Below are 72,089 nucleotides of genomic sequence, written 5' to 3'. Positions count from 1 at the left end.
ATTGTCGCCAAAACAGTCAAAAATAGAACGTAAAAGGAAACGTGACCGTAGATTACAGAAAACAAGAGTTAATGTCGGGGAAGCTTTTTCTAGGTGGAAAGAGCTAATGCTTGATAAAGATTTCAAAAGAGACGCTGAAGTGGCCAGTTTTCTTCTCGACAGGTAAGTCAGTGTTACAGTCTATATTATAGTATTTTTTTATATCTAACAATGCATATAATTCAGAAAATATAACGAATAAATTAGACATAACTACTAATTACAATATTTCATGTTTTCCACAGTCAGTAATTCATACTGTAACATTCGTTTGTTAGTTGTCATGTTGCAGTTTGTTTGAAATAACACACCTGTTCACCTGAAGGAAAACTCGACGAAATGCTATTAGAATACATCCTGTCAAAGCTTTTTGGTACATATCACCTACCGTAGATGCAACGCGCATTTGAAAAAGCGAGGCGCTGGAGAGCAAAATTAGTTTGAATGCAAAATACAATTTCACCACTAGATGGGAGTAATTCCTACTCAGTGTCCCTTTAATCAACGTTTTGATTATCATTCTTAATCCAATTTAAGGTTTTTTTTTTCAGCTTTTTGTTCAAAAGTTATTTCTTTATTTTTTTATGAAACTTACTCACATTAAAGTGTCTAAAAAAGATTGCATGAAGCTAGAATAAAATGTTTTTATTTACAAGCAGATACCCTGTACTTTCTTTGGATGTTTTGTATGTTCACATATTCATATAACAAAATATATACAGATTCAAACCTAAATAGGGACATAGTAGTATACTTAAAGTGATGTAAAGTTATCTTAAAGAAAACTTATGAGTTTACTTGCAGTATAAATTTACTAAACTAGTAGTTTACTGAGACTATACTTCAAAGTGTACAAAGTATTTAATTAGTGAACTATCAGTATAAGTTCACTTGAAGTGTAATTACAGTACAAACTACAAACATAGAGGTTAACTAGTTGTATACTCAAAGTTTGCGACTGTTATACTTAAAATATTCTTAAAAGTATATTTTATATACTAGAAAGTGGTCCACTGTGGGCAGCTGTGGCCTAATGGTTAGACAGCCAGGCTAATTACCAGAAGGTTGCTGGTTTGAGTCTCATGCGGGTTGGAGGGAGTAAATGAACAGTGCTCTCTTCCATCCTCAATACTCATGGCTGAAGTGCCCTTGAGCAAGGCACTGAACCCCCAGTTGCTCCCCGGGCACTGGATATATAGCTGCCCACTGCTCTGGGTGTGTGTTCACTTCTCTCTGCTGTGTGTGTGCACTTGGATGGGTTAGATGCAGAGCACCAATTCAGAGTATGGATAACCATACTAAGGAAATGTCACGACTTTCACTTTCAGAACATTGATATTTGTATACTTGCTACATAAAGTATACTTAAACATATAATTGAGCTTTACTTATGTATACTTAATAAAATAAACTTGAAGTATACTACTTTTTGGTAAGGGAAGTAGCTAGATATGTTTCAGGGATTACCTCACTTTCACGCTTGTTATTTTTTTATTCATGACTGCAAATACATTTTCTAGAATTCTGATCCTATAGACGGGGCGCTCCCGATTCTATAAAGCATTTGGTTGGACAGAAAGTTTGATGAGAAGCTGAAATATCGTTGATCCATATTGAGGAAAGTTAGAGACTGAAAGTTTTCAATGACTATATATCCTAAATGCAATTTTTTTTTATTGTTTTGGAGCACACTATAGCTTATATATAACATCTTATATATAACAGCTTATATTAGTCATACTAAAAAACAAACAAAAAAAATATTTCATGGGGACTTTAAGAGTAAGATTTATTTGGTAGATTTTTGTTTGAAGAAAAAAAGTGACACATTTAAATACATGTGAATAGAGTTTTTATTATTGCACAATGTGTGAAGATGAGTTTAAACGTGTGTAGTGGTTTGAAGTTTTCTTCTCTTACCCTCTGCCTTTAAATACGAAAATGTAGTTTGGCTCTCCATTCCAGGGTTTAAAGTCAATACAGGTCTTGAGTCTGTATTGCTCAAGTGCTCTCAGTATCACACCTTTAGCATTGATTTCTATATATATATATATATATATATATATATATATATATATATATATATATATATATATATATATATATATATATATATATATATATATATATATCAGAAAGTCAGAAAATAAAACGAAGAAGGTATAGTTAGTGATTAATTTGGAGCAAATATTAAGTTACATAGAATTATATTATCCTATACAGGTCAAAGCATAAATTCAACAGAACTGAATCAGTTATTATTATATTCACAGACCGAGGCTGCTGTCTAGGACATATGGCACAGTGGTCGGCCAGCGATACTTTTCACCCAGAATAGTGTTTCTGTCTTCTCCCTGTTAAATATAAACCAAAAAAGGATTTTATTAATAGGATAGTATTTTGATGTTTGTGATGTTTAGTGTATCTTACTGTATCTGAAGTTTAAGAGTGTCTTTAAAAAAATATTTGGTAACACTTTCTATTTAGCCCATTTTTATAATACATTATAAGGGTATTCTTAAGGCATTATAATGAATGCATAATGCATTATAAAAAAAAAGCTTATAATATGTTATATCAACTTATGAATAATCATAACAACAATTATAATACATCATAATATTTACGTATTTGTGGTTATAAGTTTAAGAGTATAATTATTTGTGACACACAATGAACACCATATTAAATCTATTTCATTACAGTATAATGGACTGTATCATATCTTGACATTGTTTATTTAATATCTGCACAGTATCTTACTACAGCTTGTGAGTGGTTAGATGCTGAGTGTTACTTGAGTGTTTCTGTGGAGCTAATGTTAATTAATTGATGTGAACTTAATATCCCGACTGAAAAAAAATTCTGTGTTTTATATGGTCAGATTTTATTTTGATGGTGCCCTTAATCAATTTACTATAAGCAGCTTTGCAACTACATGCCAACTTACTCTGATTAGCGTATAAGTATGCTCAAGGATGATAGAATCTAGATTGGTAGAATAAGCTGACGTACTTGCAAAGACATTTATAGTCAGTGTATCTGTTGGTTGACCATCAAAATAAAGTGTTAGCATATATTTATAGTAGCAGATTTATACTCTAATGTCTGCTAGCTGATATGTAGTTGCATATCAACTACATATCAATAAGTTAATTATCAACAACTGTCTAAAGGGTACCATCAGTTTTTATTTTATTTTATTTTTTTATTTATTTATTACAATTACAATAGTTCAAAGCAAATGTGTCATATTACACATTCATCTGATCTGATATCTGATCTTATGGTCATTTGATGTTGTATATCAATAATAATAATATTGTATTATTATTATTATTACTACTTATAAGTGGTCTTTAACTGTTTTGAGTAAAGTAGCATCAGAAAAATGGCAAGATATGAGACTTATAATACATTATAACTATGAGAAATATAATCCATTGTGAAAGTGGAAATATAAATAATTTTACTCTTAAAAGATATAACCACAAATAAGTAAATATTATAATATATTAAAACTGTTCTTATGTATATTCATGATATGATACAACATATTATAATATTTTTTATAATGCATTATGCATTCATTATAATGCTTTAAGAATACCTTTATAATGTATTATAAATATAGAAAGACTTACCAAATATTGTATAATTTTTTTTTAGGCCCAGAGATTAAGGCCCTAATTTGTATCCTGTTTGTGGAAAGTGACTTGAGAATTTGTTCAAAGAAAACACTGACCTCCTTTATCAGAATGTCTCCTTCCACCAGGTCAAGTCCTGCCGCTGTTGAATGAGACAGCAGTTAATGCAAAACTGTTATAGAAATATGCTACAGATTTAAGATGTGATAATGTTTCCACAAACCTTCATTTATTTCAAATATATCCAGGTCTTTTCCATTATCCACATCAATCACTGTATTGCCTACAAAAAAGTCTTAACATTTTATAAAATATAAAAAAAAAACTATTTAAAAATGTAAAACAATATTTAATATATTGTTGTATAGATTGTTATGACTCACCTGTGAGTGAAGATGTTGGCTTTTAAAGAAAACATTTGAGAGATAATTGTCAGAGGTGCACATTTACAACAAGAAGTTATTACAGTGTAAGTTTTAATATTGTATGAAATAACTACAAACTATCATAAAACTCATTCAGTCTTGAAAAAGTTCATTGTATTTTAATATAACAAAACCTGTGTAAGTTTTGCTTTAACACAATATTAATTAACACATGATCGCAAAATTGTTTCTCTGACATCTGAATTCTGTACTCACCAAACACAGGGCTGTGGCACATCCACACAGAATCAGTAATGTATGGAGAGACGCCATGAGAACTTCACTCTGAGACGCTCTCTTCAGAACATAAGTGCATTGTGTATTAACCAGTTTATAGAACAAAAGAGCCTAGTCTGCAGTGATACAAGCTTTTATCCAATAGTTTATGATTTATTACACTAAAGGTTAACTTGATATTATTAGACATGGTAAAAGTAATTCTTGATAATGATTTGGCTAAGCGTTAAATTAAATTTAATGAAAGTTCACCAAAAAAGAAAATTTGCTGAAGATTAACTCACCTTTGTTATGGAAAAATGTTTCCAACTCTTATTGTGAGACAATACCTCAGAGAGTATTGTAGAACAAGAAAAAATTGAGTTGTTCTTGCAAGAAAGTCAGACAGATATACAGAGCATCTGCAAAGTGTGTGACAAAGAGGAACACTTGGACTCAGTATTTATAGTCCAATCAAACCAGGATGTTTCTATCTCATCCAATCATAATGCATACTCAACATACATCTCCTTTTAGGGTATCTATTACAGCAAATTTGATTGTGTTAAAATAACACTCAGAGTGAGAAAGTTAACACCTTTTCTGGGTTATTTTTAACTGGTCCACCCAGAGTTTAACTAACAATTTAAATTGTGTAAATTTTATTTATTTATTTATTTTTACACTTGCACAGAGTAAAAACGCCCTTACCAAAAAGCTTCAAGTATACGTCAGGTTTATTTTAAGTATACTTAAGGAAAGTTTATGTTTTAAGGATACTTTATGTAGCAAGTATACAAATATCAGTGTTCTAGTAGTATACTTGTAAGTGTTCTGTTTCAATACTCCTTAGAACTAAATTGGCCCACTTTCTATTATATACAAGTATACTTTTAAGTATACTTTTAGTATAACAGTAGCAAACTTTTAGTACAAAACCATGGTTAATTTACGGTTACCATGGCTGCAAGAACCATGATTTTTGGTTTTATTCCTGTTAAAACCAGTTAATGTTCATAATGGAACATGGAAACTCAGAGAGAATATTAGATTTGTTGCTGGTGGTGAAATCATTAACAACATTTTAAAAAAGCCCCAAAACTTCACAGGATTATGAATTGTTTGTTATTCATGCCACAATGCATATTACTTTAATAGTTTTTATTAATAACCATTGCTATATCTGATAACTTTGTCTAGTGCTCTTATGAATGTTTATATGAACTACTATACTGAATGAAATGGTATGGTATTAATATTGTATTTAATTCTGTGACCTACTGTACTTGTTCTACAAGTCTTTGCACTAGTGTTAAAGAGAGGGCCACAAAGTAACACTTTTTGAATTTCTCAGTTTGTGTACATCCACATGTGGTTCAAAAATTGGAAGTGAAATGTGGGGTACATTGTAACATCTGAAGAGCACATTGACCATATGACAGGTTAAAATGTTATCTGATCAAATAAAACAAAATTTATATACATGATAAACTAAAAAATATTTAGTATATAAAATATAAAATATATATATATATACTGCAACCATGCTTGGGATGACCCACATAAATGAGCAAAAATGCTTTACATGTCTTTAAATAATCATTTCAGAACATTAAACTGACTAAACATTGATTGCCAGTCTTTATTCACCTGTTTTTCATTGTTTCTCATTGTTTTCCATACTGTTTTTGAGAGCGTTAATGATGTTTCTGACAGATAATATCAAGGTTCATTCATATGAGGAGTTTAACAGCAAGTCAGTCATTCCCTCCCTCCCACTGAGATGGCCTTCAAAACTGTAACAAATTAAATAATTTACATTGCACAGTTACAACAGCAATAAATGGTGTTATGAGATAACGACTTTAAATACAATTTTGAATATACAAATAAGAAAAAAAATAATAATAATTTTGGGGGGATACATACTTTAAAGCGCACCTAGGTAGCAAAACAGGGTGTCTTCCATCCAATTTTTTTTTTAATTTAATATTGATGTCTGACAAAAAAACAAAAACATTTTTAATTTGTTCTGTTTTTTACGTAAGGATAGAAAATGAATAAGGAACTTGAATATTCAATCTCTACATGTGGGCAGGAATGAAACGCCACTCTCCGCTGATTGGTCAACCAAACATTACAAAATAATAATTTTTCTTAAAAAACATAATAAGAGTCATCTGCCGCTATGGATTCTTAAAGTATTTCTACTAAGTTTTATCTCTTTCTCTTGATCAAACTGCCAAATTAATGAATGGCTTGAGAAGAGGAGGACTATTATTATGTTGTAATGTTTGGTTGACCAAACAGCGGAGAGGGGCCCACATGTAGAGATCGAATATTCAAGTTGTTTATGTTTTGTTTTTCATTTTTTCAGATAAAAAAAAAAAGAGTCAACCACACCCCACCCCACAAAACGGCTCATTCTAACATGTGCCTACATGTCTACATCACCATGTTGGAAGATTTTATTAACACCGGCCAGAGTGTCAACGGTGACTTGACCTGACTCTGGAGTTTTCAACGGTGACTTGACTCGACTCTGGAGGGTCAATGGGAACCTGACTCGACTCAGGAGGTTAATCGGGAACCTGACTCGACTCAGGAGGGTCATCGGGAACCTGACTCGACTCTGGAGGGTCAACGGGAACCTGACTCAGCTCAGGAGGGTCATCGGGAACCTGACTCGACTCTGGAGGGTCAACGGGAACCTGACACAACTCAGGAGGGTCATCGGGAACCTGACTCGACTCAGGAGGGTCAACGGGAACCTAACTCGACTCTGGAGGGTCAACGGGAACCTGACTCGACTCTGGAGGGTCAACGGGAACCTGACTCGACTCTGGAGGGTCAACGGGAACCTGACTCGACTCTGGAGGGTCAACGGGAGCCTGACTCGACTCTGGAGGGTCAACGGGAACCTGACTCGACTCTGGAGGGTCAACGGGAGCCTGACTCGACGCATCATTGTACCCCATCACCACTGCCATTGTCCAGAACCATGGGCGTAGGTTTAGGGGGGACGCTAGGTACTAGTCCCTATCAATATTTTGAGATGACAAATTTGTCCCCACCACTATTTAACAAATCTCATTTGAACTGCTATTTGGATCTTTGCACTGCTATTTGGATCGATTCTAACGGCCAGGATGACGACAGTACAAGAAACGCTGTAATTTGACGGCGGGGTATCTGACAGACTACACGCGTGGACCGGGACTACTTTTGTGCTTGCACTAGCAGCGAGCGGGTAATGCGCACGCTGTGTGTGTGTGCGCGCGCGCGCATGTTGACGACGCCGACAGTAAGTTACCAGGGCTGTCTCTCTGCCACATACAAAGGCCAGAGTAAAAACATTTTAATATTCCGTTTTTTTTTTTTGCCCCTTTTTTTACTTTGTAGATTCCTTATGCAAAAGGGACATAAGAAGCTTTTTCATAAAGCAGAGTCAGAGTAGTGTAAGTAAGCAAAATATCTAGCTAGCCACACAAATAAACTAGCAGTAGTGACTGACCAGGCTTTCAAATGCATATTCTACTGTGGAAAATAGTATTAACTGGTGATAGTATTACCCAGGATGATAGAATACTACGTTAGCAAGTAACTGAATGTCAATTAGCCTTTACCTTAACTTAGAATCTTGCAGTCAACATAAACGTGAGTCTATGGGTAAATAGTGTTTATAATAGAAAAAGGTTATTATATTTATTTATTTAGTTTTGTTAGATTTGTATTTTTGTTAGTGTAAATAGTAATGTACATAATAAATTATGTTAATAAACGTTTGGTTGTTCAGCATTACACAGTCTCAGGTGTTTATTTATTTTTTTTGAGAGTGCATTTATGAGATTATACAGTTATACTAGCTCTTTAGGGACAGTATACAGGGGGGGGGGGTATGGGGGTGTCCCCACCAAAGCTGAGACCAAACCTACGCCCATGGTCCAGAACATTTGCGCCAAGCACCCCACCTCACTCCCCTTTTGACGGAGAGTGGTTAGGTTTGAAAGTCCCCCCATCCGCTCCTCAGTGGTGGCTGGGGAACGCATACGAGTGCCGTAGTGCCTACGATGAGGTGCCTATGGGGATGTGAGACCACTAGTGGACACAAAAAGATATGGAGACTGATTTGACCTGCATGACCCTTTTGACTTGACCTGGTTAGATCTTCAATGCAGCTCTACTGAAGTCCTTTAAAGTGACCCGATCTCAGTCAGTGGCGTGCTGATCTTCTAACTCACATAAACAAAGACCAGGATGAAGAGTTTGAGCAGAACAGTATTAACCTTCTGCTGGAGCACATGCATGATATCAACCAGGTCATGGTCTCAGAGAATGTGATGTTTCTCATATAGTGCAGTGCCAATGGACAGCTGCATCTCTTGAAAATTCAGGAATGTAAATTACATTACAATTATTTATAATAAAGCACTTTGATACAGACTACAACATACAACTAATAAACTGTGGGAGTATTAATGGTTGACTACTTCTTTTAATGCTTTTACATGTATTTATTTTGCAGGCAGTTTTTTTCCAAAGCAACTTACAAATGAGGAAAATAAGAAGAAAATAATCTTAAGGAGACATTTTTTTTAATGCAAGGTTTGATACGGTAGCTCCAGCTCATTCATGAAGACACAATCTGGCGAATTCTGGAAAGATTCTCTCTCTCTCTCTCTCTCTCTTTCTCTCTCTCTCCATTTAGGCTTCTTGATGTATGCAGCATCTCATGGGGATCTTTTAGTCCATGGTCCCAGGACTCTGGGGTTCTGCAAAAGAAAATGCTGTTTATTGGGAGCAGTGCTGAGAAGGTTAATTTGGAAATTTAATAGTTTACAGATTACAAGTTACCCTACTTAAAATGTAATAAATAAAACGTAACAAGTAGTGTACTTCAATTGCCTTATTAATTACTGATTACATTAGATTTTTAAAATTACTTTTCTAAATTTCTAATCATTTTCAAACATTTAAAGCAGGCAGGGTTAATCTTTAAGTAGTACTCAACACTGATTACTGTCAGACTTTCAAAATCTTTCTTCACTTGAATTAAGATACTAATTAATTCATTTTAAAGCACAGCCACCACAAAATCAGACTTTAGCACCTCCATTTACTTTGAGATCATTTTGAGGTTAAATATTGTTTTAAAATTATAATAAGAAACCATTAAATAGCTATGATAATGTTTTTGAAATCAAATCTTTGCATATCTGTGGCAGGAAACACTGACATCTAATGATTCCTGAATAATTCATTTGTCCTAGTCTGTGTCCTAAACTCCTAAAACACTGGTGTCTCATATTTTAAAGAAGTCAATCATGTGTATATGTGTGAAATATTCAGATAACTCCTTTGTAATTGTTAACATTTTCATAGGTAACTTATTTAATTACACATTTTGATTACAGTTACATTTATTTTGTAAATAAATTATCATCATGTAATTAGTTACTCCCCAGCACTTAATAGAAGTTATCCATTTAAATTTAATAATGAATAATGGTAGCCCTACAATTATCAATGGGAGGAGAACACTGGTATTTGGATACATACCATCTGTCTCTTTGGATCCTCCTCTGCCTCACGGTCATCAATCTCTAATTGCAGGTCTTTGATTTTTGGTCTCTTGGTCTTCAAAAGTCCAGTCACATCTATTGATAAAGTTGAAATTTAAAGCTCTTTTCATATTTCATAAGAATTACAATGGTATTGAATAAGAACTGCACACCTTCAAGGGAGAGGAGGAAGATGGCATCATCTCCTTTAATGAAGCTTCGACTCTTCAGATGATCATGTGTGATGTAGTTGCTGATTTTGTAACCTGGCCCCCGGTAGAATTTTTTACCATTTTGGCCAGTGACTAGACTGCCTACTTTTAGTGGGTTGTCCCAGAAATACTTACCTTTACCCATGTCTGTACAAAAAGAGAAGAGACTATTTATAAAAAAAACATTTGTAAACTGTGCTGGCTAGATCAGTCACAATGAGCAAAGCAGTTTATTGAAAGATCCAAGGCAAAATCACCTAGCAACATTGAATCTTTTCATCCAATTCTTTCCTTCATAATAATTACTATATTAATATAGCTATTTTTTTTATGCAAAAAAATAATACAATAAATATAAGAAAGAAACCAATAATGCATTAGGCAACCTTATGCATTTTACATCTAAACAAGAGCATTCAAATAAGAAAAGCTAATAATAAAATGTAAAAATTCCCTTAGTGTGTTCATTACAAATAAATTGTTTAGGCCTATAAAAACTACAAAAGCAGTTCAGTCAAGAGCAGCAAGTGATTTCCTCTTTTCTTTCATTGTTAGACTAACAGTTATAAGGAAGACGGCCTATATTTAGACCTACTGTAACGCACAGATCTAATTTAATTTTACACATCAGATGTTTTTCCCAAGCAGTTCCAGTTCAGTTATGTTACAAATGTTACATGCTAAATTACTATTTGGAGCATCGGGATTGCTAGACAAGGGCGTAATTAACTAATTTTTGTGAAATCCCCAAATCTGACTAATATCCATTTTTCCCCCTTAGCTCAAAATGAGCCTGTGCAATGTCTGATTCATCTTGCCAGTACAGGTCACATTTTGTTTACTTTTATCTTTAAATAATCTGTAACCAAGTAACTTTATGCATATCAGCATTAATGGCACATCAAAATGACTAATATCTATAGCTTTGTATCTTACAATCAGTTAAGGTCTTGTTTGGATCTGTAGTTATCATCATAATGTTGTTCATGCGATGTTGGATGTCTGGATTCTGGTCCATCAGCTCAATAGATGCCTGACGCCACGGACATGGCCATTGAAGTTTGTCATCATAGAGTCCAGAGGTCAAGTGGAAGTAGATTGCTGTTTTATTTGGACTATCCTTCAAGCCATTAATGTACAAACCAATCTGAAATGAGTAACCATCTGGGGATATAAAGCGGGGGCTGTAGGTTTCGGAACCAGCAGGGGTTTTAGAAAGAAGCCTTTTAAAATCACGAATGCGCCAAATGAATTGAGGACACTTGGTCTCTGAGAGGTTGATGTCATCCAGAGACAGACCACCCTTTGATGTGTCTTTTCCTTTCACTCCTTCAAACACTACTCTGAATTTATCAGAGACATTTAGCGTAACATGATATAGTTCCCAGGAGCCTCCACGTTCACCTAGGTTGTACAAGTATAAATTACCCATAGGTTAACATTTTTTATCCATTGGTGTTTTAAACATGAAGAATTATTACCTCTGATCTTCTGAATGAGTCTCAGGGCTCCTTTGGGGTTTTTAACTGTGTATTCACGCACCCAGATATTTAGCTGGTCATCAACGCTTCCGCTGTTGTAGTGATAGAACTGCAGGCATTGGGAACGTCTTTTGGGGTGAAAGAGACGACTTTCCAGGAAAGCATTTTTACCCTTGGTTCCTGTGGCTGTACTGAAATGCATGAAGAACCCAACCCCTGTGGAAGTATAAACTTTATTAGATAATAGATCATTAAACCAGTATTCTCACTTTCTCTTTGGACCTTATAATGGAGTTAAAAAATAATTTTGTCATATTGGAATCCTTGACAAGAAATGTCTTGAGAAGGTCAAAAGGTATTTCCTCAGGGTATCAGTAAAATGTGTTTATCATAACCAAAGCACCACCATTAAAAAAGAGGTATTAGTGCAGGTTTATGGACTATGAATTATTCAATTTTACATAGTATGTTGATATAACAAAAATTAAACAAAATGAAAAAAAAAAAATTGTCTCCCGTGTGACACCATCCCATTTAAGACAGTTTTTGGTATAATAAGGTATTTTTGATAAGACCTGAAATAATCATATAAAAATGTATGTTTTAAACAGTTTTTTGTTAAATTACCTTGGCAAACAAATACAAATAGTGGTCTAAAAATTCTGTGATTTTCAAAGAAGTTTCTTATACCTGCTGAGAGAGTGACTGTAAGTTTGACATTTCTCTTTGTACAGTAGTTCTCTCTGTACATGTTGATTCCTTTTGTTAAGTCATGTAAATGCAATGGCAGATTTTTTTTTTCTTTTTTCTATCATAGTTGGCGTAAATAATAGTTGCCGTGTGGAAAAAGGTCAAATTTCCACACAAAACTCCTGCTTGATTTGACTCACAGTGACAAGAGTCTGTATTTTTGATGCATCACAACCAAAGATATTTGTGTTTATATAGAGTTTAGACAAATTAGGTTTCACAATGGGTGGGGCTACTGAGCATGATGGTGCATAAATGGAAAAAAAAAATATTGTAAAATTTTCTTAACTCACTTGCATGAAGTTTTCATTGTAAATTTTCATTGTAATTTTTAATTGTAAATTAATGCAAAACTCAGTTTGGTTGAATCCTACCTTTGTGGTTAGGGGTGTACATACCTTTACATTGACCGAGGTTGGTGTAGTCCGTCTGTGGACTGCCCTCTACCATTTGTACACGAGCCCACTTGGCATTTCCACCATCACCCTGGATCATACCACAGATATTCGGCTCCTCAAAATTGCAAGAGTCCAGAAAAGTTGAGGCTGTAGCTGGAAGAATTATGAAAAATGTTTTGGTGAGTTAGAGAAGCAAAGTATAAGTTGAGCAAGTAGTCTTTATCGTCAGACTAATGTCAATATATTTATTAAAAAAATAACAATCAAAGAATATTCCCCAGAAAGTGCTTAGTCATAAACTTACTACAGTTGTATAGCCGGTTCAGCTTGATCAGGTCACTGTCACTAAACTCCATGCGTTGACCAATCACATCCAAGAATTCTGGTATTTTGGTAACAATGGTCGGTTCACTGCCTTTGCTGAATGATTTCTTACTGTAGTGCATGACTGAACTATAATCATAGGGCACACCGAGAGAACTTGACTCTGTTTCATTATGTAAATTAAAGTTGTGTTTATGACCTGAGTAAGAAACAAACCATTAAAACAGTTAATTAACAAATTAGTTTCTATTTAGTATATGTATAGAGGAGTTTGACATGAGAGAATGATTTTATTATTGATGCGTGTATTTAAGATTTCAATAGTTACCCTCTTCAATCTGGTCCCACATGATGGTGACATAGTCGTCTCTGTCAGATCTGGATTGTTCATGCCAGAAACCCAGCGCATGCAGAAACTCATGTTCCACTGTTCCTAAACTGTCACAGCCTGCACCAATTGACAACTCTTGTTTCCCCATCCGTCGATTCCCCACATTTGAGTAACATCTGATTGAACATAAAAACATCACCTTTTCATCACCCTGAATTTAATTTTTTTTTTTTTTTTTTTTTTGCCAATATATACACCACTCAAATACAGCCAGTGGAATAAAAATCCAAATCGTCCCCTTGGAATTATAAGGTTCTATCTGCGTTCTGAGTAGTTTTGAGATATTGAGCTTTAAAGTTTTTGTGTTCCATAGATTTCTGTAGATAGAACCTTTTTGTTTTTTCAATAAAAAATCCCAAAATGTACACAACTTAAAATCAAACATCACATAATGTAAATAAATTGTCACAGAATAAGAATAAGTGAATAACTCAACTTTGATAAAAATGTCAGATAGAACCTTATTAATTCCAAGGGGACGAAATGTTTTCAAATGCCTGAAATGGTCTAACATGCTTATTTGCCTAAAATATTATTTAATACATTTAAGTGATTAAAGATCCCCTGAAGTGTATTGAAGTGTCACAATTTTATAATTATACATCCTCAGCATATATAGTCACTGCTTTGCTTTAGTTAAAGTTTCAAATTAAAACTAAACGGGAAATCTTTTATATTTAGACTGTGGCTGTCATAAGCGGTCAAATGTGTCTTTACTGAGATCAACAGCTCTGACTCAAGCTGTGATATGAACAAAATACTGCTGGCTATTCAAAAAGAGGCTCAACTCATATAATAATATGTCAACTCATAGAATAATATGTACACTGTTTTAATTGTTACCTATACCCTATATAGTGCACTACATGCCATCAACCATACAGAAACTACTATGTGAACAGGGCGGTGTGAAGATGATGGGTTAAACAGCTGCATTTTTTTTTTTACTTATGAAAGTTGTTTTGAAAACTTAGCTTGAAGTGAGTAATTCCTTCTGTTTTAAATAAAGATGTCTTCACAAAAACTGATTAATCCTGCCAGACTAAGACTAGACTCCAAAGGCAAAGATTCCTCACCTAATGTTGAAAAGAAAGAAGAAGAAAAAATAATGGAGCAAAATTAAAGAGAATGCGGAGATGGCTAATGAAACCATTTTGGAGATGATATTAAATCTGGAAGGGAGGGTGTATGAGAAGCTGGTGGATTTATGTGAAAAATACAAACAGAGCAGCACCATGATTGCAATTGAGTGCAACAACAACACACACAAAAAAAGATTTAAGGACTTGGAGATACAAAATGATCAACTTCCCAAGAATCGTGATCTTAAGGAGAGGGTAAGAGAACAAGAAGATATAGAATGAGCTGGTGCCTCTGTATCAAAGGCATAGAAGAGATAAAAGATGAAGATATTAGATCACTTGTCAATCCATAATAATGTTAGATTAGATGATGGATTCCTTGATTGATTGATTGATTGATTGATGATTCCTTGATTGATTTCTATAAAGCATCCATTTTATTCTGAAGCATTTTGGTTTTGGAGTAATATTACAAAAAAAGAAGAAAAAAAAAGAAAGAAAATCATTTAAATGTTTTATAATGGTATCAATCAGCTCTATAATCTCAAAATATTCCCCAACTAAAAGAGGATTTCAAGAAAGTTGTGGTGAATATCTTGAAAAAAAAAATGATTTGGTAGGTTTTTGGTTGGAAAAAAAGTGACAAATTTATATAAATCTGTGAAGATAGGTTTAAATGTGTGTAGTGTTCAGAATTTTTCTTACCCTTTGCCTTTAAATACGAAAATGTAGTTTGGCTCTCCATTCCAGGGTTTAAAGTCAATACAGGTCTTGAGTCTGTATTGCTCAAATGCTCTCAGTATCACACCTTTAGCATTGATTTCTATTAAAAAATAAAATCAATTAAAAAAAGACAGAAGATGGAGGACAGTGAGTGAGTAATTTGGAGCACATATTCAGTTAGAATTATAATATCATATACAGGTCAAAGCATAAATTCAACAGAACTGAATCAGTTATTATTATATTCACAGACCGAGGCTGCTGTCTAGGACATATGGCACAGTTTTTGGCCAGCGATACTTTTCATCCAGAACAGTGTTTCTGTCTTCTCCCTGTTAAATATAAACCAAAAAAATGTTTCACTTTAATTAAATAAAAATGTAGCATCTATAATGTGTGTATATATATATATATATATATATATATATATATATATATATATATATATATATATATATATATATATATATATATATATATATATATATATATATGTGTGTGTATATAATTGTATTTACACATTAGTTTGACCTCCTGAGGTTAATTTTGATATTTTCTGAAGGTTAAGAATGTCCTTAAAAATGTTTTATTATTTTTCAGGCCCAGAGATTTAAGGCCCTAATTTGTATCCTGTTTGTGGAAAGTGACATGAGAATTTGTTCAAAGAAAACACTGACCTCCTTTATCAGAATGTCTCCTTCCACCAGGTCAAGTCCTGCAGCTGTTGAATGAGACAGCAGTTAATGCAAAACTGTTATAGAAATTATGCTACAGATTTAAGATGTGATATTAATGTTTCCACAAACCTTCATTTATTTCAAATATATCTTTTCCATTATCCACATTAAACACTGCATTACCTACAAAAAAAAAAAAAAAAAAAAAAAAAAAAAAAAATCAGAAAAAAAAAACATTTTATATAAATGTTCAAAATTATTGAATATATTGTTGTATATACTGCTATGACTCGCCTGTGAGTGAAGATGTTGGCTTTTAAAGAAAACATTATAGAGATAAGTGTCAGAGGTGCCCATTTACAACAACAAGTTATTACAGTGTTAGTTTTGATATTGCAAGAAATAATCACAAACTATCATAAAACTCATTTGAGTCTTGAACAAGGTCATTGTACTGTAATATAACAATAGCTGTGTAAGTTTTGCTTTAACACAATATTCATTAACACAAAATAGTTTCTCTGACATCTGAATTCTGTACTCACCAAACACAGGGCTGTGGCACATACACACAGAATCAGTAATGTATGGAGAGACGCCATGAGAACTTCACTCTGAGACGCTCTCTTCAGAACATCAGTGCATTGTGTATTAACCAATTTATAGAACAAAAGAGCCTAGTCTGCAATGATATGAGCTTGTATCCGATAGTTTATGATTTATTACACTAATGGTTAACTTGATATTATTAGACATTGTAAAATAAATTATTGATAATGATTTGGATAAGAGTTAGAAGGAGTTTAATGCAACAGTTCACCTAAAATGAAAATTTGCTGAAGATTTACTCACCTTTGTTATGGAAAATTTTTTCCAACTCTTGATGTGAGACAACACACAGAGTATTGTAGAATAAGAAAAAGCAGGGTTTATTCTTGCAAGAAAGTCAGAAAATCATACAGAGCATCTGCACAGTGTGTGACAAAGAGGAACACTTCGACTTATAACCCAATCAAACCAGGATGTTTATATTTCATCCAATCATAATGCATAGTCATATGTCTCCTTTTAGGGTATATACTGTATTTTTCCCTCAGACTAGGGTTGATTAATTATTTGATGTAAAGTAAAAGAAAAAATGCATTTTTTCGTTGTGCACTTGTCTCGCACCATTTCACATGTAATGAACATGAGCATCAAAAAATGTGATCCTGCACCACAAAACCAGTCATGAGGGTCAAATTTTAATTATTATTATTATTATTATTTATTTATTTATTTATTTATTTAGATTTATACATCATAAGCTTTATATTCATGTATGGTTTGTTAGGGAAGCACAATACTTGGCCGATATACTGAAAATCTGGCATCTGAGGGTGCAAAAAAATCAAGTATTGAGAAAATCACCTTTAAAGTTGTCCAAATTAAGTCCTTAGTTATGCATATTACCAAACAAAATTATGTTTTTATATATTTACAGTAAGACATTTTCAACTTACTGTATCTTCATGGAACATGGTCTTTACTTAATATCCTAATGATTTTTGGCTTAATAAAACAAAATACTGTATGTATGTAAGTATGTAAGTTTGCTAACATACTTACATACTTACATACAGTATGACTGTTTTTGTGGTCCAGGGTCACAAATGAGTATCAGGATGCTTTTAGCTCAAGCATTATAATCTTTACCTTATATGATCAAATATACAGTTAATGCTTCAAGATTAGAACTAAAGAGCAAATAAAAGAAACATACACAATCTAAAATTTACATACAGCCACTTTTGAATTATTGTTATTATTATTATTATTATTTAATCATTCAGTATATGCAACCATTAGGACATCTAGTTAATATACCAGGATTAAAACATACCATCATTAACTACTAACTTTCTTTGTCATTATCTAATGAACTTGAACTAGTACTAAATCTTGGGGGTTTAGTCACCCATGGTGGAATAGATTAAATCTGGGAAATAATCATCATCATTTTTGGGCACCTGTGTTTTTATATCATCATTTGGTGATGTATAGACATTATTTTTCTCTATTTTTGCAAAGGTCTACACGTCTGAAATATAATTAGAAAGTTAAATCATTAGGCAGTAATCTGCAAGCCTGTTAATGACACTAGTTTAGCTGCTTGGGCTGAATAGATTTCAATAACACAGACAAAATCACATGTTCTATAGTTACAGTATAAGCCAACCTTGTTTTGCCTGTCTCGGGGTCTCTAGAGGCTGACCCCTAAACAAAAAAAAAGCATCATGTCAGCATTGCCAAAGTGGGTCTCTCTGAGGTCTGGCCATGGCTTCCAAACAGCTTCAAACACAGTTACACAAGTGAAGTTCTACCTTCTTCCTCTCTGTTGTTAACATAGTGGTAATATTTAACATAGACATAGAGCAGTGTTTCACTGTCACATTTGTTTTATTAAGAAATACAGTGTGGTATCTTAGCCAGCGATCAGTGGACAGATGTGAAGTTTCCTGTTTCAGCAGAATTATTGACACTGCGTGTGTAACCAGCAGTGTTGCATCAGTGTAACCAATGATTTCTTGGGAAGGCATTATGGCTTTTTCTGCAGTTGCTACTGCCTGTGAGCAACCTGGCAGCCAAAGGAGTTTTTGCTTAATTTGGGATGAATGTGCAACAATATGAACACTTTCCCAAGAATGACAATAGTTGTTTCTTTGTAGCTGGTTTTGGAATTTTTTGAATGGCCTCAACCTGTTTTGCAGACAGTGGCTCTCCTATAATGACATTCGCCAAAAACATTTAACTTGCTTTTGTGCAAACTGTAACTTTTGACTTGCTTGCTTTATGCAGTGTCTTTTTCACTCTCCTCCTTGTTGGTCTGCATACTATCAAGTGGTGCAAGGTGTCAAGAGTAATGATGCCTCTGCAATGCGGGAGAGAGGACTCAGAGGCGAAAGTGTGGATTACAGTTTTTATTTGAGACAGAGTCTGAACACAGGCAATCCAACTTAAATGAGAGAATAATGAACTGAAGAAACCCGTAGGCTGGGAAAAAAACCTTGAACACAAAAACTCTGTGGCAGGGAAGACCAGAGCACTGGCGAGGAACACAAACTCACAAAGAGGCTTACGAAGGGAGAGCTCCAAACAGGTAAGCCGAAGTAGCTCTTGGCAGGTAGGGTTCTGTGGATGTATGATGAGCACAGAGTAATTCCAGCAGTAGTAGCAAAGTAGTGACACACCCTGAAAGGACAGGACAGGACAGGACAAGACGAGGGAGATGCGCTGACCAAAATACACTTGTGACATCGAACAATCTGACAACAGGACATGAGGAGAGGAGGTTAGAAAAAGCCAAGATAATGAGATGGGATGAGGAACAGGTAGGGAAGAATGAGCCTAATGGAAAGTGAGAATGCAAACCAGAATTGACTGGTGTACTGGCATACTGATCTGTCATTTGCCAGATCGGCCATAGAAAACAATTTGGCATCTGATGGCACTTTTATATAGATATTTTTTTAGCTATTTTTAGCACATTTGGTGCATGCACCTAAATTGCAGTGCAGCTGGCTTGTCTTGCACAAAACTCCACTGAGTTGGCTGACATTTGTCTCTTATTTTTTTGACAGGAAACAATAGGGTTTATACTGAGTCATCGCATTACACAACAATGTATATGGTTCTACAAAACGTAAATTTTCTTTTGTTTCACAGGCACTAAAACCTACAATACTGATGTATTTTAAGAATGTTAACGTATAATACTGATGTACTGATGAAACATAAAACGTAAATGATTGTATGTATGAACAACTTTACAGACTTACTAATGAATTCTTATTAATACTGAAATTGCAACATTATTATATTCATGTTTTCAATTGCATTATTAAATGAAGCATACTCAATTACTTAATATGAAATGATAACATTTAATTCTGTGTGATTTCTGCAGCCAACTCGTTTAGAAAGATGTAAGATGTCGTTTAGAGATTTAAAACAAGACTTTAAACCCTTACAATGAATAACATTTCTGCAAAAAGTGGTCAGCTGTGGCCTAATGGTTAGAGAGCCTAGTTACCAGAAGGTTGCTGGTTAGAGTCTTGGTGGGAGGGAGTGAATGAACAGTGCACCAATTCAAAGTATGGGTTACCATACATGGTAAATGTCATGACTTAAATAAAATAAACTAAAAAGGTGAAGAAAATTTCTGTGGACAGCTTCCTCATATCACATTTTAAGACATTTCTATTGCATTTGAAGAAAATCCTTTATTTTTACCTTCTTTGCTTAATTTCTGATTTCTCTTTTCTCTTTTTTTTTCCAGACTAAATGTCCCTTTTTCTAGAAACCCATGGTATCCATCCTACAGAGAACTACTGTCAGCAATTACTGCTTCATTCAACCTGAGTCTCTATTTCCCTGCAGCTGCAATTTACCCTTGTGATTGTCACCATGAGGGGCAAGTTGTTTCCAATCAGGCTCTTACTGGATTCTTGTGGTGAAGATCCAGGCCCACTGACGTCTGTACCTCTCTTCCCTGCATGATGCAGGGTAAAGGAGTCTACTTCAGACTTTAAGAGCAGGATGTCCAGTTGATCGTCATCACTGGGTCCAGACGAAACAATCACAGTATCTCACCATTGACAGAGATGTTGTGGAACAATGTTTCGTACTCTGAATCTGCAGCAATAACCCAGAGATATTGTAGATTAAGAAAATAGAAGGTTTATTCTTGCAAGAAAGTCAGACCATCATACAGAGCATCTGTGGAGGAACACTTTGAACAAGTGATGTAATGCTAAATGTCTCCAGATCTGTTCAGATGTAAAAAAAAAAAAAAAAAAAAAAAACTGTACCTTGGATGGCCTGAGGGCGAGTCAATTTTCAGTGAATTTTCATTGTTGGGTGAAACTATTTCTTTAAATGCAAACATTTTCTGCATTTGTTATGAAAAAAAAAATATTTTCACAGTAGATTATTGTATTAAAACTATATACAGTATATATATATATGTGTATGTAGAGTACAGACCAAAAGTTTGGAAACATTACTATTTTTAATGTTTTTGAAAGAAGTTTCTTCTGCTCATCAAGTCTGCATTTATTTGATCAGAAATACAGAAAAAAAAATCGAATATTGTGATATATTACAATTTAAAATAATTTTTAAATTGATTATACTTTAAATTAGCATTTATTTCTGTGATGCAAAGCTGAATTTTTCTAATCATTCTAATATGATGATTCATTATCGAAGTTGGAAACAGTTCTGCTGCTTAATATTTTTTCAGAACATGTGATACTTTTTAGGATACTTTGAATAAAAAGTAAAAAAAAAAAAAAGCAGCTATGTTTTTAAAATATACATATTTTGTAATAACAATTTACACTACTGGTCAGTAATTTGGGGTCAGTTATTATTATTTTTATAAAATCAATACTTTTATTCAACAAGGACGTGTTAAGTTGATAAAAAGTGATAGTAAAGAAAATATATTATTAGAATATATATTTTATAATTTTTTAATTTATTATTTTGAATAAATGGAGTTCTTTTTAACCTTTTATTCATCAAATATATTAGACAGCAGAACGGTTTCCAACACTCATAATAAATCAGAATATTAGAATGATCATGTGATAGACTGGATGTTACATGTGACTGTTACGACCCTTCTTTAGCTCTTAACAATCTAGAGATTGAGAAGGGGAACAAATAAACCAGTTCGGGCACCTGTCAACCATATCACTGAATGAAATGAGAAAACAGAGAGACACGAGAAATCACAAAGTTAATTTTAATAATTGTAAAATAATAATAACCATTTTACATCAAGAAAACCAATATTTAAACAAAGATAATTTTTAGAAACTGAGGAGGACAAAGGGGAAACCTGGATTGTGCCAAATAAAACAACAATCAAAAAGGAAACTAACTAAACCATTTTGATCTACTCCTAAACTAAAAACAAAAGATCAAAGAAAAAGTCTTCAACGTCCGTGACGTCGTAACTAAACTACTCTAACTAATCAAACCAAAAATACAGTGGGTGGCACAAATCCCTAAACTTGTGTGCATAGACAAAATTAAATCTAAATGTGTGCAAATGTATGTCATGTGACATGCTTACCTAAACCCCTTTTCTCCTTCCAACTTAACCCAGCTTTGAAGAGTTATTTAAAACTTCCAAAGCTCACACATAAGGAGTTAAATCACAACAGGTAATATTCACATGACAAACTCACTTAACAAAAGGCACAGCACAAACAAAATCAAAGCAAAAAGTCTCTATCTTGCACTGGCAGTAGCATCTCCCTTAAATAGCTCTTCTCCAGGTGTCAAACATTGGCATGATTAGGATAACGCCCTCACAGGGCACACCCAATCAACTCGTCACAGATGATTGACAGGCCAAACAGCAAATCAGCAACGGCCTGTTAGTGACAGTGAAAGAGAGGCAAAAAGACACAGAAAAAAGAAACAAAACACACAGAAATGCTAACCATCCCTAAGGACGTAACAGTGACACTGAAGGCTGGAGTAATGATGCTGAAAATTCAGCTTTGCATCACAGGAATAATTTTTTTTAAAAGTATATTCAAATAGAAAACTATTATTTTAAGTTGTAATAATATTTCACAATATTACAGTTTTTTCTGTATTTTTGATCAAATAAATGCAGAAGAAACTTCTTTCAAAAACATTAAAGGGGGGGGGGGGGTGAAATGCTCGTTTTCACTCAATATCCTGTTAATCTTGAGTACCTATAGAGTAGTACTGCATCCTTCATAACTCCAAAAAGTCTTTAGTTTTATTATATTCATAAGAGAAAGATAGTCTGTACCGATTTTTCCTGGAAAAACACGAGTGGCTGGAGGCGTGACGTGTGGGCGGAGCTAAAGAATCACGAGCGCCAGTAGGCTTTTGAGTTGAGCGCGTCTGGAAGCTGTGACACCGTGAGGACAAAACCAACCAAAACAAACCATGGCGAAGTCAGATTCAGCGTATATTTATGATCCAGAATCAGATCCAGAGGCGGTTTTGGAAAATGACTAAGTTCCACTTTGTCGTCTTTTTTTTTTTTTTTTTAAGCTGTACATGTGGAAAGTGCAGTTTGATGACAACATCGCATGTTGTTTACTTGATGAGCTTACACGCCTATAGCTAAGTTAATAACACAGAGATATTTGAAGCAGTTTTACTCACCGCATGCGGTTCCAACACACGATCGTGACCCTTTTTCGTTGGGACTGCATTATCCTTAAGAAATAAACGATATGCAAATCCGTCGTCAAACTGGACCTTGTTTGTAAAACAAGCATCTTTGAAATGCAGGGAACAAACACAAACACTTGCACAACTCCGTTGATGCTCTGTAAAAATAAACTCCATCCACTGGTCCCTTAATGCTGTTTCTCTTTTGGTAATCTGTGCAGGGTTGTCTTGCCCTGGCAACCAAAAACACACTCCTTTTGTGACATTTCGCGACGCTCTCGCTCTGATCAGTGAAGTCTGTTGTGCTCTCAGTGCTCTGCTATACGGGAGCGCGCGCTCTTCCGGCAGAAGTGCCTTAGGACCCATATAAGGAAATTCCGCTCCATCTAACGTCACACAGAGCCATACTCGAAAAAAACTTTCCGAAACTTGTGACAAACCGGAAGTAGTACTTTTGGAACAGAAATACTCCTTCAAACGTACAACTTAATTTTTGAAACTTTGTCCATGTTTAGCATGGGAATCCAACTCTTTAACAGTGTAAAAAACTCAGTATGAATGAAATAGCATTTCACCCCCCCTTTAAAAATAGTAATGTTCCCAAACTTTTGGTCGGTATTTATGCAACATAAATAGACATATGGAGCCTAATGCAACTTGACCCATTCATTTAAACATTTTCCACAAAGTAAATCCCACAAACAATATCACAAAAATAAGTGTACTGTCACATTTATGAACTTTCTGTTTCCTTTTTTGGTCACCTTCCTCCTAGTTTTGGTTAATTGATTCCTCCTACCTGTTTCCAGTTCCCTCATCACCTCCTGATTGTTTAGATACCCGTTCTGTTGAGTTCTCCCTCATCCGTGATTGTTGATGTGTTTGTATGTTGTATGAATGTAATCTAGTCTTTTGTCTTTATCCTCCTTCGTTGTCAGTAAACTCCTCATTTATTCCAGATCCTCATCTCGCACTTTGTTTTACGTTTAGCACTACCTTAGTTTGTAACATGTACAGTACATAAGTCTTTTATCTGAAAAGAAAGTACAAGAAGAGATAAATTGCACAAAACGTTTTTGGCAGATACTCCATTACTAGTAATTTTAAAGGCATGATTAAAAGGCCTACCTGAGATGCAGAAGATAGGAAAATGCATTGCTCTTATAATGTTTCATAATTAGATAATCAAGCATTTTCTATTGCCTTAAAAGCATGTCAACATATCCAGAAATTACATTTTACATAACATTGGTAAACTACTTTAATATAACATCCTTGATATACCATTCCTTTGACTGATATCTCATTCACTAGTTCACGCTTACATATAATTAGCTGAGGTATGGTATGCGTATTTGGCGTGCTGTCCGGGGAAGGTCTCCAAGCTCGGGAAGGGCTCCGAGCTCGGGAATGGCCCGAACCTAGAGTACCCCCCCTTCCCCGTATATTATAAAGTGAACTTGATGTGAGGAGATGGGGTGGAGGAGGGATGCTGATAAAACCGTCAATGGATAGAGGTAAGTCAGCGATATTTGTACTATGGGATTGATTACTTGATTGTGGTCCACCTGTGATGATTAGGCTAAGTATCTGACGCGCTCCTCCCGAATCTTTATTGATAATTACATTTATTTACATCCTTGTGGTTCAGAATCTTCTTCTCAAGCATTTTTTAAGATGTTTTCCAGAGGAAAAAAATAAATAAATAGAGAACTGTGTAGTCTTCTTTCTGAAAATGAGGTCTAAAATTGTCTCTTTATGATGCTAGAATTGCACACTTGAATGTTCATCTCATCAGTCTGGTTGAGATTCTGTGGTCCATAAAAATAAAGGATTGCAGTTAAACGCGCAGTATGGAATTTTTGGCCACCAGGGGTCACTCAATCAAAATAATAACATAAGACGTACTTTGATGACGTCGGGAAAGAGCGTAAGGCTCATGGGAGTTGTTGTTCATTGGAACATGCGCTCTGTCGCTCCCTATCATTCCTCACTCATTCTAACTTAGTATTTTGACAATCACGTCTTTTCGAAAGGAGAGACGGTTTCAACGGCAACAACATAAACAAACTGCGCATGAGCGCTTTTGTGGACCTAACTTCTGGTAGACTTCCAAATAGAATCAATAACAACAGCCAAGTGCCTCTAGAGTAGATATTTTTTGATAACAAACAAAATGTTTGCTGCGTGGATCAGGCGGACTTAATGAAAATGCAAATTCATTATTTGCCAACAGGAGATGTTTTAAAGCATAATACATAAAGCGCGAGAAATAGAGGTTTCCCCAGTAACAGCTGTAAACGAAGCAGAGCTGGTATGCTCATACGCTGCTATCAGGCATGTAACATGCAAGTCTTCCTTCAGAAATACAGCGATATAAAAACACCTGTGCCTCATTTTGATATTTAAACATATAAATGTAAGGAATTATTATTATTAAACGTGCAGTAAGTAACGTTACTCATGTTTATTCAATGAAGCCTTTTTGAAAAAAAGATCAGTTTTAAAATTGTGGCAAGTCTCCAAAAATAAATAAATGTATGGGAAACACACCCCGCAGCACAACCACCTGAGCCCAACTTCAGTCTACTCATCACCTTGGCTTTAACTGTGTTTGTAGAAGGCACCGCAGCCATACCGATATACACGACCGTGCGCCCGATGAAACCGTCTATATGAATTATGAGACCCCTATCAAATCAATATTCCATCTAGCTAGTAGTAATATATGTTAAAAAACACGGTCGCCTTTAGTTAATAATTATAATTACGTTATACTATGATATCGAACAAGTTAGAGAACTGCATTTGAAGCTACTTTATTCAGCTAGATATAGAACAAATGTAGATTTACATGAGAGCTAGTCCGTCTGTGTTTTACACAAGACATCATATCGTTTCACAAAATATACGGCTAGATACAGTTAGCTGAATGGATGCATACCTGTTTACCAGAATGCAAGCAAGTTCTGCATCTCTCTGTAGTTTCAGCTTGTCACGAAGCTCTCTCTATCTTGGAAATGCAACTCCAATATTTACCCGTGTCTTGTAGCTTCTCTTGTCCCAAAACCATCTCAGGTCATTTATTTCACCCGTGCATTTGCGCTTCACAGAACGTGCAGGCAAAGCATAATCATGATCCATAACTAAGTTATTGATTGAGGTTTAAATATGAATATAAACAATATAAATCTAAAATATAATAGTGTCAATCAAGGCTACTACTTTTTCTTCTTCGTCTCATCTTTGTTTCTGTTCAGCTTTGTATTTGGCGGTTCCGCAGGAAGTTAGATAAACTAGAGGGGTCAAAGTTTATATGACGCCATAGATGGGCGACAAAACGGAAATAAAGAAACGTGCCGTGTCTTCTAATTAAACTATAATTTTCTCCGGATTTGAAAGTTCGTGGAAACTGTCGGGATGATGTAAGTACACAACTAAAAAATATATATAACATAGATATAGTGATTTCTGCTATTTTTAAAGCAGAAAAATTACATATTGTGCCTTTAAACATTGACTTGTGTGAATACATTTATTGGGGGAAAGTTCTTTGATTTGTATACGTGTAAATGACTTACAGTTATATCGTCCAGGTAGTAGCAGTGGCGCAGGTTGAGGTGGCCAATGAAGTTGGGGCTGTAGTACTGTGGATCACCATGGGGTGTCTGCACACACCTAGAGGGCGCCAGAGAGCACACAAAAAATCTTGACGTTTTTTTTTTTTCTGTTTCTTATACTAGACAGCAGTAAGTAATCATTTGAAGCTGAAGTGTGTAATTTGGGGATGTTAAACACCCCCCCATGAAAGGTGAATCACTGTGACTTTTACAGCTATAAACATTGTGAATATATGAACATCACAACCAGCCCAGAACATTGGTTCTATCTTTAGTGGGAATTTTCAGTGGGATTTTTTTTTTTTTTTTTTTAATGGATCAAATAATGGATAGATAGAGTGTTTTGTAATCAAGTTTCTAAATGGTCAAAACAGTTTGAAATTAAGTTTGGTGACGCCAAGATTAAGAATTTCACACTTCAGGTTTAAATATGAACCTGAAGCTGAAACTGAAAGGAACTACTTAATGTTTCAAACGATTGTGCTGTAAGTTTAATTCATCACATGATTAATTATTAGAATAGCTCCACATGATGTACAGTATAGGCTACACATCAATGGTGACTGACCACATGTTTGCTGTCACTGGCATGATGTTCATTGAAAAAATGAAAATAATAATTTTCAGAATCATTTTGGGTTCCCCAAATATTCTGAAGAACCCCTTTTTTAACTATAAAGTACCTTTTGTGCAATGAAATTTTAAAGGTTCTGCGTGAAGCATAGATGCCAATAAAGTACTTTTATTTTTAATAGTGATCTTATTAATTATCTTTTTTAAAAGATATGCCAAAACAAATAAATACTATTTAGAAATATTTTTGGATATATGTTTTGGATTGTGAAAATGGTGCATTATATATTGGGAATGTGCACTATATTTTGGACAAAAGCTTGTGGACAAGAAAAATCACATGTAAGAATTGTAAGCACCGTTTTAGCAAGATATGTAGCAAAATAATGTAATTTTCATTTTCACTTTGTGCACAGTAAGGGTTTTTTCAAGCTGTTGTCCAGGTACAGTCTTCTAGAACAGGGGTTTTCAGGGGAATGCAATAGGGGTAATAAGGGATCTGTATACATTTTAGAGAAAAACAAATAAATAAATAATTCAAAAAAGATAAATATTAATAAAATATATTCTTAAATAAATAAATAATATTAGAAGATTAAAATAAATTAATTAATAAATACAAATATATTAAAATAAATTATAAAACATTTGAATAATAAAAATAAAGTAAACAACTATGAAAGTACTTGGATTGGATATATTATATATAATTGCTATATACATATGAACATATATAGCTGATATTTTAGCTGCCTTTTAAATTTAAGGATGGGAGTCATAAGAATGATCCTATATGGGGCTCTGTGGCATCTAAAATATTGAAAACCCTAGTCACTGTGATAAGGATTTGTTGAATTGTGTATAACCAGATGTCCTCACCCCTGAGGTTGTGGGCTCATCTCCATTAGGGTGATCTCCGTTTGCCATGGCCTGTGAGTGAAACAAAATATGAGTCATCTGAATCATAATGTCAATTAAATAATTATCCTCTTGATGAGACTTACCATTCATCCATTGCAGTCTGCACATTATCCTGGGACAGGGCAGGGTTTAGCGGCAGTGCTGTGGCAGGTGGCGGGAGGACTTGGATTAGACCACTCGAGGCAGGAGTAATGGGTGCAGGTTGTGGGGCAGCAATTAAATTTGCAAGTGGAGCTCTGATCCGAGGCATGGGAACGGGCCAAACAGAGGAAATGAAAGGTGAAGGGGCTTGATTCTGTGGGGTGAGTAGCACTGCTGCCCAATTAGGTGCACTAGCTTGAGCAGTAGTGTCTGCCTGTTGTCCCAGTGAATCTCGAAGTTGGTCGAGGAGACTGTTGGTTTAAAATAAATTATGAATTCTTTAGAAGTTGACAGAAAATACACTAAGAAATGATACTGGCCTGGGACTTACTTCTGTATGTTTGCACCAACAGCACTCCTTGAATTAAATGTTTGAAAATCAGGAATGGGCAGGATTGGGTACAAGTGGCTCCTCTTATCAGGAAGCTGAAACAAAAAATATTCATAAGCATCCAATCCTTGATGACCTCCACTCACAGAAACTGATATTTATTACTCACTTAAGCAGGGTTTTACTTTAGAAGGAATGCACTCTAAGAAATAAATCTGTAAAATAACAGAAAAAGTACTGGCAGCTCATTACCCGGACTTTGTCCTGTAATTAAAAAATGGACATTTTCTCTTAATTCACAGTGTGCCCACAGTATTTTTATTTTTTTTTTATTATTTTTTTTTTATTTAAAGAAACAGGGACAGCGTACAATAAACATTAACCTCAAAGGGAGAGATGCATAGTACCAGGTTTTAGCTCAAGAGCTAATTTTCACCCGTAGTCCCTGGGCAGGCTGTTGTTAAGCTACAATATATAAACATACATGAGTAATAAGATTTACACTTGCCAAAAAGATAAATAAAATAAAAATTGTAAAAAAGTTCATGTTCACACCTTTCATATACTTAGACCTTAGAACACACACTTACACACATACACATATCTGGTCACATGTGGGGACAAATTTGATTTGATAAAAGCCATTTCTTTGCTTGGCGTGTGAAGGTGTAAAAATCTGTGCTTTTTTTTTTAGCTCTGTAGGCAACATATTCCACTGACGAGCGGCAACACAAGAAAAAGCAGAGTTTCCCAATACTGTCCTGCGTTTCGGGATCTTGCATTCACCTCGCACTGTAGGTCTTGTGGCTCGAGCTGTAATTTCAGAGCCCAAAGATATGAATTCTTTTAGTGGAGGAGCAGCGTTGTCATGAAGTATCTTATACATCAAACACAGATTGGTGTGAATTATCAGATTTTCAAAGCTGAGAAACTGGTATTTTACAAGAATATGACAGTGATGGAATCGTCTGCTTTTCTTATCGTGAATCTTTAGAGCACTTTTATATAATGACTCAAGTGGCTTGAGGGCAGATTTAGTAGCCTGTGACCAACTTGTCATACAATATCGAAAATGAGGAACAATCATGGCATTTAGATAGGCCCCTGAGGCCTCGATTGTAAAGGAATTTCGAATGTATCTGAACTGTGCCATATTAAATTTTATTGTATTGTTAACTTTTTTATATGCTTTTTAAAGCCTAAATTTGGTTCCAATATGACACCTAAATATTTTACCTGTTCTTGATTTAAAATGATTTGTCCATCAATTAAAATATTAGGGTAAATTTGTATTTTAAAACGATTTGTGAAAAACATAGAAACAGTCTTATCTAAATAAACAGTAAATAAACAGAAATCTTCTGTTATTTAATGGTGTTACTATAGTAAAATCATTTAATGGTGCATCGGTAGCACTTTATTTTACAGTCCTGTTCCTCATGTACATACTATGTACTTATTATAGTGATTACAATAACTATGTAATAACTAGGTACTAACCCTGAACCTACCCCTAAACCTAACCCCACCCCATGTAGTTACCTTGTATTACCAGAACTTTCTTAGATAAATACACTGTAAGTACACTATAAGTAAATGTTTGTACACGTACTGTAAAAAAAAGTGCAACCGGTGTATCTATAGTAAAAGTCAGGGCACTTTCGGTTATTTAATGGTGTATCTATAGTAAAAATAAATAAATAAATAAAATAAAATAAAAAAATAAAACATAAAAGTATTCTGTACTTTTCAGTAAAAAAATAAATAAAATAAAATAAAAAAAATAAAGATTTTATGTATTATACCTACAGCAAAAATAAATTTTACTTTTCTGTTAGTTAACAGTGTACCTATAATGATAATTACTCTTGGCTGAAAACATTCCAAACAGAATTATAGACCCATTTCCCTGGAGGTGAGGGGTTGGCCTTCTAAAGCTCTTGGTGTCATCTTGGAGATATAATGCAATACGGAGGGCTTGTTCAGACAGTTTGGTCATAGACACAGTGATATTTTGTTTTCCAAGCTGAAATAAATGCTCTTACATAAAATGGTAAATAATAATTAATTTTTCATTATTTATTAATATCCAATATTTTGTCAAACCACTGTTGTATTAAACAGAAATGTATAGTGTAAATAAAACAACAATATTGGGATCTCTCTCTCTCAAAAAAAAAAAAAAAAAAATGAAAAGATTTTTTTTTTATACATAAAGTAAACATATAACACAACAACAGAACACAAAAACAAAAACAAAAAACAGCAACGACAAATGATAATAGTAATATTTAGAAGTATTAAATAGTATTTAAATAGTGATAGCATGTATGATAACAATGATAATTATATTTAGTGGTGAGGGTGATGTTGATATTGATAAAATTATATATATTATATATATATATATATATAATAATAGTAATGCTAAGGATGGCGATTATGATAACACTTTTATCATATGGCGACAGTGATATCAATAATAATTATTGTGGTAATAATGATAATAATAGTGATAATAATAATAATAATAATAATAATAATAATAACAACAATTACAATACACACACGTGCGACATGCACCCACCACATACCACACCTCTCCTATTTTTTATTTTTTTTTGTGTGTGTGTCAGTGTGCTTTTTTTTTTTTTTTCTCTTTCTTTTACAGTTACTATTTGTATGTATGCCTAAACTAAGGTGGTGCATTAAAAAGAAGGTGAAGTGCATTAAAATCAGCATTTGGTGCATTAAAATAATGTGTGGTATGTGTTAGATGTTGACTTGATTTGGTTATATTTTTATATTTTATATATCAATATCATTATTATCATCATCATTTCCTTTATCCATTTATGTATTCATTTATTTATTTTAATCATTTAATATATACGTTATACCATTACCACCCTTATATCAAGCAAATTATCATCACATTGCCATCATTCCATCACTGTTAAATGTTTCTATGATATTTAAAATATTAATAACCATAATGTCAATAATAACTATAATAATGAAAATACTCACAATATTACTAAAACCTTGTATAAATGTATAATAATAAATAAATACATAATTAATCGGGATGAGTCAGATTTGTAATAGTTGGATGAGGTCTGATCTGGAGTGTTGAGGTTCCAATACACAGTTGTAATGAGGTGTAAAATATTCTAGGGAGATGTAGTCTATGAGCAAATTTTTCCAGTGTGTTATGTGAATAGTGCTTTGGGATTTCCAGTTCAAGTAGATAGTTTTCTTGGCGATGGCTAAGGCTACAAGGAGCATCCTTGTGTTTGTTATTTCCTGATTGAGAGTTGATAGATCACCTAATAAACAGAGTAAGGGGGATAATGGGATGCGGCAGCCCAGGAGGCGGGACAGGGATTCAGTGACGTCTTTCCAAAAGTGTTTAATGGGTGGACAGTGCCATGTTGCATGGATATATGTATCCGGACAGCTTTGTGAGCAGTGTGAGCAAATTCCTGATGTGAATCCCATTTTAGCCAGCCTTTCCCCAGTGTAGTGTGTTCTATGAAGAGTCTTATACTGTATGAGCTGAAGGTTGGCGTTTTTAGTCATGGATTAAATTTTTATACAAATTTGAGTCCAGAAGCAATCAGGAGCAATCAAAAGGTCTTCTTTCCATTTGATTGTTGGTAAAGTTATAGATTTATTTGAATTAGCCATAATTTTGTATATTTTGGAAAGTATTTTTTTCGGGGAGGATATATTAATTAAATCTGCTAATGTGGTAGGAAGATGAGTGTTGATAGTTCTGTTGTTGATTTTGGATAATACAGCTGATTTGAGTTGCAGATAATTCAAGAATTGATTACTCCCGATACCGTACTCCTAGACTAAGTAAGAAAATGAAACAAAGTTGTTAGACTGAAAAATGTGCTTTAAATGTGAGATGCCCTTTTGTGCCTATTTATGAAAATTTAGTGGTTTTTTGTTGCTTGTGAAATCAGGGTTATTCCAGAGTGGGGTGAGTTCAGATGGGGCCTGATTGGAGTTTGTGATGTGATGATATTTCCACCAGGCTGTCAGAGCAGAGGCTATTGTCAATGATTTGAAACATGGGTGGTGTTTAATGGACTGACTAAAAAATGGAATGTCTGATATATGCAAATTTTCACAGAGTGATTGTTCACTTTCTAGCCATGTAGCCATGTCTGACTGAGTGGGGTGAGTCCATTTATATATGTATTGAAGTTGGTTTGCTAGTGAGTAATGGTAAAAATGCGGTGCTTCTAATCCTCCTAAGGATTTGGGTTTTTGTAAGAAAAAAAAAAAAAAAGATTTTAACCATTGATTGAGATTGTCACTAGTTTGGGTCAAAATAACCAATTTCACAGAAACATGCCCTGACATTCTGTATAGTAGCAATCACAGCCAGTGCGTTTAGGTTCGTCCTCTCACGGGCCAAGCCCAAAGAGCCTTTAGCAAGAAGAACATAGGACAATGGCAGTTTTTACGCGAGGTGAATAGATCTACGGCTGCCTGTCCGAATCTCATCCATAACAAATCCACTATCTGCGGGTGAAGGCGCCAATCTCCATAGATTGGGTTTCCCCTTAATAGAAGATCCGCGCCTCTGTTTAGAAGGCCCGGAACATGAGTCGCGCGTAACGACAGGAAAACCCGTCTGCTCCACACTAAAAGCTTGTAAGCTAGAGCGTGAAGTTTCGACGAGCGCATGCTGCCCTGACGGTTGATATAAGCCACTGCCGTGGTATTGTCACAGCTTACGAGCACATGATGTCCCTGCAGGCGAGGCAGAAAATGATTCAGAGCTTTCCATATGGCCATAAGCTCTAAATAATTTATGTTCGCTGAACGTAGTCTGCTTGGCCACAGACCGTTCACCGTTCTGCCCTCCTGGGCGGCGCCCAAGGCTGTTAAGGACGCATCTGTCATCACAACTTTCCACATCATAACCCTTCCCAGAGGGGTTCCCTGAGGGTAAAAGTCTGCGCTCTTCAAGTGGCGCAAGGCTGCCGATCAGGCGCCTGTCACTATTACAGAGCGGCAAAAATCGTGCATCGGGCTGAAATGTAGTAACAAAACCCATTTCATGAACGCTCTCATTCTCAGGAGTCCCAGCGGTACAACCTGTATAGATAAAGCCATAAGACCCTGCAGCTTGAGGCATGTGCGAAATTTTACTTTCGTCCCCTCTCTGAACTGCCATAGACAGTTCATTAGAAAGAGAACGCGCTCTTGAGATAGACACGCTCGCATGGAGACTGAGTTCAACTCCAAACCCAGGAAAATGACATTCTGACTGGGTGTAAAATTGCTCTTGCTCACATTCACTCTGAACCCGAGTGATGTGATGTGCATGAGCACACGGCCGGTGTCCTGCAACACTTTCTCTTTCGATTTGGCTATGATGAGCCAATTGTCTTTGTATGTTAGAATCCTCAGACTTGACATTCTCATGGGTGCTAAGCCCAGCTCCGTACACAGACAGAAACACCAGGGCTTAGACTGAGCCCAAATGGCGGAACTGTGAATTCGTAACATGTGCCTTGGTAGGCGAAACAAAGAAACTTCCTGTGTGGCGGATAAATGCTTATATGGAAGAAAGCATCTTTCAGGTCAACCAATGTGAACCAGTCGTTTTGTTTTATGGCATGGGCGAGTGAGCCATGAGTCAGCATTCTGAAATTGTATTTCCTCAAATGTTTGTTCAACACACGAAGGTCCAAGATAGGGCGGAGAGTGCCGTCCTTTTTTGGGACCAGGAAATAAGTACTGACCAGTCAATGTACTGTTTGAGTACATGAATTACTCCGGGATATTGGTTTGTTTGAACTCAGAGGGAGTGTCAGCCACATTAAAAAAGTTAACAGCTTAAGTCATTTGTGGATAAATGCGTATTAGAGATGCGAACCGTTTAAAATGATTCAGTTCGATTTGGTGAACTGAATGATTCGTTCTCGAACCGGATATCCAGCTGCTTTGATTTGAACTCTCTCTCACACAGACACGGAAAAGAAGACAATGCTGAATAAAGTCGTCGTTTTTGCTATTTTTGGACCAAAATGTATTTTCGATTCTTCAAAAAATTCTAACTGAACCTCTGATGTCACATGGACTACTTTGATGATGTTTTTCTTACCTTTCTGGACATGGACAGTATACCGTACACACATCTTCAATGAAGGGACTGAGAGCTCTCGGACTTAATCTAAAATATCTTAAACTGTGTTCCAAAGATAAAAGGAGGTCTTACATGTTTGGAACAGTTATTAATGACAGAATTTTCATTTTTGGGTGAACTAACCCTTTAAGTTCAACCACTATCAAAGCTAGAATGCGTACTTGATATGTATTTCAAGTGTATTTCACATGTATTAAACACGTGAAATACACGTTAAATATGTGCAGATTTTTCACACGTATCTAACGTGTTATTGACGTGTTAAAATTCACGTTTTTGACCCTTTTGGCTTTTCATAGATTCAAACATGGGACACCTGAAGCACATATGATGGCACACTGCCCACGAGGCTATTGGTGCTAATTTGATTTTATTAATTAATATTTTAGAAGCATCTAATGCCAATCAAGGTTGTATTTGTTTGTTCAAATATACAATAAAAACTGTAATATTGTGAATTTAATGTAACTTTTCTACTTATTTCACCCTCATTACTCCAGTCTTCAGTGTCACATGATCCTTCAGAAATCATTCTATGCTGATTTAGCACATCAAATATCAATGTTGAAAACAGTCGCTTAATATATTTGTGGAGAAACTTTCACTTTTTTACTGTCACTTTTGATCAGTTTAATGCGTCTTTGCAGAAAGTATTAGTTCATAAACTTAGCAGATGCCATTTTATTTGATTCATTAAAAATTTTAGTAACTCTTACAACAAGAAGTGTTCCTATTAGCCCAGGGCTCAGAAAAAAAAAAAAAAAAAAAAGAATATAGGAAGTGATGTAATTCTGACAGTGAAACGTGGACAGAAACTGTTGGTTTTACAAAAAAAGTATTTGAACAAAATAACATTATTAACCAATTATGATATTTGAAAAGCTAATCATGTTCCATATTCCTCTGGAACAACTGACATGTGTTTTGTGTTTCCTATTTCATTTGTTTCAGTTTTTGTTCTTTGAACTGCTTTTAATTCCTGTCTGAGCAACATATGATCATTCATTGACTTAAATCTTAGAATCGCTCCATTTATCAACAATATTAGTCTTTCAGGAATCATGCAATTGTGGGAAAACATGGCACATTTTGTATAGCACAATAGACACAGACTTCTTATATCAGTCATAGACTACACTGATACACTTGTCATCAGAAAACTCTTTCAGATACTAAGAAAAACCCATTTCTCACATTGCATTTGATGCAGTGTTATGGATTTGTAGAAAAACCTGGTAACACAGTTAGGTTGACCCAAATGAACACAGTGCTCTCTTTGTGTGTGTGTGTGTGTGTGTGTGTGTGTGTGTGTGTGTCCCTCAATAATGTGATGTGATTTGTTCAGGAATGCCTTGGCAGCAGAGGAGCAAAGTCTCATCTTTATTATGTTGCACTTATCACGTGAATAGTGAAGTGCAAACACGCAGTTTAAATATTTAATACTTACATTCAGCAAGCATGCATTGAATTAATAAAAAGTGACTAATTTATGGTAAATAAGATTTCTATTTCAAACTCAGATACTGCTGCTCTTTTGAACTTTATATTTACATAAGAAAATGCATTATGGTTTCCACAAAAATATTAAACAGCTGTTTTACATTTTTTTTATAGCAATAATACAAAAAAGGCATAAAACTGGCATTATTTAGCAGCAAATCAGCATATCAGATTGATTTCTGAAGGATCATGTGAGACTGAAGACTGGAGTAATGATGCTAAAAATTCAGCTTTGCATCAAAGGAATAAATTACATTTTACAATATATTAATAGAAAACTTAAAATAGAAAACGGGTACTTGAAATTGTAAAAAATGTTCAAAATATTACTGTTTTTACAGTTTTTTTTTGGTAGCTGATGAAGATGCAAACATTAACAACCAATCAAAATCAATCCTGCTATCACAAGCTCAAGAATGCGTGGATGTGTGATGTGCTAATATAGTTATCTTTATAGATATCGTTCTTGGTGTGAAGTTGTGAACAGGCCTTAAAGCTGCAGTAGGGAACTTTTGTAAAAATATATTTTTTACATATTTGTTAAACCTGTCATTATGTCCTGACAGTAGAATATGAGACAGATAATCTGTGAAAAAAAATCAAGCTCCTTTGGCTCCTCCCAGTGGTCCTATTGCCATTTGCAGAAAGCCATCCACTCCCGGTAAAAAACAACCAATCAGAGCTGCGGTCCGTAACTTTGTTTGTGTTCAAAATGTAGAAAAATGAACATAATAAGCGAGTACACCATGAATCCATTTTCCAAACCGTGTTTTTAGCTTGTCCTGAATCTCTAGGGTACACCTATAATAAGTGTTTATATTCTGACTATTTTAGATTGCTTCGGGGGTACCGTGGCGGAGTAACCCAGTACCTTTGTGATTCTTTATAGACATAAACAGAGAGAAGTAGCTCCGGCTACGATGTTCTTCCGCAAGACGCAAGCAGTTCTGTTTATTAACCGCTAGAGCGTCAAAAGTTCCCTACTGCAGCTTTAAGACTGATGATACACAGGGCAACTTCTTAAGCGATATTGCTGGGCAACTTTGGTTAACGTTGGCGTCAATGAGCAACTAGGTGAGACATAGGGCCCACGATTGATTTAAAGTATCCATATATAGAAATGTGTTACCCATTCTCACTGGGAAAGTGCCCAAGCAATGTTGCTCAAAAAAAGTTGCCCTGTGTATCGCACGTCCTGATATTGCTGAGTTAGACGTGTTCCTGGGTCAACATATTTTGTTGACCCAGGAACAACATTTTACTCCAAAAATATATTGTTGACCATATCCCTACACCTACACCTAAACCTAACCTTAACCATGAGTAATTCCTAAAATCAGAGGAAATGATAGATGAATGACACTGATGTACAAGCACCAAACAGTGATGTTAAGCGTAAACTTCACAAAATCTATAAACTGGTTCTTCAAATCTGATTGGTTAATCACAATGTTGTTCCAGGGACAACAAAGATGTTGTTCCAGGAACATGTCTCACTTGGTAAAATCAGGTTCTGCCTGTGTATCATCAGCTTAATTCTAGAACCTAGAAAAAAACTTAAGCAGAATAAGCAGCACCATTATTAATTTGACATCAGCCAGTTCATCATCTTTTTTTTTTTCTTCTTTGCTTTCTTTTGTTACTGAACTGTAGACCCCAATAACCAGGTGGTTGTGGTGAATGGCCTCCGGATAAGCGTGACTGGGATCAACACGGCCTCCTCAGACCGCAGAGATGCACAGACTCCTCAGCCAGACGGTCTCTGTCTGCCAGCCTCCTGAAGGGTCGCCCGCCAACGTCATCACGGCTGGAGACTACGACCTCAACATCAGCGGTAAGCGCTTGCAAAGAGTTTTCTGTTCACTTTAACTTCACCTGGGGACATCTGTAGAGGACCTGATAATATTACTGCTACATTTTTTTTTCAATAGGAAAGTGGAAATGTCCTGAAATGAACAAAAATGGAAACTGAGAGATTGTTTCATAATACAGCATACGTTTATGTATTTATGTACCACCAAAATGGTGATCATTTGACTATTAGTCAGCTGTTTGCCTGTGGATTTACATGTATGCTACCAATCGGTGGACGATATAAGTAACCACAGTATTCTTCATTATGGTAGCAATATATATTGCAATATACAGTGATATGATACACAGAAAAATAATAGATATAATTTCCAGAGTAATGGCAGAAAATGGGAAATATTTGGATTTTATGAAAGCGAAGTGAAAGTGACATTCAGCCAAGTATGGTGACCCATACTCAGAATTTGTGCTCTGCATTTTACCCATCCGAAGTGCACACACACAGAGCAGTGGGCAGCCATTTATGTTGCGGCACCCGGGGAGCAGTTGAGGGTTCGATGCCTTGCTCAAGGGCACCTAAGTCATGGTATTGAAGGTGGAGAGAGAACTGTACATGCACTCCCCCCACCCACAATTCCTCCCGGCCCAAGTCGAACTCACAACCCTTCAATTGGGAGTCCGACTCTCTAACCATTAGGCCATGACTTCCCCTATACTATTCATACAGATATTTTTAAGGTCTGCAGTTAAACAGCTGTATAAATAAACAAATCATTTGGTGTTTTATCCTTTTTTAATGCAAAACACGTATTAATTAAAAAAATATATATAATAATTATAGTTTCTGTTGGGGGTATGTAAACATTTAAGAAAAGGAATAAGAAAGTAAAAAAAAATGTTTAGTTTCTTACGGACAGAAAAATGGTTTGATCTGTCTCTCTCTCTCTCTCTCTCTCTCTCAAAAAAAAAAAAGACTAATTATAGTTTCTGCAGGGGTGGGGTGGAGGGGGTGAACATTTTAGAAAAGGAATATATATAAAAAAAAAAAAAAAAAAAGGTAATTATAGTTGCAGGGGGCTTGTAAAATTTTGATCAACGTTTTTAATACATTATTAATATCAGTATATCTTTTTTTTTCTTTTTTTTTGAAGGAGATTCATTTCATAGTAGTTTCTCATGTCAGCACCTGATGAGGGCAGCAGAAGCCTTAAGGGGAAAGGTGCGAATGAGAATGAAATTTTGTAATGGTCTATGAAATTAAAGGGTTTGGTTTGCACTACACAGTTGTTTTATCGTTTCTGATCTCTTTTTTTTCTTCATTCTCTAAATTCTCCTATGGATTAATTCTTGGTGTGGCAATGCTGCTGATGTTTTAAATTAAGCCCGACTACGCCACCCGGAAATAGTCCGGGAACACAGATTATCCAGATACACAAAGCACACAGATACATAGTGGCTGAGTAAGATAACAGGCAACAATGATAATACAAAACAATTTATTCTAAAACACACTATTTCATTAAAAAAACAAAAAAAACAAAAAAAACAATCAATAATAAATTGTAAAAGAAAAATATAAAATCACACATCACACACACACCTACCACTTCAAAACCTGGGGAATTTATCCTGACTATCAGATCAGAGCAACCACTCGTGCTCTCTCACAACACTACACCCGTTGTGAACACTTCAACTGTCAATCATACCACCACCACACCTAGAAGGCTTCAGGAACCACTAGCACCCAAGATTCTGAAGGGAAAAAGACAAAAACACAATCAATACAAAAGCAATAAACACAGTAAACATACTGTAATGATAAGATCTCCATACTCATCGGGAAGGAGGAGGCGGGAACCGGCGCACAATCAAAACATTTTAAGAATTCAAAAATAAACACAAAACAGCACACCAGCCCTTCACGGACGACTGGTGCGCACAAAATAAAAAGCAAACATAAAATAATGTCCCAGACCTGGTCCTCTCTCGTCCTTCACTATAGTCGCTCCAGTTTTATATCCTTCCATCTCCTACGTGGGACTCGATACCGGCGGTGGGGCGCAGGTGCAGCTCATCTTCAATCACTACACCTGGCCTCACTCCTCGTACCCACGCCTCTCGGCCCCGCCCCACTCGCCACACATACACTTTACATAAACCTCAGTCAATGAAGCATAAAATCACGCCCGGAAAAAAGGAGCCTGTCCTTCAATAATGACACCAGCTAACCTGCTGATGCTCATGAATCATAATCGGCACAATAGCATGCGATAACAGATCATTCTTTTACTTCTTGACAAGCAGATAAACCCAAAATCACAAACAGAAGAAAAATACAAAACCCAAACACTCTTCATAACATCCAAACATAAAGGATGACATTCATAGATGTTCGTTACCCTAAGAATCCCCCATCGTCCACCAATTGAGAAACAGCATCACAGTACCGAGTTAGAGGTATTCTGGCAGGCTGTACACCGAAGCATTGTTTTGATCCACTGGAGCATCATCTTACACCAGATGGAGACCGTCATCTTGTAAGTGAAACACCATCTTATCTGTCCATGGTCGTTCAGTGTCACACGCCGATCAGGTTTAACGTTCAGGAAATAGCACGGGCCAACAGAGTCTTCAAAAGTCTACAAAGTCTGCTAAGCCTGCTCCAACAATTCCACGCCTTGTACCACAGCGGCAGATAACTCACTCCGCGTCGTGCCCTCAAGAACGTGCTAATAAAAACGGTTCGCCATGATAAGCGTTTACTCCGCGTCTTTTTTTCCAGCCACACTCCTGAGCTTAAACCGGCGCCCCATAATGACGTCACTTACCGGACCCGGGATAGGACGACCACTAGATGCCTGTCGAGTCTCTTTTATACTCGCAGGAGGCCATATTTAGGAATTAACCCTATGGTGGCTAACTACATCACCACATTGGTAAGAGCTCTGACCCTCATACGCATGTTTTCCTCTGGTGTGTGTGTATGCCAGGTCACACACGTGAGCTATGCTGTGCCGTTAAGTGAAGTGTTTGGTCCCTTCTCAGATCATAGGCTCCCAGTAGAGCCCGTCCCTCACGTTGTCCCTTTGCTGTACCCTTCGCTTTAGTGGGCCTAACAACAAACCTCTGTGAGTTAGACACTAACACACCTCTCTAGACCAGAAGCATACTCCTTTTAACTGAATGAACATATTGCACCTGAATATGAGAACAGAGTCAAGATGCAACAAACAGCAGCGTTAGCATACTTGAATATGTGAACTTCACGGTTGGTTGGTTTGACTACTAAACTAAAGTCTCAAAACTCTATGCTCTAAATTCAACATGAAATCAAAACTGTTCCTACGTACTTAAATGCATAAAACTTACTCCTGTTTTTATTGTGACAGTTATTTTACTTGTATATGTTCTGTTATAATATGCTTTTTATATTATGAATGAATACATAAGCTATTATAACATTAAATAATTTGAATATTAAATTTAATAATTTGAGTAGGCTTTTTTATTATTGTTTTTACAGCTTTTTATTTTTACTTTTCATTTTAATTCTAGTTAAAGTTTTAGTGTCTCTTCAAACTCAGTTTTATTAATGTTACTTCAATTAAAATTTCAGTTAGAAGCCGAGACAAAATTTAGATTTTTGTAAAATAATTTATTTGACATCAACTTTGTTTCAATTAATAAGGACGCTAATATAATACATTTTAATTTGTTTTGAGGGAACAGTATCAACACTATATTGCACATTATTTATCAGTGCACATAATTCCAAATGTTAATAAAAATAACATGTTCCAGCTGAAATTACTTTTCTTTTTAGGTGATGTCATCTAGAACCGGTGGGCGGCTAAATTAAGGTTAACCAATAGCCAAGTAGCTATTAGACATCGCTTTAGGCTTTCTATTCAGGGGCTATAAAAAGTGTATTGACTCAATGTTATCTCAGTGTGGTATGGGAACAGCTCCAGTCAAGACTGTAAAGCCTTGCAGAGAGATGTGCGCTTAGCTGAGCGCATCTCAGGGTCTGCTTTCCCATCTCTGTAGGACATTTACTTCAAACGATGCAAAAGCAGAGCTGTTAAAATCATCAAAGACTCCATCTTTTCACTTTTCTGCCATCTGGTGAGCGCTTCCGTAGCCTGATGGCAAAAACCGAGAGACTCAGGAGGAGTTTCTTTTTATATTTTATTCTTATATTTTTATTGTTTACTTTTATTTAATTCTTACATAGCTATATTTATGTATTTTTTCATTAGGGCCCGAGCACCGATGGTGTGAGGACCCTATTGAATCTGCTCTCTTTCTTATTATTATTCTTCCGCTTCTCCAAAATGAATCGCATTTTTGAGGGCTTAAACATGCACAAAAAGTCATGAAATTTTGCACACGCATCAAACCTGGTGAATATTTTCGTCTGATATAGGATTCTTAAGAGGGTGTGGCAAAATGACTCGACAGCGCCACCTATGCTAAAAAAAAAACAACAGCCTTCCAGCTATGTTTCACATACATGCACGAAAATGGAAGTCAGTTATTTGTAATATTATGAGCAAATTTTGTGCAATTTTTGTCATTTCCATGCGTTGTATTTTAACGCACTCCTCCTAGAGATTTATTCAGATCAACACCAAATTGTTTACGCCTAATCTAAAGGTATTTGCGATGTTAAATTGTGAAGATCTTAAGTTTTCGTCAAAGGGCTTGTCCGTGGCGGCCTGGCGAATTTTGATGATTCGCCATGAAAAGTGAAGTTGCTATAACTCAGACATACAATGTCCAATCTGCCCCAAATTTCACATGTTTGATAAGAGTCCGAACCTGAACAGATTGACACGACCATATTCAGTTATAGTCATAGCGCCACCTATTGGCAACAGGATGAGACATATTTTACACTGCGACGAACTACTCCTAGAAATTTTATGACATCAATGTCTTTTTTGTGGTCAGTCTAATCTAAAGGCCTGTGCAATGTTCAGTTGTGAAGATCTTGAGTTTTCGTTAAAAGGTGTGTCCATGGCGCCGTGACGAATTTCGATGTCTCGCCATGGGAATAAAAGATGTTATAACTCAGGCATAAAATGTCCGAACTTCCCCAAACTTCACATGTGTAATAAGAGTCCTGGCCTGAACACATCTGAAGGCCAATATTCCATCGGGTGTGGCAAAATGGCTCGATAGCGCCACCTATTTCGATGGGTCTGACAAATTTCGATGTTTTGCCATGAAAAAGGAAGTTTCTGTAACTCAGACATACAATGTCCAATCTGCCCCAAACTTCACATGTTAGATAAGACTTCTGCCCTTAACTGATCTACATGCCCATATTCAGTTATAGTCATAGCGCCACCTGCTGGCAACTGGAAGTGACATATTTTATGCTGCGACAAACTTCTCCTAGAAATATTTTGTCATTAATGTACTTTTTGTGGTCAGTCTAATCTAAAGGCCTGTGCAATGTTAAATTGCGTAGATCTTGAGTTTATGTTAAAGGGCATATCCATGGTGCCATGACAAAGTTTGATTTCTCTTTATAGTCTAGTTTCGTTTCCTGTTTAGAGCCATCATTCCTTTTGCTGTGAAGTAGAGATTGATTTTACATGCGCTTTTTCTGAATTCAAACAGAATAAATTTTAACATAGTTCATCAGTTTAGTTTGATTTAATGTAAAATATTTGTTTCTTTTTGCTGCTGCATTTACAGTTAAAAACAATTGTGGTTGTATGTAACAATGTTTTCAGTATTGTAAAGTAAAGTACAATTTTATATGTATTATATTTAATTTGATATAAAGTAATTTTATATATGTATTGTCTGTATGTATATACATTTTTTTTTTTTTTTTTTTTTTTACATGTTCAAATAAAAAAACAAACAAACAAAAAATATATATATATATTGCGGTTGGCAATTTTGTGCCTGAACAAGACCAATACTCATATATAGACAGGGTCATAAATACAAACAAATTCAATAAACATTTATTAAATAATGTAGAATATAACACAAAACACTGTGATTTATATTACTGATGACAATAAAAATAAGCAAAATTGAGATAAATATGTATTAGTATGTTTTTTTTGTTTGTTTTGTTATTCAGTGACTTCTGGTAATGTTTCTTTTTTCCCCTCATTTTGTTTGAGCCAATTCCACAATCTAAATGCAAAATAGATATGGAGACTGATTTGACCAGCATGACCCTTTTGACTTGACCTTGTTACAATTATTTATAATAAAGCACTTTGTAACAGACTACAACATACCACTAATAAAATGTGGGAGCATTAACGGTTGATGACTTCTTTTGACACTTTTACATGTATTCATTTTGCAGGCATATTTATCTAAAGCAATTTACACTGGCAAATTCTGGAAGGATTTTCTCTCTCTCTCTCTCTCTCTCTCTCTCTCTCCATAGAGGCTTCTTGATGTATGCTGCATCTCATGGGGATCTTTTAGTCCATGGTCCCAGGACTCTGGGGTTCTGCAAAAGAAAATGCAGTTTGTTGGGAGCAGAGTTGAGAAGGTTAATTTGGAAATTTAATAGTTTACAGATTACAAGTTACCCTACTTAAAATGTAATAAATAAAATGTAACAACTAGTGTATCTATTTCAATTGCCTTATTAATTACGGATTACATTAAATTTTTTAAATTATATATACACTGTTTTATGATTGGTTTTGTTGTTAGGTTTAGTGACTTGCTGTTTTGTGACACTGGGAGATAATTTTCTACTTTAATGATTGTTATTGTCTTTGTGTACCAGATATTTAGGTCTCCATGTTCTTTTGGGTAATAACTATCTATATGCTATGTTTCCCACAGCATTACACTCTATTCTTGGCGGCACTCCGCAAGTTAATTTTCTGCCAGCAGGAGGCGCTAAGAGCGGGAGAGGTAAAGGTTTCTCTGGTAATGGCGGCATACTGTAACAGCGCTGATCTCACAAACCCTGCCTTATCAAGCATTACATGCAAAATGAAATGAGAATGAAATCGAACATTTTATAAATACAGTCGTTTTCCTTCTGAAATAGTGATAAAAAAAACTTTGTTTAATTTAGAAACGTGCAGTGATCATGTTTATTAAATTATGTCAAAGCCTTTCGGAAAATCTATTTGTGGTGGTCAGTTTTGATATTGTGGTGGCCCGCCACAAATAAATCAATGTATGGGAAACCCTGACTATATTGAGTAGACATTAACTGAAGGAGAACAAGATGTCTATTTGCTTACATGTTTGTAAGTGAATCATATTGTAATAGCATGTTTTTTACATGGCAACTGGCAAAGACACTTAGGACAAGAAGGTCATCAGACTGAGTGAAAGAGTTGAGCTAAAGAGTTCAAGTACCTGGGATCCACAGTTCAAGAACATGGAGGGTGCAGTATCAAGGATTGAAGCAGGATGGAACAGGTGGCAAAGAATGACAGGAGAGATGTGTGAGAAGAAGATACCCCCCAGAGTAAAAGGAAAACTTTGTTTAGACTGTGATCAGACCAGCAATGCTTTATAAAAGAAAGCAGTGGCAGTAACAGTACGACAGATGTCAATGAAGATACTGCGATTCTCTTTAGGGCAAACAAAATATGACCAGAAGACAAATGACAGTATCAGAAAACAACTTCAAGTGGAAAGCTGAGAGTAAAAAAAAGATGGCACAGGCACATTCTGAGAAGAGATTCTTTGCGTTGGAAAGAAAATCAGTAAAATGCACTTCATTACAACAAAAATTTTGCATAAATGCAGAAAAACAATAAATAAATTAATAAAAACTCGCAAACACAAATACACAAAAGCAAAAGAGAGCCCTCTCTTACCCCTGGAAAGACAAAAATTAAATCCACCGATCAACTCTGTGTAAGAGTAAACAAACAAACAAACACTCCAAAACAAACAGAAAATGTTTGGTTTGAGACTACATATCTGGTTAAACCTACAGTCCAATCGCAGGCAAACATTTACAGGATGACAACCAGGTCATGATCTCAGAGAATGTGCTGTTTCTCATATAGTGCAGTGCCAATGGACAGCTGCATCTCTTGAAAATTCAGGAATGTAAATTCCATTACAATTATTTATAATAAAGCACTTTGTTACAGACTACAACATAACACTAATAAACTGTGGGAGCATTAATGGTTGACTACTTCTTTTGATGCATTTACATTTATTCATTTTGCAGGCAGTTTTATCCAAAGCAACTTACAAATGAGGAAAACAAGAAGAAATTCATCTTAAGGAGGCAATGAACATGAGAAATGCTAGTAATCTAGTAATAATATTTTTTTGAGCATAGTACTTAACAGTTTTTTTTTTTTTTTAAATGCAGGTTATAATTCAGTAGCTCCAGCTCCAGCTAGGCTCACAATATACGGCCGATTCTGGAAAGATTTCTCTCTCTCCATTGAGGCTTCTTGATGTATGCTGCATCTCATGGGGATCTTTTAGTCCATGGTCCCAGGACTCTGGGGTTCTAAAAGAAAAAAATCAGTTTAATGGGATCAGTGTTGAGAAGGTTTGGAAATTTGGAAATGTAATAGTTTACAGATTTCAAGTTACCCTATGTAAAATTTAATAAATAGTGTATTTCAATTGATTTATTAAAGTAATGTTTTTGATTACATTTGATTATTTTTCTCAATTTCTAACATTTTTGATGATTAATCATTTTCAAACATTTAAAGCAGGCAGGGTTAATCTTTCAGTCGTTAAACAAAGAAAACATACATAAACCTAAATAGGAAATAAAACCGTTAAGACATCAATCATATTTATGTGTGTGAAAATATTGTGATAACCTTTTTGTAATCTGTAACTTTTCATAAGTAACTGTAATTTAACTACACATTTTTTTTCAGTAACTGTAACTGTAGATTATAACATTTATTTTGTAATTAAATAACATAATTTGGTTACATGTAAGTTGCTCAACAACACTGAATGGGTTACTGTATATCCATTTACATTTAATAATGGTACAGTTATCAAGTTTAGGAGAAAACTGGGATATAGATGCATACAACCATCTGTTTCTTTGGCTCCTCCGCATCACGGTCATCAATCTCTAATCGCAGGTCTCTGATTTCCGGTCTCCAAGACTCTCTGGTCTGAGTCCCCAAAAGTCCAGTCACGTCTATTGATGAAGTTGATATTTAAAACTCTTGTCATATTTCATAAGAATTTCATTTGCATTGAATAAGAACTGCACACCTTCAAGGGAGAGGAGGAAGATGACATCATCTCCTTTAATAAAGCTTCGGCTCTTCAGACGATCATGTGTGATGTAATGGCTGTAACCGTAACCCCACCCCCGGTAGAATTTACTACCATCTGTGTCAGTGACTAGACGGCCTACTTTTTGTGGGTTGTCCCAGAAATACTTAACATTACCTGTGGCTGCACAAAATGAGAAGATTCTATTTAAAAACACATATTGCCATTTATCTCTAAGAAATTTGTAATCAAGTATCTGCATTTAGCATATCAGCATTAATGGCACATAAAAATGACTCATAACTATAACTTTGTTTCTTACAGTCTGTGGAAGTCATGTTTGGATCTGTAGTGATCATCTTAATGTTGTTCATGCGATGTTGGATGTCTGGATTCTGGTCCATCAGCTCCATAGATGCCTGACGCCATGGACATGGCCATTGGAGATTGTTGTCTTTGGGTCCAGAGGTTAAGTGGAGGTATATTGCCATTATATGTGGACTATCCTTCAAGCCATTAATGTTCAAAGAAATCTGAAATGAGTAACCATCTGGGGACAGGAAACGGGGGCTGTAGGTATCGGAACCGGCAGGGGTTGTAGCGAGAAGCCTTTTAAAATCACGAATGCGCCAAGTGTATTGAGGACACTTGGTCTCTGAAAGGTTGATGTCATCCAGAGACAGACCACCCTTTGATGGTTTTCTTCCTTTAACCCCTTCAAACACTACTCTAAATTTATCAGAGAAGTTTAGCGTAACATGGTATAGTTCCCAGGAGCCTCGAAATCCACCTAGGTTGTACAAATTTAAGTTACCCATAGGCTAAAGGGATTTATTTATTGGTGTTTTAAACAAAAAAATTATTACCTCTGATCTTCTGAATGAGTCTCAGGGCTCCTTTGGGGTTTTTAACTGTGTATTCACGCACCCAGATGTTTAGCTGGTCATCAGCGCTTCCGCTGTTGTAGTGATAGAACTGCAGGCATTGGGAGCGTCTTTTGGGCTGAAAGAGGCGACTTTCCAGGTAAGCATTTTTACCCTTGGTTCCTGTGGCTGTGCTGAAATGCATGAAGAACCCAACCCCTGTGGAAATATAAACTTTATTAGATAATAGACAATTAAACCAGTATTCTCACTTTCTCTTTGGACCTTATAATGGAGTTGACAAAATATTTTTCATGTCATATTACAATGCTTGACAAGAAATGTCTTGAAAAAGTCAAAGAATATTTCCTTATGGTATCAGTAAAATGTGTTTATCATGAAGACCAAAGTGCCACCATCAAAAAAGAGATATCAATGCAGAATTATGGATTATGAATTATTCAACCTTTTACAAAGTGTTTATGTAACAAAAAAATAAATAAAACAAATAGTCTTCCATGTGATATCGGGAGTGTAACATAAGGAGTTTCTAATATAGCTGCTGAGAAAGTTGGTGTTAACTTTGCAAAATATATATATATATTCTATGTGAAAAAGTTCAAAATTACACACACAACACTCCTGGTTGATGTGACTCACAGTGACAAGAGTCTGGGTTTTTGATGCATCACAACTATATTTGTGTTTATATGGAGTTTGGAAAAATAAGGTTCCACAATGGGCGGGGCTACTGAGCATGATGAATGGTAAAAAACAATTGTGAAATGCTCTTAATTCACTTGCATGAAGTTTTATTGCTATTGATGCTGTGGCTCAAAAATTGCAATTGTAATGGTAAATAAATGCAAAACTCAGTTTGGTTGAAACCTGATTTTGTGGTTAGGGGTGTACATACCTTTACATTGACCCAGGTTGGTGTGGTCTGTTTGTGGATCGCCCTTTACTCTTTGTACATGAGCCCATTTGGCATTTCCACCATCACCCTCGATCATGCCACAGATATTTGGCTCCTCAAACTGGCAAGAGTCCAGAAATATTGAGGCTGTAGCTGGAAGAATATAAAATAAGTTTAGAACAAGATGAGTAAAAGAAGCAAAGAATTAGATGAGAAAGTTGTCTTTATCTTTTCAGTCAAACTAATGTCAGTATATTTATATATAAAAATAAATAATGGAGGATTATACCACATAACGTGCTTAATCATAAACTTACTACAGTTGTATAGCCGGTTCAGCTTGATCAGGTCACTGTCACTAAACTCCATGCGTTGACCAATCACATCCAAAAATTCTGGTATTTTGGTAACAATGGCTGGTTCACTGCCTTTGCTGAAGGATTTCTTACTGTAGTGCATGACTGAACCATAATCATAAGGCACACCGAGAGAGCTTGACACCGTTTCATGATATGAATTAAAGTTGTGCTCTTTACCTAAGTGAAAAACAAACTGTGAATTAGTTGATGAACAAATTACTTTGTATTTTATATAATTATATGTATAGATGTAAGGAGTTTTGCGAGACAGAGTGATGTTATTATTGATGAGTGTATTTAAGAATTCAATAGTTACCCTCTTCAATCTGGTCCCACATGATGGTGACATAGTCGTCTCTGTCAGATCTGGATTGTTCGTGCCAGAAACCCAGTGCATGCAGAAACTCGTGCTCCACTGTTCCTAAACTGTCACAGCCTGCACCAATTGACAAGTTTTGTTTTCCCATCTGCCGATTCCCCACATATGAGTAACATCTGATTAAACATAAAAACATCACCTTTTCATCACCCTATATGTATACACCCTTTAGATACAGTGTACAGATATGTTTGTACATGTGCATTGTTTGTACTTTGTCTTAATGTTTGTAATGGACCATGATACAGCAATGGATATTGTTGTGCAAAATAACAGAGAATGTGGGATGGTCAGTGAAACCATTTTGGAGGTGATATTAAAGCTGCAGTCGGTAACTTTTGACGCTCTAGCGTTTAATAAACAGAACTGCTTGCGTCTTGCGGAAGAACATTGTAGCCGGAGCTATCTCTCTCTGTTTATGTCTATGAAGAATCACAACGGTACTGGGTTTCTCCGCTGCGGTACCCCCGAAGCAATCTAAAATTGCCAGGCTGCCAAAAATAAGAATATTGCTATCTGTTCCAAGAATTACGTCTATTTCATGCTTTTTTCTTTTTTTTATGCAAATTTTGTCATTGTTCTGGAGCACACTATAACTTACCGATAACATAGTCATACTCTAAAAAAAGGTTTGGTTTCATGGGGATTTTAAAAGTAAGATAATAAATAAAACATAGAGTTTTGATTTATTGCACAATATGTGAAGATGAGTTTAAATGTGTGTAGTGTTTTGAATTTTTCTTACCCTTTGCCTTTAAATACAAAAATGTAGTTTGGCTCTCCATTCCAGGGTTTAAAGTCAATACAGGTCTTGAGTCTGTATTGCTCAAATGCTCTCAGTACCACACCTTTAGCGTTGATGTCTATATATATATATATATATATATATATATATATATATATATATATATATATATATATATATTTTTTTTTTTTTTTAAGACAGAAAAGAAAACTAAGAGAGTATAGTGAGTGCATAATTTGGAGCAAATATTAAGTTAGAATTATATTATCATATACAGGTCAAAGCATAAATTCAACAGAACTGAATCAGTTATTATATTCACTGACCAAGGCTGCAGTCTAGGACATATGGCACAGTGGTTGGCCAGCGATACTTTTCATCCCGAATAGTGTTTCTGTATTCTCCCTGTTAAATACAAACAAGGATTTATTTTATATAAATAAAAAAATATTATTTTGATTTTTATGATGTTGAGTGTATATAACTGTATTCACACATTAGTTTGACCTCCTGAAGTTAATGTTGACATTTTCTGAACTTTTAGAGTGTCCTTAAGAAAATATTGCATAATTTTTTTTAAGCCCAGAGATTAAGGCCCTAATTTGTATCCTGTTTGTGGAAAGTGGCATGAGAATTTGTTCAAAGAAAACACTGACCTCACTTATCAGAATGTCTCCTTCCACCAGGTCAAGTCCTGCCGCTGTTGAATGAGACAGCAGTTAATACAAAACTGTTATAGAAATTATGCTACAGATTTAAGATATTAATGTTTCCACAAACCTTCATTTATTTCAAATATATCCTGGCCTTTTCCATTATCCACATCAATCACTGTATTTCCTACAAAAAAGGTAAAATTCAAAACATATTATATAAATATAAATAAAATAAACAGTTGTGTTTATTGAATATATTTTTATATAAATTATGACTCACCTGTGAGTGAAGATGTTGGATTTGAAGGAAAACATGGTATGAAATAACCACAAACTATCATAAAACTCATTCAGTCTTGAACAAGGTCATTGTATTTTAACATAACAATAGCCATGCTAGTTTTGCTTAATCACAATATTAATAAACACATGATCGCAAAATTGTTTCTCAGACATCGGAATTCTGTACTCACCAAACACAGGGCTGTGGCACATCCACATCCACAATATATAGTACACTTTTTGGTAATGAAAGTGTTACACGTTATATAAGATTTATCATGCAATTACTCTGATGTGACACAGCAGCGACCAGTAAGTTAGGCTTTACATATAAGTGTGGTTTGTGTCCAGAATGTTAAACTTTATATTAAGTGGACAGTTCCTGAGGAATTACCATATAAGTACACTGGTATTACAGTGGTGCACCAACTCCTCCCACTTTACATATCCCCCAACCTACCCATCTCCACCCCCTGGATCCCATTTCCTCCACTAAATCTACCCATCTCCACCCCCTGGATCCCATTTCCTCCATTTAACCTTCTGTACCCATCTCCACCCCCTGGATTCCATTTCCTCCACTAAATCTACCCATCTCCACCCCCTGGATCCCATTTCCTCCATTTAACCTTCTGTACCCATCTCCACCCCCTGGATTCCATTTCCTCCACTAAACCTACCCATCTCCTCCCCCTGGATCCCGTTTCCTCCCCCAACCTACCCATCTCCACCCCCTGGATCCCATTTCCTCCACTAAACTTACCCATCTCCACCCCCTGGATCCCATTTCCTCCATTTAACCTTCTGTACCCATCTCCACCCCCTGGATTCCATTTCCTCCACTAAACCTACCCATCTCCTCCCCCTGGATCCCATTTCCTCCACTAAATCTACCCATCTCCACCCCCTGGATCCCATTTCCTCCATTTAACCTTCTGTACCCATCTCCACCCCCTGGATTCCATTTCCTCCACTAAATCTACCCATCTCCACCCCCTGGATCCCATTTCCTCCATTTAACCTTCTGTACCCATCTCCACCCCTGGATTCCATTTCCTCCACTAAACCTACCCATCTCCACCCCCTGGATCCCATTTCCTCCATTAAACCAACTGTACCCATCTCCTCCCCCTGGATCCCGTTTCCTCCCCTAAACCTACCCATCTCCACCCCCTGGATCCCATTTCCTCCCCTAAACCTACCCATCTCCACCCCCTGGATCCCATTTCCTCCATTAAACCAACTGTACCCATCTCCACCCCCTGGATCACATTACTCCCCTAAACTTACCCATCTCCTCCCCCTGAATTCCATTTTCTCCCCTTAACATACCCATCTCTTAACCACTGGATCAAATGGTTCCAATTACTCTTGTACATATTGTTGTACACGAGTACTTATTTAAGTGAAAAGTCTTGTTATCAATGTTCTTTTACACATTTGTAATTACACATACCATCCTGAAGGTTGTTACATGTGTGTAGTTACAGAAATATTACAGCTGTAGATACTATGTACCATTGTGTACTTACACTGTCATTACATACTACGTATACATTTAGTTACTATGTAAGTACACAGGTATTAGGGACACAATATAAAGTGGGAAAGAAAATGTCCTTGAATTAATTTTCTTACCACCCCCCACAAATAAATATATACAAATAAATACAATTTGCTGAAGATTTACTCACCCTTGTAATGGTAAAATGTTTCCAACTCTTATTGTGAGGCAATAACTCTCAGAGTATTGTAGAATAAGAAAAAAACGGGTTTTATTCTTGCAAGAAAGTCAGACCATCTGCACAGTGTGTGACAAAGAGGAACACTTTGACTCAGTATTTATATCCCAATCAACCCAGGATGTTTATATCTCATCCAATCATAATGCATACTCAACATACATCTCCTTTTAGGGTATCTATAACAGAAAATTTGATAGTGTTATATTAACACTCACAGTGAGAAAGTTAACACTTTTTTTCTGGATTATATACAGGTCCACCCTAGATCGAGTTAAATTAACACTTTAAACACATTTTTTTACACTTGCAGAGTAAAAAAAAAAAAAAAAACCCTTTCTAAAAAGTTGTATACATCAAGTTCATTTAAATAAGTATACTTAAGTAAAGTTCAAGTTTTGTAGCAAGTATACAAATATCAGTGTTCTAGTAGCATACTTACAGTATAAGTGTACTGTTTCAATACTCCTTGGGCCTAAATTTGCCCACTTTTAAATATACTTTATGTATAACAGTAGCTAATTTTGAGTACACAACTAGTTAACCTCTATGTTTGTAGATTGTACACTTATTATACTAAAAGTGAACTTACAGGTATACTGATAGTTTACTAATTACATACTTTGTACACTTATATAGTCTCAGTAAAATACTAGTTTAGTAGTTTTATACTGCAAGTATACTAAAAACAAAACAAAAACTTTACATCATACTTTAAGTATACTACTATGTCCCTAATTAGGTTTGAATTTGTATATATTTTGTTATATGAATATCTGAACAAACAAAACATCCAAAGAAAGAAAAGGGTATCTGCTTGTAAATAAAAACATTTTGTTCTAGCTTCATGCAATCTCTTTTTTAAACACTTTAATATGGGTAAGTTTCATAAAAATGACTTGGAACATAACATAATTTGATGATAATCAGAACATAGATAGAGTCGATGAACACCCCAAAGCTTGACTGTAATTATTACCTCTTCATCGGTCTACATTTTATTCCATAATGTTACAGTTTTGATGCTGTTTCATGTCAGAGGATCGTGTTAGATTACGTGTTAGTATCTGTTGTTTCGTTTTCTTCTCCACTTTTGTGTGTGTTTTTTTTTTATTCTGTTCAGAAGATGTGTACTAGTACCCTCTACCATATAACATTTAAAACAAATATTCTAGGAGCACAAGTATAGCTTAAATATATTTAGACGTTTCCTATAAGTAAAGTATACTTAAATGTCAATTTAAGTATTTTTCTGAGGAACACATAAAATCAATTTCTGAGAAGTACATAAAAAGTAAACTAAAAGCATACTTTCCAATTTTTTATTTTAATCAAATATACTAATAGCACATTTGAATAAACTTATTTTTCGTAAGGGCAACACTGTAAGTGTTCACCGCTAGTACCATTAGTGTTTTCACTCTATTGTTGGCTAGATCTGTTTTTAAACCACAAAAAATATCACCTTAATACTTCTTTGTAAATTATTATTTGAAGTAACAAAACCATTGTTAATTTGCGATTCCCGTGGCTGCAAGAACCATGATTTTTGGTTTAATTCATGTTAAAACCATTTAATGTTCATAATGGAACATGGAAACTCAGAGAGATCTGTTGTTGGTGGTGAAATCATTAACAACATTAAAAAGTCCCCCAAATTTCACAGGATTATGAATGTAGGCTACCTGAAAGCATGGCTCCATAGTTAGGAGTGGATGATTAGATCAGTTGTTTGTTATTCATGCCACAATGCATATTACTGTAATAGTTTTTATTAATAACTATTGCTATATCTGATAACTTTCTCTAGTGCTCTTATGAATGTTATAGAATTAATATTTCATTTCATTCTGTAACCTACTCTACTTGTTCTACAAGTCTGTGCACTAGTGTTAAATGCCAGGGGAGAGCAGGGCACAAAGTAACACTTTTTGACTTTCCGTTTGTGTACACACACACACACATACACACACACACACATATAATCCACATTAATTTTACACCTGTCTAGTATAAATATGTTGCTTTGTTTCATAATTACAGTGTATACATATTTCTTTATCAAAAGGAAGTGAAATGTGACAACATGCAACAAGGTTAAAATGTCTGATCAAATGATAACAATATATACATGACAAACTAAAATATTTTTTTTGTTAATAAAATAAAATATTTAAAAAATAAATAACTAATGGCATTTTTTAAGAATTAAAAAAAATAATGTGATTTTAGATTTTGACAATGAACACATTGCAACCATGCTTGTGACGGCCCACATAAATGACCAAATAATAATTTCTAAACATTACACTGACTAAACATTGACTGTCAGTCTTCATTCACATGTTTCTCATTGTTACTCCTTAAAATTTATTAAAGTAAATAGTGTATAGTACATTGCCAATGTCACAGAATAGCACATTGTAACGCAATGTTACAACATGCCCCATATGTGCAAGTGGAATTTAAAACTGGTTACTGTCTTCTGCTAGTTATCAAAGCATTAAAAAATAAAATAAAATAAAATATTGGCGATTAAAATAATAGCAGATTTGTCTCAATGAATATAAAAAACTGAGATGAAAAATTTACTAAAGCCAGAATTTTAATTTTACTATGTTAAAATAAATGTTCATCTTCAAAAAATATATTTGAATTTTGGTGCACATTATTTTTTCTTCTTCTTTCTTTTTTCTTATTTTTTATCTTCATAATGTTTATATCAACATATTTGGCTGTATGTCACTTTCACTTCACTTCATATTGTAACAAAAAAATACTGTACATTTTGTTATGACAACATGTGTGGAAATATTCAAACCACGTGTTACAACTTATAACTCTGCGTTACTTTGTGCCCCACGCTCCCCTACTGTTTTTGACAGCGTTGATAGTGCTTCTGACAGATAATATCAAAGTTATTTACAGTTTTTTTCAATTGCTTACACACTAAAATTTGTACTTTCCCACAATTAGCAAAACCTTACACTGAAGGAGCAAAACACCGGCCTAGATTTGCACAACTGTAAGCACATTGTCAGCTTCACACTTTTTGCAAAACATTACACACAGTGATTTGCAAAACACTAAACACACTTGTATGCATTTGACACAGAAATTTATCATGATGTAATTTCCTTGCAATTTCAAAGCAAAGGCTTTCAAATGAGCACACCCATGAACCGATTGGTTAAACACAGGCACCAGGTGTGCACACACACTGGTGCTTAATTGTACACACACCAATCAGGTTAAAGCACTATAAAAAGGCAACAGGTAAGTTCACCTGTCTTCAACAAAAATGTATGGTGTCAGAGGAAGAGGGATAGTGTGGATGAGAGGGGGAATCCAGAGAGTACCAGGTGGAGGAAGAGGCCAAGGACGAGGAAGAGGAAGAGGGAGAGGAAGACCTGGAGGAGGGGTAGGACATGCACAAAGAAGACTACCAAATCTGTGTAACAAAATTCGTGCTACAATTGTGGACCATGTAATAAACCATGGACTAACACTGAGGGAGGCTGGATTGAGAGTACAGCCTAACCTAAGCAGGTACATGGTGGCATCAATAGTTCGGACATTTTGTCAAGAGCACACGTGTGAAACTTCTCTTCAGTCAACAGAAAATCCATTGCTTACTGCATGTACTATATCAACAGTACTGGATATGTACTCTATATTTTGGTACTGTATATGAAGAGTTCAGATGCAAAAGCCTCTAAGTGCCTTCTGAAATTTTCATCTAAAATTAGGATTTTTATCAGGCTCCTATATTTATGTTCAGTTATTTCACTTTAATAGCCTGGAAAAGGACTTGCACATTGCCATTAAAGTAAAATTACTCAACCTAAGCATAGGAGCTTGATAAAAATCCAAATTTTAGATGAAAATTTAAGATGGCATTTAGAGGCTTTTGCATCTGAACTCTTCATATATTCCTGTATGTATCATTTTACAGTAAGCTGTGTATTTTGTTTGGCCAACATAGGATTGAACGTCATGAACACCAAGGAGGGAGGGGCCACATATTCACACAGGAGCAAGAGAGAGAGATCATAAACCTCGTTTTGGCAAATAATGCAATCAGACTTTGAGAAATTCAAGCCCATATTGTCAATGATCACCTAATTTGTCCAACACGTCTCTCGGTCAACAATAGCCCGTATCCTTAAAAAACATCAAGTTCTGATGAAACAACTGTATAAAGTGCCATTTGAAAGAAATCCAGACAGGGTGAAAGTCCTGCGGTATGAATATGTGGTGGTACGTTTTGTTCACTGACTGTAGTATTGTGTATTGCACACATAACCTTTTTGCTGTACATGTAATTTTACTGTATAGCAGACCTACAGTATACTGATCTACACAATGTAATATTTTGCTGTATTTCAGAGAGTTTTGCAAATGGATGTAGAGGAAGTCCCGCATGAGTTTATTTACATTGTTGAGGATGGATTTAAACTGACAACAGTACGAAGAAGGGGAAGAAACATCAACGGCCACAGGGCTATTGTCAATGTACCAGGGAAACGTGGGGGTAACATTACCCTTTGTGCTGCCATTACACAGAATGGGGTCCTCCACCGCCATGCCAACTTGGGTCCTTCCAACACTGAACTCATTCTTACATTTTTAGACAGATTACACAATATCATCACAGCAGCAAACCAACGGGACCAGATGCAATACATTGTCATCTGGCACAATGTAGCTTTCCATCATTCTTCTCTGGTCCAAAACTGGTTTCAACAACACCCACAATTTACAGTTCAATACCTACCGCCATACTCCCCCTTCCTGAACCCCATCGAGGAGTTCTTCTCAACATGGCGGTGGAAGGTTTAGGATCTCCGGCCCTATGTCCAGATGCCCCTCATTCAAGCTATGGAGGAAGCATGTGATCAAATTAAACCAGCATCCATACAAGGGTGGATTCGTCACCCGAAAAAATTCTTCCCACATTGCCTTGAAAATTAAAATTTTGTCTATGATGTTGACGAGGCCCTGTGGCCAGATCCAACTAGGCGGAGAGATGTTTAGTTTTTTTTTTTTTTTTTTTTTTGGTACTGAACTGGATGTGTAATATGTTACAGTAATACTGTAAGCTTAGAGTACAATGGTACGTTCAGTAATACTGTAATATATGAAAACTGGAAAATGTTTTATGAATGTTTTGTTGAAATGTTCAGTTTTGACTGACTTGAGTACATGAAAATAAATTCATATTTTCATCAGTCTGCACAATTTTTAGTTTGAGCACAGGAGTGTGTAACGGAAACAGGTCAATTTAGCTCAAAGGGAATCATGTAAGATTTCAAAGGGAATTTGAACAGAATCACTGTTTCACGGCTGTTCACGGAGACGCGCCTACGGTTCAGTGTACGAGCCGTTAACATCAAATCTGCGCTGGATATTAATATCCAAACTATAGTAATACACTATCAATTAGCACAGTAACAAGATCGGCAGTTTAAGACATTAACTTGTAAGCACGAAACACAAGATACTTCTCTTTTCAATATGAATAAGGCTTTATTATATAAATCTAAGACATATAAACTAATCTAACACATAAACGCACGCACACACACATTCACACAAGTTGCAGGAAGGTCGAAAGTTAGGGAAAGATGAGTTTAAGAGAATGGAAATATGGAATCCCAAGTTCACAGCAATACGTTAAATTGCATAAACATGAACCACCATCAATCACGTAATTAGCGCTCGCATTGAGTTCCTCAATGAGGTTAAAATTATATTAGATACACCAGTAAAGGTCACAGTCTGGAGGTAAAGTTACTTGCATCTCCTGTGAAGAAGGAGCCTCGGTGAAAGGGCTATCCCGAGGTCGTTGATTGGCTGGAAGTTCAGTCTCTGAAGTGACGCCTTGGGAAGCCCGTGGTTGTTGGGCGTTGGCTGAAAGTGCAGAGTCGTGTGGCTGGTTGGAGTTCAAACGCCCAGACGAGGTCGACGTTACAAAACTTAACTCAGAACACGAAACTCTCAAAAGGAAAAGAAAAGAAATAAAGTTTGACGAGACTAGGTTGTGTTCCTTCTCATCGTGGCATAGTAGCAGCAGGCAGGCACGTTGGAACTCTTCTTCGAATTAAAATTGTTAATAATTGTTCTATTGGTGTTAATGTTGAAAGCTGTTGTGTGAACAAGTTGGTTGGTTGGTTATCTTGCTTGGTTCTTGTGGCACTAGAACTGATGTATGACTTCCTGAGGAATTCAGCTCATGTTTCAATGCACACAGCTCTGATAGACTCTTTGATTTGTCTGGTTCGACTCATTTCTGCTACAAGTGTTTAACTGATTCAAACAGAGTCAGACCATATGATGGTTGTGTTTATGTTATGACAACAAAATAAGGTTTTTATAAGACATTGATATAGTTTTGACAAAAGTATTTCATTTTGCAAATGATCTGAGGTGTTGTGCTACTTTTGTGTAGTGTTGTGCTAATTGTGTGAAGGGGTTTGAAAGACCGGGCCCTGTTTTCAAAATTGTGCTTAAGCGATTGAAAAAATCTGTAATTCTGGTCTTTTTGATACAGTTTAAGTGTGATTCTGTGTTGCCAGATAATGCTATTAAAACTAACAAAAACCAACACCTAAACAAAAACAAATCAAAATTATTTAAAATCTTTCCAACTCTTATGAGGCAATAACACAGACATTGTAGAATAAGAAAAAAACTATGTTTATTCTTGCAAGAAGATCAGATAATCATACAGAGCATCTGCACAGTGTGTGACAAAGAAGAATAATCAACATACGTCTGCTTTTAGGGTATGCATTACAGCAAAAAAGACCCATAAAAAATAGCCCAACAAAAGCACTGCATCACCGACATTTCTGCTGGTGTAAAATTTATTCTGAAGCAATATTTTATCTGTGTTTTATTAGCTTTTACATTTATCTGCATATTTTTTATATTGACCTCAGGATGTTATTTACCTTCTAAAGTATTTTTTTTTAAATCTTGTTAAATTTATGCATCATATTTCATGTCAATTCTTACAGCTGATCAATAGATTCAATTTACACTTAGGCCCTATACAATTTTTATTCATATAATTTACATTGCACAATTAAAACTGCAATAAATGGTGTTATGAGATAAAGGTTTTAAATAAATGTAGAACATTTTTAATATGGGATGGGATAATATGCCATCTTGTGCTGTGGTGCTGGGCTGGTGGCCATCTTGTGTCGTGGCACCAGGCTGGTGGCCATCTTGTGCTGTGGCGCTGGGCTGGCAGCCGTCTTGTCTGGAGACACAGGCCTAGAGTTGGCCATCGTGTCTAGAAAGACAGGTGTGTCTGGGGAATCCCATTGAGGACGATGGTGTAGGTACATGGTGAACCCCAAAAAGTCCAGGATCTCTATCTCCTTCATCTCCCACTCAGGCACAGGGTCATCCAGGCAGGCGTTAAATAGGCCCTTCAGTGCCTCATCATTACATCCATCCCTACTGCCATCGTCCAAAATATCTGTGCTAAACCACCCACCTAACTCCCCTTTTGACGGAGGGTGATAAGGTTCAAGAACTTCCCCCTTGGCTCCTTGATGCTGGCTGGGGAACGGATACGAAATCCCACACTGCTGGATCTGGGCATGATGGAGTCCTTCTGTCACGAACGTACACACAAACAGAGAGATCCAATTGCAGTGTTTATTAGGGAGAATCCAAAAATCGTAGTCCAGACAGGCAAGAGGTCAATATTAACAAAAGCAGTCCAAAAACAAAAAACGCGGAAAAACCACTAGGGAACACGAGAAAGCAGGGACTGACATAAAACAAGGACTCCATGAAACAGATAGAAACAACCGGGTATATTTGGACAGATAAAAACGATGAAAGTTGGGACAACTGAGTGCAATTAACAGGTGTGCAATTAACCATGATGAATCAGACAAAGGCTGGTGGGAAATGTAGTGCCTGCAGTGGGGTGACTATGGGGAAGTGAAACCACTAGTGGACACCCAGGGAAACACAGACCAGACACTGTGACAATCAAGTCCTGCCGCTGTTGAATGAGACAGCAGATAAAGCAAAACTGTTCTAGAAATTATGCTACAGATTTAAGATTTTATATTAAAGGTCCTGTTTTTCGTGCTTTTTTGAAGCTTTGATTGTGTTTACAGTGTGCAATATAAAATGTGTTCATGTTTCGCGTGTAAAAAAAAACACAGCATTTTTCACACAATTCACCTATCTGTATACCGCTTTTTTTCACTGTCATAAAAACGGGCTGATGACTTCCTTGTTCAATAAAGTCCCTACGTAATGATACGTAAATACGTAATGAGTTCTGATTGGGCCAGCGGTTCCTGTGTTGTGATTCGACAGCAGCTTAGCGCACGCGGCCCTCCTGTAAATGCGATGGGACTAGTTTTGAGAAGCAAGTGGGCAGGAGCATGTGCTGGAGATGTACTTATAATCACAGGAGCGTTTTTACTGACGGGATGCACATGAAAATCACATTGAATTTTTTTGCACAGCCCTAACATCTAGTTAACAAAGCTAAACAGCATTGCCCTTTGTGTAATAAGTTACAGAAACTGTTAAATGCACCAACTTAAATAATAAAATACACTTACCGGTTGTGGACCATAAACAACGCCTTCTCTAGACAAAGAGGGAACTGCTCCATCTTTTAGGAAAAATCTTTGTGCGAATCCGGCATTAAACTGATTGAGATTGAGAAAGCTGTCCTCAGCAAAATGTGCTGCACATAGTTTTTCATGTGGATTATAATTTTCAGGAACCGAGTTAAACATAAATTGTTACCATTAATCTCCAAGTACAGCATCCCTGGGAAGCCCAAACAAAGGTCATTCGACTCCGAGATGAAAATAACAGCGTTTCAACGACATGGCGACAAACACAAACGCAGCTCTTCCTCCTTCTCCGTAGGAGTGCAACAAGACCACGCCCCCATGTTTGTGTGTTCATGTGGGCGGAGTTTAGTCAAAAAACAGTTTTAGTGACGTCATTACCGCAGGAAGTAGAGGGATGTAGTCCAAACTGGTTGTTTTTTGTAGGCGAATTCTGTTAAATAAAATATCTCGCTTGGGATTGAACTTTGAGATTTAGAGTTTTACAGATATTATTTATACTCTAACAACAACATTACACACTAACTAAAGTTTAAAACATGGGATCACGAAGAAGGGGACCTTTAATGTTTCACCAAACCTTCATTTATATTAAATATATCCTGGTCTTTTCCACTATACACATCAATCTCTGTATTGCCTTAAAAAAATTATAGTATAGCATAGCATAGTATATCAAATCATTACATCATACAGAGAGTTTAACTCCTAACCCTAGGGTTGTGGGTTTGAGTCCTGGGCCGGCAATAACACAACTTAGGTCTCCTTGAGCAAGGCACCGAACCCCTAACTGCTCCCCATGCGCTGCAGCATAAATGGCTGCCCACTTCTCTGGGTGTTTGTTCATGGTTTGTGTGTGCACTTTGGATCGGTTAAATACAGAGCATGAATTCTGAGTATGGGTCACCATACTTGGGTGTGTGTCATGTCACTTCCATATGAATACAGTTCATTGTTATATTCAAAATAATGTGATTACTTGTATGTCTCACCTGTGAGTGAAGATGTTTGGCTTTTAAAAAAAAACATTAGAGAGATACGTGTCAAAGGTGCACATTTACATTAACAAACTTGTATAACCAAAGACTATTTCATTATAAAACTCATTCAGTCTCAAACAAGGCCATTACCATTTTACCATAACTGTGTTAGTTATGCTATAACATATTACTGCATGATCATTTGCTTCTGTTAAGCACAATATAACTCAACACATGATCACAAAATTGATGACATCTGAATTCTATACTCACCAAACACAGGGCTGTGAAACATCCTCACAGAATCAGTAATGTATGGAGAGACGCCATGAGAACTTCACTCTGAGACGCTCTCTTCAGAACATCAGTGCATTGTGCATTAACCAATTTATAGAACAAAAGAGCCTAGTCTGCAATGATAAGAGCCTGTAACTGATAGTGTATGATATTACACTAATAGGTAATTTGATATTATTAGGCATGATAAAAGTAATTATTGATAAAGATTTGGCTAAGACTTAGAATGATTTTAAAGCAATAGTCAAGCAAACATGAAAATTTGCTAAATATTTACTCACCCTCAAACCATCCAAAGATATAGATAAGATTATTTCTTCATGTGAACAGATTTGGAGAAATTTAGCATTAAATCACTTGGTCACCATTGGATCCTCTGCAGGGAATGGGTGCCGTCAGAATGAGAGTCCAAACAGTTGATAAAAACAAATAATTTTTGTTTGTAACTGTTTTGGACTGATATCAATACTGTACTCTCGTGTATTTCAGAATACCAGAAGCAAAGGTTTGAAGTTAAAAATGGATTATGGATGGATTGATGGATGTGTTTCTTACAAACAGCAAAAGAGGATTGTAAGTTTAGACTCTCATTCTGACGGCACCCATTCACTGCATAGTGAATCCACTGGTGAGCAAAGATGTCATGCTAAATTTCTTTAAATCTGTTCTGATGAAGAGAAAACTCATCTATATCTTGGATTGCCAAGTCAATTGAGTCAATTTTCAGTAAATGTTCATTTTGCGGTCAACCATTTCTTTAATTGTACACATTTTCTGCAGTCTGTGATGAAAAATATTTTCCACTCTAGATTAATGGACTAAAACTAGTTCTGTCAACTTTATTGTAATCACAAGTGATAAAATAAGTTTAAAATATTTAATGTAATTTAAGCAGGGGCAGGGCTAGGGATTCTAGGGCTTTTTTTTTTTTTCCTGACAAGAATTGTTTATTTAGAAACAGAACGTCTTTATATGAACACATCAAATGAGAGACTATTCAGACCCCAGACTATCCAGTCAAACGGGCATGGAAACGGACAGGTGATGAGGGAGCTTCAGTAGAACAACAGTGATATGTCTGTAAAAACTAATCTTCCTGTCCTGTCAGTCAAATACTGTGCTCGTAGCATATGCACTTCATTTCCACTGACAAATGCAGTGGTGTGCACTGTATATAATTTTTGTTTAAAGTGCAAATGAAACTATGAGCATGCAATGTCATAGTTATGTCATCAGTTAAGTCATAATGTTACAATAAAGTTAACATAAAGTTTAAAGGATGCATGCATATAAGTATTTATGTTTGAATCACATTAAGAACATGTCTCTGAAATGCAGTGATTTTCAAAAATGTTCTGGTGCAGCCCAGCACTGTCTTCCTCATCTAACACACCTGATTCAACTTGTTAGTTCATTAGTAGAGACTTTAAGACCTGAAGCATGGCAGAAAAGGTAAAAAGAAGTGAGAAAACAGGATGCGTGTCAGTTCCGCATTTAGTTCAACAGTGGCAGCTCTTAAAATAAAAGCAACCAAAAACCTAATAACACAAGCTACTGTGTTAATTATGTTAATAATAAAAAAAAAGAAAAGAAAGAAAGAGGAAATCAATAATTTTGTAGCTTTAAGTATTCATCTGTATTTAATTTCAATATCAGTGTTTGACAACTTCATTGAATGGCACTGGCAGCTAAATATGAAATTTATTATAATGGGTTCATGTGAAGATTGTTTTAAGTTCACTTAAATTAGTTTTTATTTTTAAAAGGTCTAATAAATGTTCAAACTGATAGCTCTCAGTTATACTGTAATGTTGACTGGCTAGTCAATGATTAAATACTAGGGGGAAAAAACAAGAGATATCAGTATGTATCAGTGATATTTGCCTTCAGTCATAACTAATATTAAAAATACACTATGTATGTTGTTTCTACATTCATTAAAACATTTAATCTGAAACTATTGCAATATAAAAGTATATTTAAAAAATGAAATGTTAGGTGGAATTATTTGTGATTCATTTCAGGAAAAAAATGAGACAAGTTATTTTTTTAATTGACTGACAGCTCTAATATATGGTAATACACAGGAACAGTAATATACCGTGCCTGGTTCATGTGTTGCAAGAGTGAGAAAAATGTTACCTATCTGTCAGGTTTTATAAATGAAAGATTCATATCTATCTATTAGAGATCTAATTTCACCATAATTTTGTTCTTTGCAACAAAACTCAGCTATCAGTTGGGTTAATGTTAGGCCCTGTATTTTTCAATCTGTGTAATTATAGTTTAAATCGAACTACTTTTAAAATTATATTTCATAAACCAACATCTCAGACATGAAATCCATGCGGGCAAGATATGGGCTGCATCTGGGCTGAAACTGCTTTCTGTCCTGATAGATGTGTAGGTGGATTGAGAGACAGTTTTGAAGTGAAGGTTGGAGTCCACCAAGGATCAGCGCTTAGTCAGCTGATTTTTATCACCATCATTGACTGCGTGACCGATGCTGTGAGAAGGGAAACACCATGGGACAAGATGTTTGCTGATGATGTTTTTATGTGCAACAAAGCAAGAACCAAAAGCAGAAGAAAGATTCAAAAGCTGGACCAAAGCCCTAGAGATTAGAGGCATGAAGAAGGTTATGTGGCAGGTAGAGATCGGTAAGTTCATTAGGCATTAGTTTATTCATTGGTTGGGGCCGTTAGAGAGGGTTGGATTACGTTTATATAAACAACATGCCTGTGTGACCTAGATGAGCGTTACTTCCCGGGATCCAGTTTCGCTTCCGGTTCATGGACTAAGGGCTGTTGTGACTTTGGCTTTGCAGGACGATTGTGGCAACTGTAGTTATCTCCATGGCTGCAGATATTGTGGCTTTGACTTATTGTTGGTGGCGGCCTGTGTCTCGCATCTGTATAGAGCATCACAGTCCTGCCCACAGCTGGTGCCGGAAGTAAAAATTTAATGCAATTTCTGCATTGACATTTGGGGTATAAGCCATAAAACGTAACCATACATGGTAGACTTAAAACCAGCTACGGCTGTACTAAGCGATAGTATATGCTCATATAAGCGCAAAAGGATCATGGGGCACTAACCTTGTTTTGATATAAATGCCTTTTATTCACGATGTCTTGGCTAAATACTTCATTACCCACAATCCCACAGTGACGCATCTGATTGGTGGAGCTCTTGTAACCGTCTGGTTAAACCTCGTGAAGGTCCGTGAAGACTGAAGATGATTAATAAAAAAATAAAATAAAATGAAAACCTGTGTTGCGTTTTTGCACGGTAGACTTATCAGTGCAATCATGATCGCCATGGCTGCCTCGAAAGTTTTGCAGGGAGGTTGGTAACGTTAGTAAGCATCATCGTCAACTTTAGCTAGCATTATCGTCAACTTTAGCATCGGTGCCCGATGCTGTTCCGGAGGTCGAGGCGGTGCCCGGTGCTGTTCCGGAGGCCGAGGTGGTGCCTGATGCTGTTCCGGAGGCCGAGGTGTTGCCTGATGCCGAGGCGGTGCCCAATGCTGTTCCGGAGATCGAGGTGGTGCCCGATGCTGTTCCGGAGGCCGAGGTGGTGCCCGATGCCGAGGCGGTGCCCGTTGCTGATCCAGAGTCCGAGGTGGTGCCTGATGCTGTCCCGGAGGCCGAGGTGGTGCCCGATGCCGAGGCGGTGCCCAATGGTATTCCGGAGGTCGAGGCGGTGCCCGATGCTTTTCCGGAGGCCGAGGTGGTGCCCGATGACGAGGCAGTGCCCGATGCCGAGGCGGTGCCCGATGCTGATCCAGAGGCCGAGGTGGTGGCCGATGCCGAGGCGGTGCCCGATGCTGTTCCGGAGGCCGAGGTGGTGCCCGATGCCGAGGCAGTGCCCGATGCTGTTCTGGAGGCCGAGGCGGTGCCCGAGGCTGTTCCGGAGGCTGAGGTGGTGGCCGAGGCCGAGGCCGAGGCGGTGCCCGATGCTGTTCCGAAGGTCGAGGCGGCGCCCGATGCTGTTCCGGAGACCGAGGCGGTGCCCGAGGCTGTTCCGGAGGCTGAGGCGGTGCCCAAGGCAGTTCCGGAGGCCGAGGTGGTGCCCGCGGCTGTTCCCGATGCAGTGCCCGAGGCCGCTCCCGATGCCGTGACCGAGACGGTGCCCGAGGCTGTTCCAGAGGCAGTGCCCAAAGCCGAGGCGCCTCAGGTCTCCACAGGCAGTCCAGAGTCTAGTCAGGTTCCCGTAAACTCTCCAGAGACGAGTCATGATCCCGTGAACTCTCCAGAGTCGAGTCAGATTCCCGTGGACTCTCCAGAGTCGAGTCAGGTACCGGTGGACTCGCCAGGGCCAGTCACCGATGACCCTCCAGAGCCAAGTCAAGTCACTGGGTGGTCTGCTGCTCCATCCTGGGGGACTCCGGCCTCAACCACGGGGGCGTGTTGGTCATCTGCTCCGCCCTGGGGGACTCCGACATCGACCACGAGAACGTGGTGGTCATCCGCTCCGCCCTGGGGGACTCTGGCGGCGACCACGAGTATGTGGTGGTCTTCTGCTCTGCCCTGGGGGGCTTCCGCCCTGACCACACAGTTGTGGTGGTCTTCTGCTCTGCCTTAGAGGGCTCTGGCTTTGACTACAAGGCTGTGGTGGTCTTCTGCTCCGCCCTGGTGGGCGCCACATGATGTTCCTCATGAACTTCCGTTTGTGTACTTGGTTTCTGTTATGTTTCTGTCTGTTCCCCTCAGTAAGTCTGGCCCTCCATCCCTCCCCCTGAACCTCCTCCGATCCTCCTCCCTCCTGGTCTCCCTGTTTTGTGTTTACACTTCTGGTGTCTGTTCCCCAAGTTTTCTTTTCCGGCCCTCCGTCCCTCCCCTGAGCCTCCACCTGTCCGCCGCCCTCCTGGTCTTTTTGGTTTGTTTTTTTTGTGTGTCTGAGGAGCATCTGGAAGCTGCTCCTTAGAGGGGGGGTAATGTCACAGTGTCTGGTCTGTGTATCCCTGGGTGTCCACTAGAGGTCTCACTTCCCCTTATCGTCACCCCATTTCAGAACTACAATTCCCACTAGTCTTGTTGGTACTCTTCACTGTTCATTGTATTCAGCTGTTCCCACTTACATCGTTTGCACCTGTCTATAAATACCTGGTTTGTTTTCTGTCTTTTTTACGGAGTCCTTGTTTAATGTTAAAGTTATTTCATGTCAGTCATTCTTGCCTTGCCTTGCCTTGCCTTGCGTTCGTGTCTTGTTTATGTTTTGTTTTGGATCTTCTGGTTTTGACCCGGCCTGGCTTGTTTACCCGTTTGGATTACTCTTAATAAACGTCATACCCGCAATTGGTTCTCTCTCCTCGTTCCTTGCATCACGAGCCGTGACAGTGATCTCAGAGAATCTGATGTTTCTCATTAGTGCAGCGCCAATAGACAGCTGCATCTTTTGAAAATTCAGGAATGTAAATTCCATTACAATTATTTATAATAAAGCACTTTGTTACAGACTACAACATAACACTAATAAACTGTGGGAGCATTAATGGTTGACTGCTTCTTTTGATGCTTTTTACATTTATTCATTTTGCAGGCAGTTTTATCCAAAGCAACTTACAAATGAGGAAAACAAGAAGAAATTCATCTTAAGGAGGCAATGAACATGATAAGTGCTAGTAATAATAACTTTTCTTGAGCATAGTACTTATCAGTTTTTTTCTTTTTTTTTTAATGCAGGTTATAATTCAGTAGCTCCAGCTCCAGCTAGGCTCACAATATACGGCCAATTCTGGAAAGATTTCTCTCTCTCCATTGAGGCTTCTTGATGTATGCTGCATCTCATGGGGATCTTTTAGTCCATGGTCCCAGGACTCTGGGGTTCTGTAAGAGAAAATTCAGTTTATTGGGAGCGGTGTTGAGAAGGTTTGGAAATGTAATAGTTTACAGATTACAAGTTACCCTATGTAAAATTGAATAAATAGTGTATTTCAATTGATTTATTAAAGTAATGTTTTTGATTACATTTGATTATTTTTTCTAAATTTCTAATGTTTTTGATGATTAATCATTTTCAAACATGTAAAGCAGGCAGGGTTAATTTGTGTTTAAATAAAGAAAACATACATTAACCTAAATATGAAATAAAACAGTTGTAAAAAAAACAATCATATGTATGTGTGTGAAAATATTTAGATAACCTTTGTATTCTGAAGTGAAGTGAGAAGTGAAGTGAAGTGAAGTGAAGTGAAGTGATATTCAGCCAAGTATGGTGACCCATACTCAGAATTTGTGCTCTGCATTTAACCCATCCGAAATGCACACACACAGAGCAGTGAACACACACACACACACACACACACTGTGAGCACACACCCGGAGCAGTGGGCAGCCATTTATGCTGCGCCGCCCGGGGAGCAGTTGGGGGTTCGATGCCTTGCTCAAGGGCACCTAAGTCGTGGTATTCAGGGTGGAGAGAGAACTGTACATGCACTCACCCCACCCACAATTCCGTCCGGCCCGAGACTAGAACCCACAACCCTTCGATTGGGAGTCCAACCCTCTAACCATTATATATATATATATATATATATATATATATATATATATATATATATATATATATATATATATATATATATATATATATATTTTTTTTTTTTTTTTTTTTTTTTTTTTCATTAATTGTAACAAATTATATTATTTATTTTGTAATTAAATCACACAATTTTGGTTACATGTAAGTTACTCAACAACACTGAATGGGATTTATTGTATATCCATTTACATTTAATAATGGTACAATTATCAAGTTTAGGAGAAAACTGGGATATAGATGCATACAACCATCTGTTTCTTTGGCTCCCCCGCATCACGGTCATCAATCTCTAATCGCAGGTCTCTGATTTCCGGGTCTCCAAGACTCTCTGGTCTGAGTCCCCAAAAGTCCAGTCACATCTATTGATGAAGTTGATATTTAAAACTCTTGTCATATTTCATAAGAATTTCATTTGCATTGAATAAGAACTGCACACCTTCAAGGGAGAGGAGGAAGATGACATCATCTCCTTTAATAAAGCTTCGGCTCTTCAGACGATCATGTGTGATGTAATGGCTGTAACCGTAACCCCACCCCCGGTAGAATTTACTACCATCTGTGTCAGTGACTAGACTGCCTACTTTTCGTGGGTTGTCCCAGATATACTTAACATTACCTGTGGCTGCACAAAATGAGAAGATTCTATTTAAAAACACATATTGCCATTTATCTCTAAGAAATTTGTAATCAAGTATCTGCATTTAGCATATCAGCATTAATGGCACATAAAAATGACTCATAACTATAACTTTGTTTCTTACAGTCTGTGAAAGTCATGTTTGGATCTGTAGTGATCATCTTAATGTTGTTCATGCGATGTTGGATGTCTGGATTCTGGTCCATCAGCTCCATAGATGCCTGACGCCATGGACATGGCCATTGGAGATTGTTGTCTTTGGGCCCAGAGGTTAAAGTGGAGGTATATTGCCATTATATGTGGACTATCCTTCAAGCCATTAATGTTCAAAGAAATCTGAAATGAGTAACCATCTGGGGACAGGAAACGGGGGCTGTAGGCAACGAACCGGCAGGGGTTGTAGCGAGAAGCCTTTTTAAAATCACGAATGCGCCAAATGTGTTGAGGACACTTGGTCTCTTGGAAAGGTTGAGGTCATCCAGAGACAGACCACCCTTTGATGGGTTTCTTCCTTTAACCCCTTCAAACACTACTCTGAATTTATCAGAGACATTTAGCGTAACATGGTATAGTTCCCAGGAGCCTCGAAATCCACCTAGGTTGTACAAGTTTAAGTTACCCATAGGCTAAAGGGATTTATTTATTGGTGTTTTAAACAAAAAAATGATTACCTCTGATCTTCTGAATGAGTCTCAGGGCTCCTTTGGGTTTTTAACGGTTGTATTCACGCACCCAGATGTTTAGCTGGTCATCAACGCTTCCGCTGTTGTAGTGATAGAACTGCAGGCATTGGGAACGTCTTTTGGGATGAAAGAGGCGACTTTCCAGGAAAGCCTGGTCACCGCTTGGTTCCTGTGGCTGTGCTGAAATGCATGAAGAACCCAACCCCTGTGGAAATATAAACTTTATTAAATAATGATACCATTTAAACCAGTATTCTCACGTTCTCTTTGGACCTCATAATGGAGTTTAAAAATCATTTTGTCATATTGGAATCCTTGACAAGAAATGTCTTGAGAAGGTCAAAGAATATTTCCTTATGGTTTCAGTAAAATGTGTTTATCATGAAGACCAAAGTGCGCCACTCAAGAAAAAAGGTACCAGTGCAGGTTTATGGACTATGGATTATTCAATTTTAGTGTTGTTCATATAAAAAAATTAAACAAATAGTCTTCATGTGACACCATCCCATTTAAGACAGTATTTGGCATAACTATGTATTTGTGATAAGACCTGAAATAATCATATAATAATGTATGTTTTAAACACTTTGTGTTAAATTACCTTGGTAAACAAATATAAAAAATGGTCAATTCTGTGATTTCTGAAGGAGTTTATAATATAGCTACTGAGAGAGTGACTGTAAGTTGGACATTTACTTTATAGATATCTCTATATAATTTGATTCCTCTTTTTAAGTCATGGAAATGCAAAAGAAGATTTTTTTTTCTTTTACAGTTGGCGTAAAAATACTTGTCATGTTGAAAAAAATCCTGCCATTTCCACACAACACTCCTGCTTGGATGTGCACACAGTGACAAGAATCATGATTTTTGATGCATCAATAACCAAGATATTTGTGTTTATATGGATCTGAACAAATGAGGTTTCACAATGGGAGGGGCTATTGAGC

General features: G+C 36.4%; 4 protein-coding genes and 1 long non-coding RNA gene across 5 annotated transcripts in view; all 5 read right to left on the bottom strand.

The window, feature by feature from the left end:
- The window catches only part of LOC113102986 (meprin A subunit beta-like), a 21,958-nt gene extending 17,256 nt beyond the window's left edge, over positions 1–4,702 (bottom strand). Inside the window, exons 1-7 of the mRNA XM_026265934.1 lie at positions 4,633–4,702; positions 4,328–4,408; positions 4,070–4,088; positions 3,910–3,969; positions 3,785–3,828; positions 2,315–2,393; positions 1,960–2,077 (exon numbers count right to left, since the gene is read on the bottom strand). Of these exons, the coding sequence (XP_026121719.1) occupies positions 1,960–2,077; positions 2,315–2,393; positions 3,785–3,828; positions 3,910–3,969; positions 4,070–4,088; positions 4,328–4,384 (377 nt within the window). The 5' untranslated portion in view covers positions 4,385–4,408; positions 4,633–4,702. The remainder of the gene's footprint in view (positions 1–1,959; positions 2,078–2,314; positions 2,394–3,784; positions 3,829–3,909; positions 3,970–4,069; positions 4,089–4,327; positions 4,409–4,632) is intronic.
- A 4,260-nt stretch (positions 4,703–8,962) lies between these two features.
- Positions 8,963–16,884, bottom strand: LOC113102988 (meprin A subunit beta-like). The gene is made up of 15 exons (XM_026265936.1): positions 16,779–16,884; positions 16,472–16,603; positions 16,221–16,239; positions 16,056–16,109; positions 15,927–15,970; positions 15,503–15,581; positions 15,232–15,349; positions 13,382–13,560; positions 13,034–13,252; positions 12,730–12,882; positions 11,582–11,797; positions 11,037–11,504; positions 10,062–10,247; positions 9,887–9,984; positions 8,963–9,099 (listed from the first exon to the last, which is right to left on the bottom strand). Exons 2-15 carry the CDS (start codon positions 16,526–16,528, stop codon positions 9,058–9,060), a joined length of 1,932 nt encoding a protein of 643 aa, XP_026121721.1. The 5' UTR covers positions 16,529–16,603; positions 16,779–16,884; the 3' UTR covers positions 8,963–9,057.
- A 30,326-nt stretch (positions 16,885–47,210) lies between these two features.
- LOC113102990 (meprin A subunit beta-like) lies at positions 47,211–51,717 on the bottom strand. The gene is made up of 12 exons (XM_026265938.1): positions 51,632–51,717; positions 51,476–51,535; positions 51,352–51,395; positions 51,022–51,100; positions 50,696–50,813; positions 49,888–50,066; positions 49,530–49,748; positions 49,213–49,365; positions 48,300–48,515; positions 47,756–48,223; positions 47,431–47,616; positions 47,211–47,353 (listed from the first exon to the last, which is right to left on the bottom strand). Exons 1-12 carry the CDS (start codon positions 51,699–51,701, stop codon positions 47,211–47,213), a joined length of 1,935 nt encoding a protein of 644 aa, XP_026121723.1. The 5' UTR covers positions 51,702–51,717.
- A 17,226-nt stretch (positions 51,718–68,943) lies between these two features.
- On the bottom strand, positions 68,944–70,133 carry LOC113102989 (uncharacterized). Its single transcript, XR_003291147.1, has 2 exons — positions 70,065–70,133; positions 68,944–69,104 (listed from the first exon to the last, which is right to left on the bottom strand). It is a non-coding gene; the product is annotated as an uncharacterized LOC113102989 (long non-coding RNA).
- An 11-nt stretch (positions 70,134–70,144) lies between these two features.
- On the bottom strand, positions 70,145–70,725 carry LOC113102987 (meprin A subunit beta-like). The gene is made up of 2 exons (XM_026265935.1): positions 70,581–70,725; positions 70,145–70,441 (listed from the first exon to the last, which is right to left on the bottom strand). The coding sequence occupies exons 1-2, from the start codon at positions 70,669–70,671 to the stop codon at positions 70,179–70,181; spliced, it is 354 nt and encodes a 117-aa protein (XP_026121720.1). The 5' UTR covers positions 70,672–70,725; the 3' UTR covers positions 70,145–70,178.
- Positions 70,726–72,089: the final 1,364 nt, after the last annotated feature.

Source organism: Carassius auratus, unplaced genomic scaffold (genome assembly GCF_003368295.1).
Source record: "Carassius auratus strain Wakin unplaced genomic scaffold, ASM336829v1 scaf_tig00217792, whole genome shotgun sequence".
NCBI lineage: Eukaryota > Metazoa > Chordata > Actinopteri > Cypriniformes > Cyprinidae > Carassius > Carassius auratus.
Note: the sequence above shows the minus strand (reverse complement) of the source record. Positions and strands in the feature narration are given on the sequence as shown.

Bases quoted from the DNA above. Each gene is read 5' to 3' on its own strand.
- LOC113102987 (XM_026265935.1), bottom strand. From the start codon at position 70,671: ATGGAGCTGATGGACCAGAATCCAGACATCCAACATCGCATGAACAAC. The intron at 70,442-70,580 runs GTAAGAAACAAA...CATTTTGTGCAG, and splicing joins AAACATGACTTTCACAGACT to CCACAGGTAATGTTAAGTAT.
- LOC113102988 (XM_026265936.1), bottom strand. From the start codon at position 16,528: ATGGCGTCTCTCCATACATTACTGATTCTGTGTGTATGTGCCACAGCC. The intron at 13,253-13,381 runs GTAACTATTGAA...TTTCTTACTCAG, and splicing joins GTGGGACCAGATTGAAGAGG to GTCATAAACACAACTTTAAT. The intron at 12,883-13,033 runs GTAAGTTTATGA...TAATTCTTCCAG, and splicing joins GAACCGGCTATACAACTGTA to CTACAGCCTCAACTTTTCTG.
- LOC113102990 (XM_026265938.1), bottom strand. From the start codon at position 51,701: ATGAGTTTTATGATAGTTTGTGGTTATTTCATACCATGTTTTCCTTCA. The intron at 51,396-51,475 runs GTTTGTGGAAAC...CTCATTCAACAG, and splicing joins TATATTTGAAATAAATGAAG to CGGCAGGACTTGACCTGGTG. The intron at 50,067-50,695 runs GTAAGAAAAATT...ATGTTTAATCAG, and splicing joins TTTGTATTTAAAGGCAAAGG to ATGTTACTCATATGTGGGGA.